Here is a 72,089-nt window from a genome sequence, read left to right on the forward strand (position 1 = left end):
TTCTGCCGCCATCAACATATCCACCTGACTGAAAGTAACTCATCTGGAGTCATTCAGAAGACTACTGGGTACTTACTGTGTGAGGGCAGTTACCTTTGGGGGGGCATATAAAAATGTATGTAAAATTCTATGAAATAGATATAAACTTTCATTTATGCAAGATGAGTAAATTCTGGATATATGCTGTACAACATACTGTATACAGATTGACAAATCTTATACAATACACTTAAAAATTTAAGAGGGTAGATGTCACGTTAAACAAGATAAATTTTAAAAGTTTAATATAAAGTAGACAACTAATAAGAACCTGCTGTATAAAAAATAAATAAAATAAAATTTTAAGAAAAAGAAAGTTTATTTCCACTGCAATTCACAGATGTAATCTTTATGAGGATTACATAATCATATAGATCTATGTAAACATATACCATCACTATGTAAAAGAAGATGCATAGAGACATTTATTCTTAAGATCAAAAAGAAAGCTGGATGGTACTTAGTGACCACCTAGAGGAGTGGGATAGGGACGGTGGGAGGGATACATAAGAGGGAGGGGATAGGGGGATATATGTATGTGTATAGCTGATTCACTTTGTTATACAGCAGAAACTAACACACCATTATAAAGCAATTATACTCCAATAAAGATGTTTAAAAAATAGATAAAAATAAATAAAGCTGGAATATTTTCATTGAGAAAATTTGAGAAGTAGAGAACTTACTAAAAATAATCTTTGAAACTATGGAAAGAACAGGAGGTTACGATTCTTGGATTGTAGCAAAACGAACAAAGGAAAAATGTTAAGCGTTGAGATCAAGGGGTAACAAAATAAAGCCCTTGGCCTTTACTCTGAGTGTCATTCTGCCTGCTTGGATGAGAACAAATGGTGGGATAAGGATGGGTGAGAAGGAAGCAGAAATGATAGCTTGAACCAGACTAAAAGCAGTAGAGGTAGTCTGCCTAGAAATACCCAGCTAAGGGGATAATAAGTGACATCCAAATAAAGTTGCTGAATATGTAGTTTAATTTTTATAATTTTGAAGTTTTCTCTAAATTCCCCCTACTATTTTCCTCTTTTAATCAGCGTTATGGTTATTTGTACCTAAGTCATTTAATGGACCTCCTTGAAGTAGGCACATGTTTGTCATGTCATTTGGAATTTATATGTGGTAGAAAAACATATAAACCTTATATATTTTAATGTACTTATAAACAATGTTAAGCATATACATAATGTATAAATATGATGTATCTTATAATTCATTTATATTATATACCTATATGTAATGTGGATATGTTACTTATATATTTAATATATGCCTATCTGTCTCATATATATATGGGTTATCTTTGTTTCCTTATTCAGATACAGCAGGGTAGTCCTGTTCTCTGTCTCTTTGGCAACCACTGGGAACTGGTAGGCCTGGTCACTGAGTCCTCAGTGGCCTGTTATGACCCAGTTCTTGTGATCAAGACAACCCCCTACCTATCTTGGATGAGGTGGCTTATCAAGGCATCCCAGAAGCCACTGGATCCTATTTTTTCTCTACCCTGCAGTTTTTCTCCTGGGGTAGAACATGGTATACAAGACAGGCTTAGCCTGAACAGGGCCTCTACCATTTTGACCTCCCATGGATTCTCTGAACAGTCATGGAGGAGAAGATTAGGTACTTTCCCACTGAACAGACAGCGCTGAAATCCTCCTCCAGTATTTTTTGGGTCAAATAATGGAGACTCTTTTCCTGGCAGTACACAGCTACGCCTTCAAAGCAGTCAGCTCTCCTCCACTAGCACATTCCCAGTGGTACAGTCTTGGACCTCTCCTCTTGCCAAATCATGGGATCCTTCTCATACAGCTGTGCCCTGGAGTACCCCAGTGGCTGATATTTCTGATCCTTTTGTTCTTTCTGGACCTCAGAACACTCCAACACCTGATATACCTACACCCTGGAACCTTCCTCACAGAGACACAATGAAATATAAATATCAAACTATGACAGATTCACTAAGATCCTGGGTTAAACCTTTAGGTGGTATAATTGGGCTTCATACTCCACCGTTAGGTAATGCTGGTGGATCACATGTTCTGTTTTCAAGTGACATAGATGGATCAAAAGTTCATTCTGAGATTAATACTGTTCAGTCTCAAGTTCAGTCTAGTAAGGTTCCTTTCCATGGTCAACTTCTAGCTAGACCCTGGCTAGAAATTACACCTGGTGTTGGACCTTGGACCCATTTTGTGCCTGATAAAACAGGAATAGTTATGCAAATTCAGTCTAGTGAGGAGAGTGTTAGAACCCAGATACATCATGTAGCTGATAGAGTTGATGCTGTTGTTAAACCAGTAACTTATAACTTGCAACCATGGGTCCCTTTAATTGTTAATAAAATTGGATTCTGGACTCATTCCATACTAAATGAAGAGAGATCCCAATATCCTATGGTAACCAATACCTTGGAACCCTGGTTTCAGCCTGTCTTAAATATAGTTAGATCCCAAAGACCTATAGAAAAGACAGAAGAATACAGGCTTCTCCCTGAATCTAAGTCAACTCAATTTTGGACTTCATCAACTCTTAATATGAACTTTACTTGGGCTCCATCTACAGTCAATACAATTACGTCTTTGGCCCAGTATAAGGCAAGTACGATCAGATCCTTAAGTCAAATGGGTAGAAGGAGTCCACTGAATAAACATGACACTATGTAGTCAAACCCCAGATGCAGACTAAAGATACAACATGGCTTTTGTTTCATACAGTTACTAAGGTAAATGATCCTTTAATCCACTCTAAAGTTGGTACAATCAGACCATGGCCTCAGCCTGAAGCTGACATTGTCCAAACTTGGACCCAGTCAGGAATGCAACCAGGAAGACCTTTGACTCAACTAAAAGCCGATACAACCAAACCATGGGTACAGACTAAAGGAAGCAGACCCTGGATTCAGACTAAATTCCAAATTGTCAGACCCAGAACTCAGACTGAAGAAGGTAAAGATAGACATTGGATTCAGCCAGAAGCAGATGCAATCATATATTGGACCCACACTGAAATTGAAACAATCAGACCCTGGAACCATCCTGAAGCTGGTACAGCCAGATCTTGGTTCTGGACCAAACCTGATCAAATGGGAGAGAGGACCCAGGCAGCCTTTAAAACACTCCACTCTTGGACTCAGCCTGAAGTTGACGTGGTTAGACCATGGATTCAGTCTGAAGCTGGTAGTATCAAACAATGGACAAAGCCTGAATCATCTACATTCAGACTCATGACACAGTCTAAAGTTAATACAGTCACAGCATGGACTAGGTGTGAAGCTGATGCTGTCAGACTTTGGTTGCAAACACAAACTGATAAAATCAGAACCTGGAGCCAACCTGAATCTCAAACAATCATTTCTTGGTCTGAGCCTGAATCTGATAGAGTCAGACCTTGGTTGAATACTCAAATGGATACGTGCAAACCTTGGATCGAGACAGAATTTGAAACAGCCCACTCCTGGGCCCAATCTGAAGGTGATCTAGCCAGATCTTAGACTCAGTTTGAAGCTGAAAATGTCAAACACTGGTTCCAGACTCAAATGGAGACAGTCACACTGTGGACAGAGCCAGTAATCAAAACATCCCACCACTGGATACAGTCCAAAAAGGAAATAGTCAAGCCCTGGAACCAACCTGATAAGGTAGAAACTTGGATACAACATTATACTAATACAGTCAGGCCCTGGGATGAGTTTGAAGGTGATAAGGATAGATTGTGGACTCAGTCTGAAGCTGACACAATGAGACCCTGGATTCAGTCAGTTATTGCTATAATCAACCCTGGGGCAAATAATGAAGCTGGTACATTAACACTCTGAACCCAGGCTAAATCTCCAAAAGTAAATCCCTGGACACAATCTGAAACTGAAACAGTCACATTGTTGACCCAGGATGAAACTGCAGCAGTAAATCACTGGACAGAAATAGCTGATAGCATCACACCACAGGTAAAGACTGAATTTCCAGGAGTAAAGTCCTTGACACATCTTGTGTCTAATACAGTCACACCATGGACTCAGGCTGAATCTCTAGCAGTAAACCTCGGGACTCAGCCTCTAACTGATACAGTCACACAGTGGACTCAGGGTGAACTTTCAGAAATAAATCCATGGACAAAAACTATAGCTGACACATTCACATGGTGGACCCAGGCTAAATCTCTAGCAGTAAATCCCTGGGTGCAGTCTGACATTGATACTGTTACACCGTGGACGCAGACTGACTCCCTCACAGTAAATTCTTGGACACAGCCTCTACCTGATACATTTACACAGTGGACCCAAGGTGAACCTTCAGAAATAATTCCCTGGACAAGAGCTGTAGCTGATGCTACACCTTGGATTCAGGCTGAGACCCCAGCAGTAAATCCCTGGACACAGTCTGAAACTGACATAGTCACAGTATGGACTCAAGCTGAATCTTCAGCAGTAAATCCCTGGACAGACACTGCAGCTGGAACAGTTCCTCAGTGGACAAAAGCTGAATCTCTAGTAGTAAATTCATGGACACAGCCTGTAGTTGATAATAGTCACGCGGTATACTCAGGCTGATTCCCCATCATTACATTTCTGGACGTTGTCTGAAATGGATACAGTCACAACATGGACCCCAACAGAATCTTTAGCAGTAAATTCCTGGAGACAGTCTGAAACTGACAGTATCTCAACATGGACCAATAAAGTAAATCTAGAAATAAATCCCTGGATACAATATGAGACTGATACAGTCACAGCTTGGACCTAGGCAGAAACTTCGCTAGTAAATACCTGGACACATGCTGTAGCTGATGCAGCTCCATCATGGACTCAGGCTGAATCTTCCTTCAGCTGTAAATCCCTGGATCGAGGTGAAACTGATACAGTCACAGCATGGACTCAAGTCGAATCTTTAGTGAATCCCTGGACAGAGACCATATCTTCCACAGTCATACCACGGGCCCAGGCTGAATCTCTAGCAGTAAATCCATGGACACAATCTGCAACTGATGTAGACCTGCTATGGACCCAGGCTGATTCTCTAGCAGTAAATCCCTGGACAGCGCCTGCATCTGATAGTGTTATACAGTGGATCCAAACTGAACTTCCAACAGAAAATCAGTGGACACAGAATGTATCTGATACACTCATATAATTTACCCAGGCTGAATTTCCTGCAGTAGAGACCTGGACACATCCTCTGGCTGATGTAGTAACACTGTGGAATCAGACTGAATCTCCAGTAGTGAATCCCTGCACAGAGGCTGTACTTTCTACAGTGACACCATGGACTCAGGCTGAATATCCAGCAGTAAATACCTGGACAGATGCTATAGCTTCCACAGTCACACAGCTGGCTCAGGGTGAATATCCAGCAGAAAAGCCTGAGACACAGGCAGTATCTGATACAGCCATACTGCTGAACCAAGCTGAATCACCTGTAGTAAATCCCTGGACACAGTCTGAGACAGATGCAATCACACAGTGGACTCAGGCTGAATCTGCAAAAGTAAATCCTTGGATACAAGCTGTAGCTGACACAATCACATCATGGACTCAGGCTGAGTCTCTAGCGGTAAATCCCTGGACAGAGGCTGTTGTAGATACGGTAATACCATTGAACCAGGTTGAATCTCTTTCAGTAAATCCCTGGACAACACTTGCAACTGATACTGTCACACTCTGGACCCAGGCAAATTCCGAAATCATAAATCTCTTGACACAGCCCATAGCTGATACAATCACACTCTGGACCCACAGTATTTCTCTAACAGTAAACCCCTGGTCACAGTTTGATAGAGTCACTCAATGGAGCGAGGCTGAGTCTGCTGCAGTAAATCCCTGCACCCAGTCTGAAACTAATCAAGTCACACCATGGACCTAGGATAGATCTCCAGCATCAAACCCCTGGACTCAGTCTGAAACTGACACATTCACACCATGAACCCAGGCTGAATCTCCAGCAGTAAAGCTCTGGACACAGTCTGAAAATGACACAATCACACCATTGACCCAGGGTGAATCTCCTGCATTTAATCCCTTAACAATGGCTGTAGCGGGTACAATCACACTGTGCATCCAGGTTGAATCTCCAGCAGTGGATCCCTGGACAAAATCTGCATATGACACAGTCACATTGTTTACCCAGAGTATAACTCCAGCAGTAATTCCCTTAACGATAGCTGTAGCTGATAGAGTCACACTGTGGAATATGGCCAAAATTATATTACTAAAGCCTTGGCCACAGTCTGTGACAGATACACAATGGATGCAATATGAGTCTCCCCCAGTATATCCCTTTGCACAACCTATATCTGACAAAGTCACACTATTTACTCAGGCTGTTACTCCAGAAGTAAATCCTTGGTCAAGGCCTGAAGCCGATACAGTCACACCATGGATCCAGGTTGAATCTGCAGAAGAAAATGCCTGGACAGAGGCTGGTTCTGAAACATTCACACCATTGATCATGGGATTTAAACCCTGGATAGAGACTGTATCTGATATAGTCACACCAGGAACCAACTATGATTTTTCAGAAGCAAAACTTGGGATACTGTCTGAGGCAGGTACATTTGAACTGTGGACTCAGGCTGAATCTTCAGCAGGAATTCCCTGGACAGAGGCTGTACCTGTCGTAGTCACACAGTGGACCCAGGCTGAATCTCCAGCAGTAAATCCCTGAACACAACCTGCAGCTGATACAGTCACAAAGTAGACACAGACTAAATCTCCATTAGTAAATATGTGGACTCAGGCTCAATTTCCAGTGGTAAATCCCTGGACACAGTCTGAATCACTACCAGTAAATATTTTGACAGAAACCGAATCTCTAGCTCTAAATCCACCAATACAGCCTGAGGCTAGTACAGTCACATTGTGGATTCAGGCTGAATCGCCATCAGTAAATCTTTGGATAGAGGCTGTAGCTTCCAGAGTCATACCATGGACCCAGGCTGAATATTCAGCAGTAAACCCATTGACACAGGCTGTAGCTAGTGCACTCACACTGTGGACCCAAGCTGAATCTCTAGCATTGCATCCCTGGCCAAAGTCTATGATGGATACAATCACAGAATGGGCCCTGGATGCATTTGCTCCAGGTGCAAATCCTCCGACACAATCCTTAGCTTCCGCAGTCCCATTTGGGGCCCAGCCTGAAACTCCAACAGTAAATCCTTGGATACAGTCTGATTTTGAAACACCCCCACCATCAACCCAGGTTCAATCTGCAGCAGTTAGACCATGGACACGGTCTGAAAATTACACAGTCATACCATGGACCCAGGTTCAACCTCCTGCAGTGAATCCCTGGGCAGAGGCTGTAGCTTCCTCAGTCATACCATGGACTCAGGCTCAGTCTCCAGTAAATCCTTTGACAGAGGCTGTGCCTTTCACAGTCATACCATGGACTCATCCTGAATATTGTGCAGCAAAATCCTGGACAGAGACTGTAGCTTCCACAGTCACACTGTGGATTCAGGCTGAATTTCCAACAACAAAGACATGGACAGAGGCTATAGCTTCCACAGTCACACCATGGATTCAGGCTGAATCTCCAGCAGTAAACACTTGGAGAGAGGCTGTAGCTTCCACAGTCACACCATGGACTCAGGCTGAAAGTCCAGCAGTAAATACTTGGACAGAGGCTGTAGCTTCCACAGTGGCATTGTGGACTCATGCCAAATCTCTAGCATTAAATTCTTTCACACAGAGTGTAATTGATACAGTCGTATTTTGGACAACGCTTAAAACAAAGAAACCCTGGAAACTGCCTCAAACGACTATGTTCATTATTTCACTGAATCCTCAAAGTGATACTATTGGATCCTTGAACCAAGTTGAAAATCAAGGATCTCTTCTGTGGTCACATCCTGAAATTGACAATGTCAGTACATTAACCTTGCCTGAATCTGGAGCACTTATGTCATGGATAGTGCCTTTTCCCCAAGCAGCCAGACTCTGGCCCCAACCTGAAGCTGATATTAGCAGACCTTGGTTTAAAACCTCAGAAAGAATAAGATCCTGGGCTCAGTCAGAATCTCAAACAATGAGTACCTCAACCCAGTTTGGAGCTGGTAGAGTCAAACCCTTGGCCCAGCATGAAAGTGCTACAGTCGTGTCATGGATTCAGACTGAAACTGGTATATTCCAGCCATGGAACCAGTCTGAAGGAGACACAGTAAGATCCTGGAACCTTTCTAAAACAGGCTGTAAGACCATGGATCCAGACTGGAGCTGGTATAGTCAACCTCTGGGATCAGCCTAAAAGCAGTACAATCAGACCCTGAACCCAAGCTGAATCTGAAGCAGTCAGACCCTGGACAGAGTCTGAAGCTAAGGCAATCACAGTGTTGACGCAGGCTGAAATGCAAGCAATGAAACACTTGACATTAATACTGTCAGACCTTGGTTCCAAACTCAAATTGATGCAATAAGAGAGGGGACCTAACCTGAATCTCAAATAGTTACTACCTGGATCCAACCACAATTGCCAATAGTCCATCCCTGGATTCAGCCTGAAACTAATGCAGTCAGATTTTGGACCCATGCTGAAGGTTATTTAGCCCAACCCTGGATCCAGGCTGAAACCCACACAGTCAGAGTCCAGACTCATTATGAAATTGGTCCAAGAAAACCATGGACCCAGCCTGAATCTCAGTCAGTCACACTTTGGTTCCTGACTCAAAATGATGCAGTTAGGCCCTCATCCCAGTTTGAATCTCAGATGACATGTTCCAGGACCCAAAATGAATTTGGTATAATCAATCCTTGGACTCATTCTGAAACTAGTTCAGTCAGATCCTGGACCAAGCTTGAAACTGGTACAGGCCAACCCTGGCTCCATCTTGACGCTGCTACAATCAGACCGTGGACCCAGTATGAAACTTTAGAAATCCAGCCCTCAACCCAGCCTGAGGCTGATACAGTAGTAAGACATTGGTTCCAGACACAAATGGATTCAATCAAAATTTGGAACCAGCCTGAGGCTGATACATCTAGACTCTGGACCCAAACTGAAACAGAAACAATTCAAATTTGGACCCAGACTGGAAGCGAAGTAGTAAAGCCTCCAAGCTTATCTGAAGTTGCTATAGTCACACCTCGGTTACAGACTCAAAGTGATACACCTAGATCCTGGATTCAACCTGACTTTCAGTCAATCAGTCTCTGGACCCAGACTGGAGTTGGTATAATTTGCCCCTGGTCTCAGCAAAGAGTTGCTATATATCAACCCTGGGCATACCCTCAAACCCAAGCAGTCAGACCCTGGAACATGTTGGAAGCCGATACCATCAAATCTTGGTTCCATGTTCAAATGAATAAAGTCAGACCATGGGCCCCTTCAGAATCTCAAATATTGAGTCTGGATGCAGGCTGAAGTTGGTAGAGTTAACCCTTGGATCCAGCCAGAAACCCCGGCAGTTAGACCTGGGGCCCACCCAGAAACTGCTAGTGTTGCGTCTTTTGCTATTCCTAAAGCTGACAAAGTCAGAACATGGGTCCAACCTGAAATAGAAATAAGGCCTGACATTCATTATAAAGCTGATATAATCACATCATTTGCTTCTCCTGAAGTTGAGCCAGATGGAACAACCCAATTAACTAGTCACTTTGACTCCTCATCTAAACATGTAACTTTTTTACCAGTAGAAACTGTTCCTTCACCAGGTGAGTATTTTACAGCTTTGTCAGCTGAAACAGCTGCAGTAGAAAGCCAAGGTCAAATCAATTCTCTCCAACCCAGTGACCTCCCAAATATTCTCTTTCTTACTCTTTCAAGCACATGGCTTTCTGGAGGAGTTGGCTACTGGAACTTTGGCAATAAATTACAAATTACCAAAACAAAAGGAAGCCTGATGTTCCATCTACTTCTCTCAGCCCCCTTTCTCCATCTTTTTCCTTTCTTGTTCCTTGTTTTTTCCCATCCTCATGTTCTTTGTCCCTTTCCTGTTCAGCCTTTTCTTCTTGCACCCTCCCTTCATCCTGTACTTTCCGTTCTTGCTCAACTCTTTCTCCTGTGGCCTTCTCTCCTGTTCTCCTTCCCTTAGCTGCTTCTGATAGTTCTCTACAGGGACTATCTTTCTCAAAATTTGCTGAAGGACCATTCTTTCTCATACTTTTTCATCCCTACGTGCTGCCCCAGCCACACCTTTAACAAACCTACCTTCTCTGATGCCTGCATCTCAATCTGGAACCAAGTCTAACCAGCCTGAACAAGATCCTCTCAAGTATTCGGAACTCAATATTTCCTTGGCTGAGTTTCGCCTAACTGTGGTCTGGAAAGAGAGCCTCCGGGCTTTCTGGCTCTTCAAGACAGCTGTTATTTCTCATGAAACCACAGGCAAGTTCAGCCTAGTCATCTCTTTGAGTTGTTATATTTGGGACCATGTCTTTGTTGGAACCTAAAACCAGGGTTTCTGAGTAGATCAGAGGTCATGTTCTCAAATTTTGGCAGGACCAAACTTCAAATTATTACCTGGATGAGAAGAGGGGTAATGAATAATATAATCTTAAGAGATGTCCACATAATTGAGAAAGTAATATCTTAACTTTTGCCAAGAATGGTTTAAAAGCTAAGTTTTACACAGAGCACAGTAGTATAGAAACACTTTTAGTGCTTAGAAATGGTTTATTATTCCACTTGAGAAATGAACAGAGATACTTTGGATTATTCTTAGAGTGTGCAGGCAACCTGTTACTATACCTAATGTTGTAGGGTTAAAAACATGTATTTCCAAGCATTTTGCCAAAGTTGAAGAGCTACAAGCATTTTCCTAAAATCTAAAAATAGGAAATCAACATGTTCAGGAAAAGGAGGGTGGTACCACTAACTTCACCCTGTCCCACATGTGGATTCCTTCTGCAGAGTGTGGATTACTCCCTGGCGTTGTCCCACACTGTCCCAACTGCTGGGAGGCAGAAGTGGGTGAATTCTGTGCAACTCTCCTTCTCCCAATTCTGTGCTGGCTCTATACTGAATGAACAGTGGATCCTTACTACAGCTAGATGTGTGAATTTCATGTAAGTGTGAATATGTCCTTTCAAGCTTAAGGTATCATTATAAAATATGAACACTTTGAGTTTGTTAATGGTATATTCCTTTGAAGAAGCTAGATATTCTTCCTTAGCTACAGAAACCAAATCTGGTACATCTGACTTGCAATACTCACATCTGATATATTTCCTTAAGAGAAAGCATCTCCTCTTGTATCACCTCATATCATTATGTATCTCAAAATTAGTGCTTTAGCTTTTTTTTTTTTTTCAGGGAAAATTTCAGGTTTCAATTCAATGTGTTTGCAAATTATAAAAAGATATCTTAATTTTATAAAACTTTACCTATAAAAGGATGGTATCTTGAGTTTAAATCATAATCTATGTTGGAATCACAGTTTTGCCTTTTATGACTTTAAGTATCTTGACTCTTAAAACTCAATTTATTAATCTGTTCAAGGATGATAACTACCTCAAAACATATTTTGGGTATATAATTTTATTTCTGATTGTGCGATAGCGGAGTAAAACCATTAGTACAGACAAGGATCAGAGAGAAAGAGTAACTGTCCATAGTCTCAGATCTTGTAAGTGGGATATTTCAATTTCTAACTTTCTAAGTCTATATCACTAAATGTTAAACACTATAAATACTAGGATGTAAAATAATTTATTTTGTTAGGAATTTTCGATAAGGATTTAGATTGAATTGTAATATTTACCTTCTCATTCCTGAAGGTGTCCACACATATTGTGCCTAACAAGACATTGTGTGTTGGCAACAAGTAGAGAAGAGGAGTCTTACTTTAGTGTTCACCTAGACTTCATCTGATTCATATGATTATTTTCACATTGAAATATGTAAAAATAAAGTGCTTGCTAAATTTTCTCCCCAGAAAAAACTCAGAAGCATTGGCCCTGGTCCAGATGGGGCTTATTGATCTTCAGAGCCCTGCCCAAGCTCAAACCATAGGTATTCATCATGGTATGCCCTACCTAGGTCCCAAAGGACTTTTGGGACCTGGGCTAATCTTCCTGAAGTAGTCGCTATGTTTTCAACCCCTGGTGCTTCCTGTCTGCCTGGAGGAGAGCCTAGAGCAAGAGAAAAACATACAACTATATGACTGCTGGCTACCCAGTTGGTCCCTCATGAGAGGTGAGTGATGCAGAAGACACTGGAATTGGATGACATTGACACATTTAGAAAGAGAGCAATATTCTCTCATGTGTAGTAGTAGATTTGTTATCTTTCTCTTCAGCCATATTTCTCCTGCTAATCTAGGCCATAGCTAAAAAACCCTCTCTATTCTCTGTTTTCCACCAGGAAGTCCTGGAATTCTGCAAAAAAAAGGCATCTAAGCATCCTGCAGGTCAGCACATGTGCCCAGTTTTGGCCCAAACTGAATGAATTTACTTTCTGCATGGAAGCCAAGAAAGCTATGGGGGAGGCTGGCTGTAAGGTGATAAGTTGAGGGGGTATGAAAGGCAGGGAGAAAGAGAGGAATATCCTTCAACATAAGAAGTTACTTTCTCACATCCTTTAAAATATCCATGATTATCTGTTTCCTTGTTTCTTGCAGGGTGACCTGGGGGCACCTCTTGTGTGCCATGTACAGCAAAAGGACACATGGGTGCAGGTGGGAATATTGAGTCACTTTGATGAACATTGCACAAAGCCATACATCTTCAGCCAAGTGAGCCCTTTCCTTTTCTGGCTGCAGGGAGTTACACGACCCAGCCATGCACCCTGGTCCAAGCAAGGGCCCATGACTAGCTCTGCTTCCATCTCCCTTTCAGTCTCTACCTCTGCAAATGCCTCAGCTTTTACCTCCACTCCTGCTTCTGTCCGGCCACACTTCATCTCTCTGCCACAGCCTCAGAGTAAGGCCCAAGAAAATGGTAATGAGGGATGTATGAGAAGGAAAGAAAGAGAAGAGGATAATGAAAGCAGAAAAGGAGGAGGGGAGAAAACTCTTTTCCTGATAAATGCATGAGTTTTTATACCAGGCAGGCAATAGGAATCATTTTTCTTGGGCTTACAAATGCATTTCATCCTTGTTGTATTATTCAACTTTCTTAATATCCCCATATGATATAGATGACACAATCATTATATTCATCTTAATTTATTATTCTGAAACCCAGAGAAGTACATTGGATTGACCATGTTCTTAAAGACAAAAGAGGAATGGCGCTAGCACAGACACTCAAATTTCTTATTTTTCTAACACAAAGTTCTTTACTACCACATATTGCCTTATAAAAGTAATTGTAGAATTTTAAGTTAAATATGTATTTTGTTTTGTTGACAGGTAATATGTAATGATTTCTGTAGGTTACTGTGTACCCAACTATGTTATATTTTAATGATTATCTTTCTCCTTTCCTTGACTATTACGAAATGAATTACACTCATCAGCAGCTATTTCACATTACTCTTCTTTCCTTACAAATTTTTTTTGGTTGAATCATATTCCTACACATTACATTCTCACTTAAATCTATTTACCATGGCTCATATTGCCATATCCACAGTGAATTATGTTTTTAAAACATGAATGAGGTCATCTCAGTTTTTGGTCAAATTCTTCAAAGTTTTTTTCACTCAGAGACCTCAAAGACTATACTTCAATGAAAATTCCAGTTTCTATGTTCATGTGTACTCTTCCCTTACTACTTTTTATAGGTAGGTTATCTCTACCATTTTATACACACACTCATAGACAAACACACACACGTGTGTATATATGTGTGTATATATGTATATATGTGTCTGTATGGGTGTTTATGTATATAAAATTTCATTGCTTCAACTCACACTTTTTGAGGCACTCTAAATTTTTTTAACATAAACTATTTGCTGAGCTTCAAACCTGAATGTTCAATTTAGTGTGTCTATTTGCTATCACTAAAATTTTAAATGTAGTAAGCTCAACCCTCCAGTTCACTTAAACTAAAATTTTTATTTCTCTAACATTTTCAAGTCAAATTATTGTCTTTTATTGCCTTCTATGTTATTGTCTTATACTGTTGTAACGATTTAAGCTAACAGTTACGTAACGGTGACAATGGGCGAGAGAGATGGACTAGTTTCCAATATATGGACTAAAGGAAATTTAAACTGGACCGTAAAGAAATTATGCACTTGGAAAGACAATAATAAGGGGAGAATTCTTTACAGAGGTACCATGGACACAAAAATGCAGATTTTGTGTTTGCAAGTCAATTTTAATAATAGATATGCTTAGCAGAGTAGTGAGAGGTGAAAAACTTTTATAGATGGGCTCTGCATGAGAATCCTGCTAAATTTACTTTTACTGTTTTTTCCTCAGCTTTGGCAGATCGGATTTCTCTGAGATATGCCATGCCTTGGCAGGCCATGATCATCAGCTGTGGCAGTCAAATTTGCAGTGGTTCCATTGTTAGCAGCTCTTGGGTACTCACTGCTGCCCGCTGCGTCAGGAACATGTAAGCTGGCATCATGCAATTTCCAATACACTATAATCTAGTATCTCCAAATTACTTTGCCGAAGTCTTCTTTGGATAAATGAACTTCATATTATGCCTGAACCATCTCTCTTAAACACATAGCGTCTTTGCTTCAGGGAAAGCGAGACATTTGGCTCTGTGTTTGGCTGACTGGTATCTCTGTTAGTTAATTCTTCTGTAATCCCATTGTCTGTGATCTCAGACTCCATTCATAGACTTGATTTTCCTTGAGGTGAAGTAGGAACTCTGACCACATGGCTAAGGAAATACATGGGAATAGCTAATGTGGTAGCTTTTAAGGACTCAAATTTCGTAGTGAATCTATTCTAATTGTTCTCTAACTACACACATAGGAATCCTGAAGGCACTGCTGTAATACTGGGCCTGAGGCACCCTGGGGCACCTCTGAGAGTTAAGGTATCTACCATTCTACTGCATGAAAGATTCCAGTTGGTGAGTGGGGCAGCAAGAAATGATCTAGCATTGCTGCTCCTTCAAGAGGTGCAGACTCCCATTCAGCTTTTAGCACCCACGGGCCATCTGAAGAACCTGAATAGCTCAGAATGCTGGCTGTCTGGGCCACGGATGCTTAAGCCAGGTTAGTAGTTATTTTACTTGTTAGGGCAGTAATTTTAAAACAAGATAGAGGGGGTGTTTTATATATATATGTATATATTTTTATATATATATATATATATATAAATTGAGGTTACATTGATTTTTAACAGTATATAAGTTTCAGCTATCAACATTTTATTTCTACTTCTGTATACACTACCACTGCTTAACACGACAAATTTAGTTTCCACCCACCACCATGCAGTTGAACCCATTTATCCCTTTTGCCCTCCTTCTACCCCTCTTCCTCTGGTAGCCACTGATATGTTTGTTTTTCTTTGCTTTGTTTTATTCATCAAAAATCTTCAGAGACATCCAAATCCAAATCAAAATGAGATATCACCTCACACCTGTCAAAAAGAATACATGAAACAAGAATACATGAATACAAGAATACATGAAAAAGAATACAAGTAACAAATATTAGTGAGGATGTGGAGAAAAAGGAACTCTCCTACACTGTTGCTGGGAATGTAAACTGGTGCAGCCACTATGGAGAACAGTATGGAGGTCCCTTAAAAAACTCAAACTAAAACTAAAAAACCAAAAAAAACTAAAAATAGAGTTACCATATGATCCAGCGATCTGACTCCTGTGCATTTATTAGAGGGTCCATATTTTTGATGTTAAAATTCAAGGAAGAATTCTAATCATGATTGTCTGCATTACTACTTTTAAGATTTCATCCAAATCTGAATTTGTTTTTGTTTCATAAAATGATAGTTTTTATGATGACTCCATTGAATTTTAAAAATGAAAGCCAATACAAGGGAGGTAATTGTGTGGAGAGTCAACTTTCATAAACAAGGTAGAAAAAATATGCTACCAAACTCTTTTGTATCTTTAGAACAAAGATGTTTTTGTTTTGTTTCATTTGTTCTATTTAAGAAAATGAAACTGGACTTGAAATTTCTGATTTTACAAGTGAGATTGGACTTGTTAATTATGAAGAGTGGCATTTGAAAAATGAGCGAAGAGATTGGAATAGATAAGTGGAATAAGTTGATAATGATGACAATGATAAAATAAATGAAACATCTTAGCATAAAAACTTAGAAATAAAGTGATGATAGATAGAGATTGTGGTCTTATCTCCCCAGTTGGTGTTTCAGTATAAGCTATGTCTTTGAGCTTTTTGTTTTCCAACTGTTTTTTCTAGGAGAGACAGATGAAAATCCAGAAATATTACAGATGCAAGTGATGGGCACTTCAAGCTGTGCCCACCTCTCCCCTGATAGGGGCGGTTCTGTTGTGTGCTTCATTACACAAGACAAACACTCTGATACAAATGTGGTGAGCAGCTCTTTTTTTTCTTTCAAATTCTAATTGACAGAAACTATAACTCTTTCCGTACATAAAAGTGTAGTCCAACCCATCCATAAATCATAAATATAAGAAAGTGAGTTATTGCTCTGTGGGAAAAAAAACCCAACATATCTTTAATTATAAAATAATTCTTCAAAAACTATGTTACTAACTTCTGGTTTATCTCACATTGGTTATACTTGTATATCCAAACTGAACAGAGATTTAGTTGTATCCAAACAAATTAGGCAACTCATATGATTCATGTTCTTCTAATTATACAATCCTTGCTCGTCAGAGTCCACCAAACATTAAACCTTTTTAAATTTTATTTTCCCTTTAGAAATGAAGTCTTTGTGGTCTAACACTGGTGGTTTTACTTGTGGGGTCCCTGCAAGAAGAATCTATTTGGTAATCATACTCATTTGCTTATGTACCTATTTAAAGTCTCCCTATTTCTCTCACTGCCCACTTCAAAATCTAGTATTAAGTAAGAATTTAAGATGGTGACTTGAATGTAAATTCTACCTTTAATTTCACAGGAACCAGTGAGCCCAGGCAGTGCGGTTATATGCAGACCAATTTCTGGGAATGGCAGCTGGAGACAGACAGGCCTCACCAGTCTGAAAGCACTGGCTACCATTGTGAGCTCCCATTTCTCATGGATATTATCCACTTCAGCAACAGCAGGGCATCCCCTAACCCAGGAATGCATGCTTTGGGTGGAAAAGCCCAAGTCCTCTAGTGTCCTAAGACAGCCAAACACACTGCCGCTCTCTTCAATAATAATTATAGCAGTACACACCCTTTTGTAAGTCAGTGGCTTGGTCAGTCAGTGCTAATCTATTAGGACGATGACAAAAAGAATATCAAAACAACATTACAAAGATTAAGGCCCTACAAAATCTAAGTAGATATTTCATAAATAAAGAAACATCCTATGAATACTATTTTAATATCATTTTGGAAAAGAAAACTCCTAACTATTTCAAATTAAACAGGTGCAAAAATATAATATTCACAGAAAGTTAAAAAAAGGATTTTAAAATTAATGAAAACATTTAATTCTTTATATTTTTAAAACTAAGTACTGATGTAATTGAAAAATCAGAAATATTCCATGATTCCTATATTAGAAAAGAAATAATTTTGCAAAAACGAAATTCCTAAGAAAACATTATATTTTAGTCTTGAAAGAATTAATATACACATATAGAAAAAGTTTATAAAATTAAACAATAATATTTCCTACAGGAAATTAACAGTGACAGTTGTCTAAAACATGGAGTATGCATTTCCAGTCTTACATAAAAACATGCTATTGAAGAAGCACACGAATAATCACTTACTATGTGGCAGGCTGCCCTCAGCTTACTGTGCGCCAGACCTCGGGAAAGAGAAAGGCCTGGAGCAGACAGATCTCGGGCCGGGAGGCCCGGGGATCCGTTTCGGGGTGGGGCATGGGGGGTGGCCCGGGGCGGGTGAGGGGAAGGGATGGCGGGCACCGGGAGTGCTCCTTCCTGAGCGGACAGCTGCTTTCCAGGCACACCTCTGGTCCAGCGCACAAGGTCCGGGACTGACTCTGCGGCAGCTGGGCTTGGGAGAGTGGAGCGTGGGCCCCCGCGCTCCCTCCCCGTTGCCTGCACTTTGGTTCCAAGGGGAGCACCTCTGTCCCTGAGGTACCACGCTGACCTTCCTTTGCCTGTTTGGACTCCTGAGAACACGTGCGTGCCCACTGCACCCCCGCAGCTGTTTCAAGGCCGAGGAGGGTTGCAGCACCAGGGCGGGTTCAGGAATCCTCGTCCTCGCCTCCCAGCTGCACTGGCTGCGACCTGCCGTGCATCAGCCTTGGCGATCTGAAGCCCTGAGGGCCGTGGTGTACACTACTAGGGTGGCACACAGCCGTGGCCTAGAGAGGAAGGCCTGCCCCGCTCTGGCTGCTGTCCCCTCTCTCAGGCAGACAGACAGACACACAGACAGACAGGAACTCTGTCCCTCCTCAGCTCCGTGATCCTTAAGCTGGAAGGGAGCCTCCTCGTGGCTCCCACACTCCGGTGCCTAGGGTTCCCTACTGTGGAGGCAAAGGGAAACTACGTGCAGCGGCCCTGCGGCTGAACGCGGGACACAGGGCAGCGGGGGACCTCCGACCCTCAGCCGGGGCCAAGTCCCTTGAGCCCTCTTGCCCTGGTCGGCGCTGCTGGGAGGGGCCTGGCAAGGATGAAAGGCTGGAGGGAAGGTTGGACAGCGTCCTCGCACAGCTTGTCCTGGGCCACCCACGCGTAAGGCGCCGTGGCTGGGTTCAGGTGCGGCCCGCCTGCCCGGGCATGATGTGGGGGAAATGGTCAGGCCCTCCTCCGGTGGGGAAGGAAGGCTTACACTGCCCGCTGTGGCCCCGGGTGCCCGCCGCCGGGGCCTCGTGGTCCAACCCAGTGGATGCACCTCACTGAGATTCACCCTGGGGTACAAAGCTTCGGCTTTGAGGGTGGAAACCTGTCAGCCCCGCTGGGGCACGGCACGCAGGGCTTCCCCTGTAGGGGTGGTTCAAGGTGGAGGGCCCACTTCCTCCATGCTGTCCCTCACCGCATCGTCCCTTGGCATATCGGGGCGTCGGGGCCCTGAGGCGTATGACTTCTTGTCCAGCGGGGATCTCCCTCATCCACTCAGGAGGGAGCACGCAGGCTCAGTCTCTGTGAAGACGGTTTATGTGTTGAAGTCGGCCAGGGTCTTGGTGTCCTTGTCCCTTGTGAGGCAGCTTCTAAGCTCAGCCCTGCCCGTGTTGGGGGCTCTGCCCTTTCCGCGCGTGAGCTTGTGTCTCTTTCTCTGACTGTGGCCGGGAGCCCCTCTGTCAGATATCCCGCCTCCCTGCCTGTCTAAAGCGATCACATCCTCCGGTCCCTATGCCCTTCTCTCCTGGCACGTCTCTGCCCGGTGCCGCTGGGGGCACATTCTCTCTGTGTATCACACAGAACCTGAAGGGGGTCTGCCCCAGGTGACACTGACAGGGCCCCCGGCTTCTAAGTCAGGCTCTTCAGTGTCACCTGGCCAACCCGTTACCAGGGGGTCTGCGGACCACGGGGTGTGTAAGCTGCTGGGGACAGCTGAGCGGTAGGCTCAGCCAACACAGAGGAGCTACCGAGAGGAACGGAAAGGTAGCCTTGTCCTTGAGGAAGTCAGTGAGGCCCCGAGTGGTCAGAGGGCCTCCCGGCGAATGAAGAGGGTGCCGCTTTCTGCACCAGGGACGGGTTGACTGTGGCCCCCGGGGCAGGCAAGATTCCCAGGGTGGCCATCAGGGTGGGGGCTCTGTGCGTGTTTAGTAGTAAACAGTAGGGCAGACGGGAAGGGAGCCCACCTCCTCTTTTCAGCCTCACCATCAGAGCCTAATTCCTTCACCCAAGTGCTGGATCCATCTGCACTTTCTTCAGGACATTGTAGCACACACGTAGCCACGACCTGGTTCCCAATGGCCTCCCACAGCTGCCTGAGGGGGAAAGAGAAACCAGCTCAGGGCCAACACCTACAGAGCAAAGGGAGCCCAGGAGCACCTGTCTAAGAAGACGGCCCGGGGACACTCGAACGAACCTGAGAGCTGCAGGAAGAGGAAAGCGTGTCCCAAGTCGGCTGGGCCCCTAGCACCTTGTCTTCCTGTATGGTGCCACAGACAGGGGCACGGGGAATGGAATCAAGCCTGCGTGCTCCCCACGGTCAACCTGTCGAAGGCAACCGGGAGGAAACAGAACACAGGTGCACGTGACTCAGCCTCCCACTGTGCCCACTTTCAACCACACCGTTCCATAGGCAGGGCAATCCCAGGTGTTTGTATCGTTCCAAGAATGACCCGTGGAGCTAAATGTGCACATGGGCTTGATCCACAGAGGGGAGGTGGGGGACAGAAAGCAACTGGGACAGTAAACAAGGGGGCGCAGACCAAAATCCTCTCTCGTGGAGACACGTACATGTGGAGTTCTGCATAGGTACATGCCCGTGTGTGTGTGTATGTACATGTGTGCATGTCCATGCTCAGGGATAGGCACGACTACTGTCATGCATGCATGGACGTTGGGTGGACGCGGGGACATAGAAAAGCTTAAACAGCTTATAGAATGTATATAAACCGTGGGCCAGGTGAAGCCCCCAAGCCAGGGAATCCAGCCCAGAGATCCACCCCTGGAGCAAAGTGTAAGTGGCATCACTCGCCAGCACCCTCGACCAGGGGCTGAGACTAGAGGGAGGAAGAAAGCACCTGTGGAAGGACAGGGAGGTTGCAAAGTACATGAGAATCATAAAGGGCCCGATGCCCAGGCCCAGAAGAGGAAAGACCACCCCCTCCCCCAGCCCCACTCCCATCCCAGCTACAGCCACCTTTATCTCCTTCTCCAGTGCACGGGCAACCTTTCCCCCCACGCCTGTGTAGGCCCTTGAGAAACACCTTGCCTTTTTTGTGATAAGGCTTGGCAGACCGACCCACACCGAGGCATAACCGACTGCCTCACACTTATCCTGATAGTTTAAAACATCACTCTTTTATTTTCTGACAACTTTTGTGGCTCAGGATTATGGACCTGATGGCTTAGCTTGATTCTACCCCTGCTCCCCTGTCCCACAAGCCTGGGGCAAAGGGCTGGGCTGGGATGTGATCTCATTTGGAAGGTGGACAAGAGCAGAACCACTTTCAAAGGGCATCCTTGGGGTAGGCAGACTTCAATGCCTCGAGTCGGCAGTGGTGAAGGTTTGCGTGCGAGTGTAGTGGCGCTTGACTGGGTGCAGTCTTCAGCACCTCACTGTGTTGGTGTCCAAACAGTGTTGCGAGTGTTCCCCCAGTGTCGTCCCTCTGTCCATCTCTGTAAAGACAGGATGGCCAAGTCCCCTTCGTCTCGTGCAATGTCAGTGTCCATTGCGGGAGGGACGCCTGTCACCTTATGTTGGCTAGAAGAACGGCAAATGTTCACCGCCACTCAAACATCCAAAAGGCAGTATGCAAACGTGTGGATGCAGAAAGTCCGAGCACCCATGTGTGCCAGTTATAGAGTAGGAGAGGTCATTTGGTTCCGGGCAAGATACCTTTCTTTGTGTGAGAGTTTAAGTATCCAGAAGGGACAGAGCTCCCAGGAGAGTGGGCCACGGAGGGAGGGACCAGAGACACACTCACACACACACACACACACACACACATCCACACAGAAAGGCCGAGAGGAGACAGACACTCAGACGGAGCTCTTCACTTCATGGCTTTTCTGCTGTTGAGCAAAAGAAATCAACTTTAGCAAAGAGGTGGGTTTGCCGGACACGAGGGTGACGCCCACTGTCCTCGCGCTGATTGGTCGTGATGGGGACGAGCGGCCTGGGCATGGCTTGCAGCTCCTTCCTGCCACCTGGTCACGTGTGCCTGGTATAAAAAGCTCCTGCGCATGCGTCTCAGGCCTCTTCACCGCAGAGGCTCCAGGGAACGATTTAGTCCGCAGGGAAGCGTGACTGTAGTCGCTGGTCCTGCGTTCTCTGCCGCCCACGTGCTGAGTTTCCAACTGCCCCACCTTCGCCACTGCCCCAGCTCAGAGCCAGGTCCACATGGGCAGTAAGGCGGGGCCCGGGGAAGGCGGCACTGCCCAGGGACCCTGGGTCATCCTAGGTGTGGGAGGGGGTCCTCAGGAAGCAGGGGCCCGCGGGTCCCCAGGTGTGGTGCGGGAGGTGGGTAGGGTGCCGGCACTAGCTGATGGGTGCGGCGAGGAGGCCGCCATCTTTAGCGGGGAGGTGGTGCAGCAAGGCGCGGCCCTGTTGGAGGGAGAGGTGTCTCAGATCGGGGAGGTGTTTTGGCTGCCTGTGGAGGACATCATGGAAGAGGTGGAGGTGGTGGCGGAGGAGGAGGAGGAGCAGGAACAGCAGGAGGAGCAGATGCTGGTGGAAGAGCCGGAGGAGAAACCCCAGGAGGAGGGTCAGGAAGAGCCAGGGCCCTCCCCGAAGAGCGCCCCGCCCCCGCTGGAGGCGCTGGAGGTCGTGCAATTACAGATGGAGCCTCTGAATAGGCAATGCCGCCGAGCCTGCTCTCGTCTCAAGCGCAGAACACTTTGGAGGCGGAAGCCCTATCTAGAACACAGAAGCACCATCATCCAGAGCATCCCTGGCTTCTGGGTCAAAGTTGTATCCTTAATTTTGTAGTTGAGAGACCACGTTGTGGCTGGGCTACAGCAAGAGACACCTAACATAGAGGGCCGTTTGGGTACCAAAATGTATCCATTGGATTTTGCATTGTGGGCACACTCATGGAAATGTGATCCTGAAATTGTGGGGGCATGCTGATTTTCTGCATAGCAGGGAACAAGACTAGGGCTTTAGTTGCAGAGGTCCAAAAAGGTATTGTCATTAGTACCAGGGCCTCTTGAGACAAAAGAGTTGTCTTGTGCACAGGTTCTCCTTGGAATAACCGTCAAGGGAAATGGGGGTGAGAGCGGGGAGTTATGAATGCTCATCCTAGTTAGAGCCAGGAGTGTTTGCTGTGTGGATATAAGCTTGTTCTGTCCAGATGGAGATCAGGGCCTCCCTCTCAGAAACGGAGGCTCCCTGTTTCCGTGCACAGATATGCACACCCCGAGGGGCTCATTGTGCCTTCATGCAGTCTGTATTGAAGGAATAGGACTAGATACTAGTGGGGAGTTGAGATCAGACACTCCCAGGTTGCTCTCCAGGCTCGCTCTGTGCTCGTAGGCCTTTCACCTCCGGCATCTAGAGGCTCCTTGACGTAAAGCAGTTTGTGAACCACCCCCAGATGTCGGCCACGATGAGTGACCTAGATAAAGACATGCTTAGCTACATGACCAACTTGAAGGTCAGGCTGGGGAGGCTGAGGCTGGGGAGGAGAGGGGAAATGATTTATCCCGGAAAGCAGGAAAGAGCAGGTCTACTGGAGACAGATTTCACCCTCCTCCTCCACTTTGTCCCATCAGGTGGAGGAACTCAGATATCCCAGTGATTGCTGCAAGATCGTGTTGTTTTTCCGGAACAACCGCTATTTCCAGAATGAAGTGGTTGTTAAGGAGTATCTCATTAACGTCACTGGTAAGAGACAGCTCCCTGGATTGTGGGGGAGGGCAGATGGGGTGAGGTGAACTTGAAACATGATTTAGGCCCTTCTCCCATGCTCCTTTTCCCACAGGATATATGGCATCTCATTCCACTCCAGTTCAGTGGCACCAGCGTTTTGAAAGTGAGGCGTATAGCCGCAGGCAGCACAGCAGCAGCCTTGACTTCTTCAGGTGGTTCTCTGACCACAGCTTTGCAGGATCTAGCAGGATTGCTGAGGTGGGGTGCCTCTGGGCCTCCTCAGCAATGGCGATGTTGTTTGGCTGCTCGGGGGGAGGGGTGTGGGCCTGGCCTGGCCTGGCCTGTCCCGACCGGGCCCCTTTCCCCTACCAGATCATCAGCGAGGACCTGTGGCCCAATCCCCTGCGCTACTACCCCAGGGAAGAACGCCCCACCGGGACAGGTAAGTGAGAAGAGGACAGGTAGGTGAGGGGCCCAGGGGCTGGGCGCTGAAACGAGTAAGCTGGGTCATTTATTTCACTCATGGAGAAGTTGAGGCTCAGAGGCATACAGTGACACCAGGGCGTGAGGGCATCAGGGTGAGACAGCACGTCTGGAAAACTGCAGTGCAGAACTGGTTCTGACTAGGGAAGCTTTAGGCAAGTGAAGCAGCATGAGAGTCAAAGTCACTGAGATTCAAAGGTGCACGTCTCTGAACTGTCATTCCACGGCCGTCAACCCCACCCTCAGGCCTCCTGTACCGCCCCCTTAAATTTGGGCTTGCCTCAGGTTCCCCCCACCACCCCCTTTCCACAAAGGTCTGTGAGTCCCCTTTGGGCAAAGCCTTACCCCGCTGTCCCCTCGTTTTTTTCTGTTTTGATCATCACAGTCACCTTTTAACTTTCTTATGCATCTCCTTCACCTCCCATGGCTATGGTGAGAACAGCGGCCATCTTGCATAGATTATGAAGAATCGTTTCTAATATGTGGTTGGAGGAAATGTAAGAGATCACAGGGGATGTGACTCTGTCTCCTGGGCAGGGCCTTAAAAAGTTAAAGCGGTCTTTAGCGTTGTTCAGAGAGGATGGGTTATTATGTGTGTGTCTGTGTGTGTTTCCAAAGGAACTGCCGATTTTGAGATGCGTGTGATGGAGCATCACCCTTGACCTAAGAAGCTGCTTCAGATGAAGGCGAACGGTCAACATGGTTGTCATGCACACGAAGAAATGAAGAGAGGTCTGGTGGTGAAACGTACAGAGAGGGAGACACCAGTAAACCTGGAATAAAACCGGAAGATAAATAAACAGCATCAGTTGTATGTGTTTGTGTGGTGTTTGCGCAGGGGCTCTGGGTAGATACATCAGCCACAGGTAGGCTTCTCAGTTTGCTGCCTGGGAGTTACCAGTCCATGGAGAGTTGTAGAGGCGGGGGGAAATCATACTTTGGGATCGCGTCAGAGGATGCAGTTCTTCCTGTGGGATGGGGGTTGGGGAGGAAGGAGAAATAAGAGAAGGGCTGGTTAACTGGGGCCTGTCATTTTCCCAAGGGAAATGTGGAAGTTCAAGGAAAGGGGCTGGTGAGCTAGGGCCTGAGATTGAAATGCTGGAAGTTAATTTTGTTGGATAGTGGTCCTCCATGTAACCTCCCTGTTGCATATCATCAGACACTTTAATGGGATACAATGGGAGGAAGCCTTAACATTTAATTCACTGTTGGACCAGATGCCCTTCTAGTGTATATGAACACAGGGTCTTTTGCTGAGACAATTAGCCTCTCAGGGCTAGGGTTCCAGACAACATCTTAGGACATGGGGGTATAAGGTATATGGAGGGCATGTGGGGAGGTGAGAGAGACACGGGTGGGAAGGCAGTGAGGGTGTTAGTTTGCTCTGGCAAAGGTGACCAGGGGAAAAGGTAACTTTGCTGGGAAACGGATAAGCAAACAAAAACAGATTCCCTCACATCTGAGTGAGCTCACGTGAACTCTGTTCTTTTTTCCGGCGGACTCAGTTTGGGTACAAAGGGCACACGGGGAGAGGTGCGAGGTGAGGGGAGTGGGGAGTTGGGGATGTTAAACAGGCAAGTGCCAGGCCACCCAGCTGTGTGCTCTCTGTCCCGTGACGGCACACTGGTTAATATCCCTATTTTCAGACAGGCTTAAGCCCTTTGCCCAAGGCCCGCTTCAGACCAAGTCCCCAAAAAGTAAACAGTTTTCTCATGAACACTCTGGTAGAGGTGTCCCATCCTCGCTGAATGGCTGGACACACTGTGTTGCAACCACAAAGGCACTGTCCTTCTTCTGGGGCCTTGCCAGCACTCTGTGCCCCTGAGGCCAATGGGAAGACCTAGAGCATACTGAGCTCACCCAGGAAGTGGTGAGCGCTTCGGGTGCTCCTTGCCAAGTGGCTGGCTGCTTCCCAGAAGCACGTCTGTCTCTGGACCAGGCAAAGGACAGACTCTGCCACAAACGGAGCAGGGAATGTTCAATGTTTGTCCCCCCAGTGTTCTTCTCTCTTCCCAGATACAGCGGCTCCAACACAGGCGTCCCTGAGGGTGGCGTATTGACAGTACCATTTCCGTCCCACATGTTGAGCTCTCACTCCACAACTTTTGGTAGAAGAGCCTTCTCCCAAAAGCCCCAGCTCTTTCCAGGACGAGGGGTTGACAATCAAAGTTCATGGAGCCACGGATGTCCCCTTCAAAGTGCACTGAGTTAGATCGCCTGCTCAGTGTCAGGTATTTGAACATCTACACCCCAGCTATGCCCCTTCTACAGTGGAGACATCCGAAGGTCTAGAAGGCAAGGCTTGGCCTTTGCCAGCTGCTGTCCCCACAACCACCCCACAGACACTGTGGAAACAGGTCTTCTCAGCTTCTTGAACTGTAAACCTCAAGGAACCCTTGGGGCTCCCACCTGCTGGTCCCTGTCTTTCCTGGTGCTGGTAAAAATAAACTATGCTCTAATAACCCTGCAGTGGGAGTGGGACAGCATATTGGTGCGTGGTCTTAGGGGACCTCAGACGGGGCTTGTTCTAAGGACTCCAGGATATTTATCCACATTCAGAACATTTGGTAAGGTCTTGCAAAGGACTTAAACACCAAAGAAAAGGTTGGAACAGGGTCCCCCAACTCCTAATATCTCCTGCCAGTGCTTAGGTACCAAGGCTATGCTTAGGTCTGACCTGTCCTGGAGTGAAGCGGGGCAGACGTTCATGGAACAGGTAGCGGAACTGTAAACAGTGGACGGTTGGCTTGATTGTCATTCTCTGGAGACTTGGCATGATGTGTGCCCCAGAGGCTATAGCTTACTGAGTTTCCTCCTGGGCTACAGAGCTTAGACGTAGGTGTGACCCGGTCTCTTAAGGGCTTTCACGTGGGACCTAATATCTAGGTGCGAGTAGATTGAATGCACAGTTGCACATGTTGCCTAAGGTTTTCTTCCATTGAATTTCAGGGCATGTGAGGCCCAGCAGATTACTGATCAATCTATGAGCATTTTGGCTCAGTCACTCTGAGCCGCATTGGTGTTTCCTGGTCTCTGGACGTGTTCATGTTTTCCTCTGTTTAAAATGAAGATTGTGTGTCTGTGTTGTGTTTGCCCATGATCTCTCACCCTGAGCGTGAGTTGGTGCTCCTTCCTCTGGCTTTGCCCATGCCTTCATCTCTCTGATCTTCCACCCGTGCCTGTGCCCATATGCACACCTCTATTGCTGTAGCTGTCTCAGTCTTTTCATGTACCTGTTTCGATACACATGCTCTGGGTTGCTGTTACTCACTTACTTATTTGTTACAGTGTGTGTCTCTGAGTTGGTCTGTGCCTGCGTTCGACCCTTTCCTCCATTCCTGCATCAAATGCTTCCACCACCTTGAACTGGGACTTTTTTGTGAGTTCCATTATCTTTGTGAGCGACAAGAAATGCTTTATTGCAGGTAGAGTTAGCAGTGACACACATTTTGGAAACAGAGGAATAGGCACGCACTTATGGCAAATCACCGACGGACAAGAACATCTTGGTGGAGGTGAGAATATTAATTAGGGCCCCCAGAGGGTGACGAGGACATTGAGGGAATGCATTTGTCAGGGAATCTTCCAGGAGGAGAACGTTTGGGGTTGACTTGTTAGTGTTTTGTAAACACTAGTGCAGGAGCGAAGGAAATTGACTCTTATTCCTCCCCATTTTATTCTTGCGTTGGTCATTAAACCGACATTATGTAGGCACAATTTTTTCATGATTTTTAATAAAGCATCACCCAGACGATAGGAATTGGGGCTAGTCCTTCTGTGAAGAGAAAAGTTGTTAGAGAATCCTTGTCCTCGGTGACCTCCTCTGACCCAGTGAGGGGGGGTGCATGAACAAAATACGGGCATACCGAATAGAAAATCGTGGACCGAGCACCTCACCCAGAGGATCAGGTGGTGCTGAAGGAATGTGAGGGCTTCAGGAAGAGAGAGGTATGAGGAAAGGGAAGTTTGATGTGTAGATTCATGAGTTTTGCCATATCTGAAGAGTGTGAGGGGCATGATTTCTTGAAATACTTGTTCTGCCCCTTTCTCTCCTGTCTCCACCTGGGACTGCAATTACATATGCCTCGGATTGCTCAGTGGAGTCTGGCAAATAATCTAGGCTCTGTTCCATTTTCTGCATTATTTTTGTTCTCTTTCTGCTCCTCAGCCAGGATGATTTCAATTAACCTAACTTTAGGTTTTGTGATTCTTCTGCCTGCTCAAACCTTCCTTTGAAGTCTCTACTGAAGGTTTTGATTCACATGCTGTGGTTTTTCAGCCCCATAATTCCTATTTGTTTCTGTTTTAAATGTCTCTTTGTTGAGAGTCTCCCTTTCGTTAGACCTTGGTCTCCTGGTTTCTTTCAGTTCTTGCTCCATGGTTTCCTTTGTCAGGTGAGCATAGGTATGACTCTTGATTGAATGTCTGCCTACAAAGTTAAAGTACTTGGTTTCCTCATGCACAGTTTCTATTAATTTGCTTATCTGACCTGTGACGGGGCAAATACACACTTGTTTCATTGCATGCCTTGTAAGTGGTGTTGAAAACTAGAGATTTTGAAGTTTGGAATGCAGTAAATGGGGAGGAGGTTTTTCTCCCTCGTATTCATTTGTGGCTGCTGGTTGTAGTTGATTCTCTCCGTTACTATGCCGAACTGTTTTTGGTTAGACGGTTTTCTTTGCCGTGTGCTGTGTAGTCACTGGTGTTTCTGTTCCACTACGTGGGTGGACACAACAGATTATTATTTTTTTTAAACCGCCGGGGTGCTGGGTCAGGGGGGTTGGGGAGGTAACAAGAAAACACAAATTTTAAAAACCACTCTCCTGGGCTCTGCAGATTACCTTGGGGCTGGGTGCACAGCTTCATCACTGTATACACCATTTTCATTTTCCCAAGTTTTCCCACCCAGTACACTTGGAGACTAAAGATCAGCCAGAGGTGAAAACTTAGGGTCTCCTCAAATCTCTTCTGAGCCCGTGATTGTGTGTGACCTTGTCTAGCAACACGGGGACGGACAAATTTCTCCTTTACCCCTCTTGAGGTCCTTTTGGCTCTCCTAATAATTATGTGGACGCAAGACAGATTAACAGGAAAAATAAACCAATTTAATTCATGTACACAGAGGTCTCATAGAAATGGGACCGCCTGAAGTGAACAAAGCAGGCTGAATGTATTTAGTTTTGGACAAATAAATATTTTTGTACATTTGACAAAACAAAGAGGCTTGTGCTTGGGCAAGCAGCCTAATGAAGAAGTGTCAGCGTTCGTTTATCCAGCTTTCTTAGCCTTGAATTTCCTAACTGTGGTGACAAGGATGCTTTCTAGCCTCCTGTCATAGGGAGGATACCGTCACATGGATTTAGTTACCACTTTGGGGGAAGGGAGGGGACCAGAGTGTTTTTGTTGTTGTTTTCAATCATTTCCCCTCACTGACCGTTTCCCAGGTAGCCTCCGTTCAAAATAATCAACGTGCCGGTGAAGCATATCTTGGGCGGCCCGCTCTGAGCCCCAAGGATTCCCTCCTCTGCAACTTCCCTTGATATTTCACAAAGAAAGGGCTAAGGTGATGGCTGTGGAGAGCAAAACTGGGTGAGTAGCTCAGTGGTAAGAGATCTGCAAAGGGAGAAAAGAACATAGGTTAGAAGGAGGATGAAGAAACAGAAAAGAACAAATCAAATCAAAGTACATTTCCCCAAACCCTATTGAAACAGTTCCCCAGTCCTGGGAAGAGATCAGTCCAATAAAACGGCTTTGCTTCATTTACGTGACGAAAGCATTTTCTTCACTTTTAATAAGTTGGACACTATTTTTCCCATTTGATTTACGTAGAAGCAGTATTTTCCACTGATGATTGCATAAGCTCATCCTCGCTGAGCAGTCAGGGTGTCCAGAGCAAGTCCATTTTGGAGCACCACTGATGCTAGGCTGTTAACTTCTGACTGAAGTATTTTCAAAGTTTGCGTAGGGGAACTGAACTCTTGTTCCACTACCATGGAGAGTTAAGATGGCTTTTCTAATTCACAACCTCCATAGCTTGGGAATAAGATCCTGAACAATGAAAAGAAGTTGGAGTTGTGATATTGTCTATGCCAGTGGATTGTCTATGACTTCCCTGCTGGCACATTTATGGGACACAGTTTTATGAACAAAGGAGCCCAGGTTTGTAATTTGGCTGCATTTAGGGTGGAGTATTTGGTGACAGAAGGGGCCAGGTATCCAAGTCCCCATTGTCCTGACCGTTAAGGTGGACACCCTTTATATACTTTGTTGCCACCTAACATAAAAAGACCAGTGTGGTTTGCAGACAAGGTTACAACGGAACCTGCAATCTCCAGGAGCTGGAGTATTCCACGACCTTTGCCATTGGTAATGCTAGCATCCATACCCTCCATTTCCCATGTGCTCCTGTCAATCTGTGAGAGCGGAACAGGTTGCAAAAGAGTTGGTACAGGAGGCCTGTGGTCTGGTTTTGGCAGCTCTAAAGCTTGGTTCTGTGGCCAAGTGAGTCCAGATTTTTATAGTGGTCCACCCGTATATAGCTTATGCTAGTAGGCAGCTTAGTCATGGGAGCAGCCGTAGTACCCCAGGTTGTACGGAGGTGGCTTACGAGTCACCCAAAACATTTGTTGATTTGGCAGACGTTTGTACCAAGAACGGTAGCGCTAGAGTCACTTACAATCTTTTCCAGGGATTTGAAGATGCCACCTGTGGGATCAAACCACAGAGTCTGAATGTACTATGGTCCTGGAGTGTCACTCGGGAAAGGCCGAGTATCATGTTTGTTTCAAAGCAAAGGGACAATTTTTCACCTGTTGGTCTTTATGTGGGCAAGGGACAGTCCTTGCCCTTCCATGTAGGTTATGCAAGACCCAAATAACTCACCAGAAGGAGGGACAGAGCAACGTTTTCTTAGACATGGGTGCCATACCTTGTCATTTATCTGCCTTCCGTACTTGGTCCACCAGATGTTCATATCGGCAGAAACAAAGAACAGTTCAGGTTCTTTAGCAGTATCTAGAGGCCGGCATGACCAGCGGTCAGATCAGTTAGGCCAGGGGGTGGTAAACTGGCATAAGCAAGTGTTTGGTTGGTTGGTACTCTTTGCATTGAAAAAGTAAAGGTTAATAAGAGCCTTTACAATAGGTTGTAAAGGGGCGCATAGTGAGTATTTGGAGAGGGGCAGTAGGATAGATAGAGACCAGCTAACTCTCCAGTCAGCCTTTTAGCAAGTGATTAACAAATGTGGGAGGACCTTCAAGACGGTGGAGGAGTAAGACGTGGAGATCGCCTTCCTCCCCACAGATACATCAGAAATACATCTACCTGTGGAACAACTCCTACACAACACCTACTGAACACTGGCAGAAGACCTCAGACCTCCCAAAAGGCAAGAAACTCCCCACGTACCTGGGTAGGGCAAAAGAAAAAAGAAAAAACAGAGACAAAAGAATAGGGATGGGACGCGCACCAGTGGGAGGGAGCTGTGAAGGAGGAAAGGTTTCCACACGCTAGGAAGCCCCTTCGTGGGCGGAGACTGCGGGTGGCGGAGGGGGGGAAGCTTCGGAGCCACGGAGGAGAGCGCAGCAGCAAGGGTGCGGAGGGCAAAGCGGAGAGATTCCCGCACAGAGGATCGGTGCCGACCAGCACTCACCAGCCCGAGAGGCTCGTCTGCTCACCCGCCGGGGCGGGCGGGGTCTGGGAGCTGAGGCTCGGGCTTCGGAGGTCCGATCCCAGGGAGAGGACTGGGGTTGGCGGCGTGAACACAGCCTAAAGGGGCCTAGTGCGCCACAGCTAGCCAGGAGGGAGTGCAGGGAAAAGTCTGGAACTGCTGAAGAGGCAAGAGACCATTGTTTTGGGGTGCGTGAGGAGAGGAGATTCAGAGCACCGCCTAAACGAGCTCCAGAGATGGGCGTGAGCTGCGGCTCTGGTGTCAGTGAGGACACCAGAGACGGGCATGAGACGCTAAGGCTGCTGCTGCCGCCACCAAGAAGCCTGTGAGCAAGAACAGGTCATGATCCACACCTCCCCTCCTGGGAGCCTGTGCAGCCCGCCACCGCCAGGGTCCCGTGATCCAGGGACAACTTCCCCGGGAGAACGCACGGCACGCCTCAGGCTGCTGCAACGTCCCGCCGGCCTCTGCTGCCCCGGCTCGTCCCGCATTCCGTACCCCTCCCTCCCCCCGGCCTGAGTGAGCCAGAGCCCCCAATCAGCTGCTCCTTTAACCCCGTCCTGTCTGACTGAAGAACAGACGCCAGAGGGCGACCTACACGCAGAGGTGGGGCCAAAGCTTAACCCCAGGAGCTGTGCAAACAAAGAAGAGAAAGGGAAATTTCTCCCCGCAGCCTCAGGAGCAGCGGATTAAATCTCCACAATCAACCTGATGTATCCTGCATCTGTGGAATACCTGAATAGACAATGAATCACCCCAAAATTGAGGCGGTGGACTTTGGGAGCAACTGTAGACTTGGGGTGTGCTGTATGCGACTACTAGTTTATGATTTTTATGTGTATCCTAGTACAGTTTTAGCCCTTGGTATCATTGGTGGATTTGTTTATTGGTTTGGTTGCTCTCTTCTTTTTTTCCGTGTATTACTTTTTTATTATTTTTAATTTTTTTATTTTAATAATATTTTTAATTATTTTAATAACTTTATTATATTTTATTTATATTTTCTTTCTTCTTTTTGTCCCTTTTCTTTTGAGCCGTGTGGCTGGCAGCGTCTTGGTGCCCCAGCCGGGTGTCAGGCCTGAGCCTCTGAGGTGGGAGGGCCAAGTTCAAGACATTGGACCACCAGCGACCACCTGGCCCCACGTAATATCAATCAGCGAGAGCTCTCCCAGAGATCTCTGTCTCCATGCTAAGACCCAGCTCCACTCAACGAGCAGCAAGCTCCAGTGCTGGACGCCCCATGCCAAACAACTAGCAGGATAGGACCACAACCCCACCCATTAGCAGAGACGCTGCCTAAAATCATAATAAGTTCACAGACACCTCAAAACACACCACCAGATGCGGCCCTGCCCACCAGAAAGACAAGATCCAGCCTCATCCACCAGAACACAGGCACCAGTCCCCTCCACCGCGAAGCCTACACAACCCACTGAACCAACCTTAGCCACTGGGGGCAGACACCAAAAACAACGGGAACTATGAACCTGCAGCCTGAGAAAAGGAGACCCCAGATACAGTCAGTTAAGCAAAATGAGAAGACAGAGACATACACAGCAGATGAAGGAGCAAAGTAAAACCCCACCAGAGCAAACAAATGAAGAGGGAATAGGCAGTCTACCTGACAAAGAATTCAGAGTAATGACAGTAAAGATGATCCAAGATCTTGGAAATAGAATGGAGAAAATACAAGAAACCATTAACAAGGACCTAGGAGAACTAAAGTGCAAGCAAACAATGATGAACAACACAATAAATGAAATTTCAAAATTTCTGGAAGGAATCAATAGCAGAATAACTGAGGCAGAAGAACAGAGAAGTGACCTGGAAGATAAAATAGTGGAAATAACTGCCACAGAGCAGAATAAAGAAAAAAGAATGAAAAGAACTGAGGACAGTCTCAGAGACCTCTGGGACAACATTAAACGCACCAACATTCGAATTATACGGGTCCCAGAACTAGAAGCGAAAAAGAAAGGGACTGAGAAAATATTTGAAGAGATTATAGTTGAAAACTTCCCTAATATGGGAAGGGAAATAGTCAATCAAGTCCAGGAGGTGCAGAGAGTCCCAAACAGGACAAATCCAAGGAGAAAAACGCCAAGACACACATTAATCAAACTACCAAAAAATAAATACAAAGAAAAAATATTAAAAGCAGCAAGGGAAAAGCAGCAAATAACATACAAGGGAATCCCTGTAAGGTTAGCAGCTGATCTTTCAGCAGAAACTCTGCAAGGCAGAAGGGAGTGGCAGGACACATTTAAAGTGATGAAAGGGAAAGAAACTACAATCGAGATTACTCTACCCAGCAAGGATCTCATTCAGATTCGACGGAGAAATTAAAACCTTCACAGACAAGCAAAAGCTAAGAGAATTCAGCACCACCAAACCAGCTTTACAACGAATGATAAAGGAACTTCTCTAGGCGGGAAACACGAGAGAAGGAAAAGACCTACAATAACAAACCCAAAACAATTAAGAAAATGGTAATAGGAACATACATACTGATAACTACCTTAAATGTAAATGGATTAAATGCTCTAATCAAAAGACACAGACTGGCTGAATGGATACGAAAACAAGACCCGTATATATGCTGTCTTTACAAGAGACCCGCTTCAGAACTAGGGACACATAGAGACTGAAAGTGAGGGGATGGAAAAAGATATTCCATGCAAATGGAAAGCACAAGAAAGCTGGAGTAGGAATTCTCATGTCACACAAAATAGACTTTAAAATAAAGACTATTTTTTTTCAGTAAAGTTACATGCACCTTTATTATATTAATACATACACTACCAAATGTAAAATAAAGACGGTTACAGAGACAAAGAAGAACACTACCTAGTGATCAAGGGATCAATCCAAGAGGAAGATACAACAGTTGTAAATATTTACGCACCCAACATAGGAGCACCTCAAAACCTAAGGCAAACGTTTACAGCCATAAAAGGGGAAATTGACAGTAACAGAGGACAGCCATCTGTGTTCCTCCCAATCCCCCTAGTCTGTTCTAATGGCAGGTAACTAAGATCATTGGGGCACAAGACCATCTGATTTAGAACATTTAGGAGGCTCCTTTTGTCTCTATTAGGGATCTTTACCAGCATGCACCTCTGAAAAAGGAATGTTTTTAGGCAGAAAACACTCATTGGAAATACAGTTCACCCAGTTGGCCTATTATATGCTATAGTATTTTCTTACAGGGAAACAGGCAAAGAGTACCTAAAATCACCTGAAATGCTCACCAAGCAATACAATAAGACTTCCACTATCTTTCTGATTGAAACTTTGTATTTTCGTAAAATTGTACAGCCCAGGAGACCTCTGAGGACAAATACAAACTATGAATAATGGGCTTAATTCTCCTCCATTAAATAATAAGGAGAGAGGTTTCCACCTCTGCCCTTTGCTCAGAGCAATTATTTTAGAAAACTTGTCGTTAAGTACTCTCTCCTCTTTTTGAAATGTGTATAAACCTTTCTGATAGGACTTTTCTCATCTTTGTGACCCAGAAGTGTCCTTCTCAAGGACCTGGGGACTATCTCTTTGAAACAAAACCAGGAAGGGAGAGGGAGCCCAACTCCCAGGCTCTGTGGGAGGCGAGGAGCTGAGCTTCTGTGGGCTCCTGGCCCCAACTTGCAAACCCACCTCTCGTCACAAAGACAGGAGCGGTTCGTCTTTCCTCTGAACGAAGCTGATTAGCTACCACAGACGGTCCCCACAATTTGCAGGTGAACTCAGGATGGCTGTGTACATGTATAGTACATGCTGCTGCCAGGTCTTGCTGAGGCCTAGTCAGTGCTCATCTTGAGAACATTCGTAGAAGGGGTTCTAGCTGCCTGACCACGTAAAAGGGTGAGATTTTCTTCTGTCTTTGCCTCTCTTGGCGAATTCCCTGTGGTGTGCACCACATTCTGATTTAACGCTTATCTGATAATAAAACTGCTTTCTTTCTCTTCTTCCTTTGTGGAGAGGTTTGCTGGGGGTTGGGAGGAGATTTGCGTTTTAAGTATATTTCCCAAATGAACCTCAAATCCTTTGTGGAATAGGTGAAATACAGAAACATAAGCTACTATATACATAAGCACTGACTATAGCTACGTACGCTCAGATAGTCTTTGTAAGAGTCAAAATCATATTTATTGCTAATTTCATTTTTATCTACTGCAGTGAAAACTATGTTAAATTTTTATAGCATATGCTATTCATTAAATTTCCACTGGCTATGTCCTCTATTCTCTATGCTACAAAAAAATTCTATGGTAATTTATTGACAAATAAAAGTGTGGAGCAAATGTATTACGTATTTGACACTAATGGAACTATTATTCCCTTTTCATCACACAAACTCATCCCAGGAACTCCACCATCTGAATTCTAGGGTTTCCAGGAGCTTATTCTGGTTAATTACATTCACAAATTCTGCCTCCATCTGTGCCTTTAATATAGATTTAGAAAAACATAGCTCTATTATAAATCTTCAAAACATGGCTTCTAATTTTTTGTGTGTAAAATGCTACGAGCAAAGGAGAAATACCTTCAAAATGATGGAGTTAATTCATCCATTTGTTCACTTATTTTAAAATATGTATAAAGGTTACTAGGCATTAGGAATAACAAGAGGAAATGTCTCCTGTCCTCAGAGTGACCACAGTTCCTTGGGGGCAAAGGCAACCTCTAAAGTGTCAACTAAAATTGATGTGATCTATGGGAAGTAGAGGAAGAAACCAGCCTGGTTCAGTGAGGGAAGCCTGTGCAATTTCAGATGGAATAATTGAGAAGTGACCCTAATAGTATGAAGTGGTTTTGCTTGAATAAAACAGAGGGACGACCCTCTCTATTAAAATTCTATGTTTACAATACCAACAGAAAGGTAAGCCAGGTTATTTCTAGTACTGCTCTGAAGGACAGTCTTATTCTGAGGGTTCCATATTGACTTGCGCTTCAACTCCTGTCTTCAAGGCTCTCTGGGGAGGGGGGGTGCTCACCGTGCCCGGGGGATGCCCCCAGCTGCGGGACCACCTGGCTCCTCCATCTTCCTTGGGAAACCCTGGCCTTCACCTCAGAATCCCACATTGTTCAGAGACTTTGTGCTCATTAACTTCTTAATCTGGTCCATTCTAATAATGCAAAGCAGTTTTATTTAATTACTACTCTGAAAGTCCAGTTAAGAATTTAATCATTTCTAATCAAATCACTTAAATACTAGTGGGACTAATAATGGTGCAGCACTTACGAACTACTTGGTCTCTCTCTGTAGGAATATTATTTAGTCAGAATTGGACATCTCCTTTCTCTCAGCCAGCCCTCCTCTTAAACGACAATGGTTTTAAAATTCCAGTTTTATGAGGTAGTTTACCACTCTGCACTGGCATTATAAGAGCCATTTTCTAAATTAAGTGTCTGAGGTCTTTTCCATGCCTCTCAACTCGGAGACTCAGAGTTACAGCTTATGGGTAGATGTAAGATTGTATACTGGATATTTCGGAGAGACAGTCCTCCAAGATTTCTATTAAAGTGCACCTGTTTCTTTTGACAACTGGAATTGCCCTCCTCTACTTCTGACAAGTACTACACCCTATTAATTTTATATATTAAAAATTTTTTTTCCTCCTCTACTGAGTGCTAGCTGGAAGGTAGGAAACTTGCTCCTGATTTAGGAAAAGGAGACATTCTAGTCCTATTCAGTGCTCTATAACATGTCCTAAAGTTTCCATCTCTTTATCTATCTGCCTTTCTAACTACCTACCTATTTATCTATTTTTTTCCTTTTCCTCCTTCTTCTCCTCTTCCTCCTTCTTGTCTCTTCCTCTGTCTCTGTCTCTCTCTCACCCCCCACCCCGCCCCCCCCCCGCAACACACACTCCTCATGTATATCTGGGGAAGATGCTGATGAGATTGCTATTCTTTACAATCCCTAAGTCTGCAGAGATGTCAATCTTTAAAAGACAGTGTGTGATCTCTCCTTTGAGAACCTGTTACCCTTCTGGGAAAACAGGATACTTGCTGCTTAGCAGTGATGAGATGTCCCAGGAGCTACTAAAACCTAACTACTGTGTTTTTTCTTGAGAAATTTAATCATCAACACAATTGCTAATTCAAACCCTGTAAGCTGTCCTTCGTTTTATGTTACAAGAATGTTCAAAGCCAATAAACTGAAGTCGCAGGTGCTCCACTCTCAGAGTTATTAAACATAAAAACTCTTTATGTCCCCGAAGAGTCTGCTGAATTCACTGTACTAAGTACTTGCTTGCATTCCTGGAAATGAAGGGCAAAATTGTATGAATTGGTGGGTGTGGATTTATGTGTCCAAGTCCATTTATCTGGTAGAAAACTGATCCTGTCTTTATTTAAAATCTTAATATCTTGTTCATCATGTATTCTGCATCACTTCTGAGTTTTTAAAATAGTGCATTAAATATTATTCACCTCGATTACTGAATTTTCTTGGTGCACCCCTACATTTTGTATCCAATGTGACAGCCTCACTTGCCACCCTGTCCCAGTCCGGCAAGACAACCTGACGTTAGTTTAAGTTCTGAAGTGATTGAGGACTTCACTCTTGCTTTTCTTTTGCTTTGTTTTTTTACATAGTAAGTAGTGTTAAGGGTAAGAACAAGATAAATCGCCACTAACAGAGAAATATCGATAGAGACATAAAATGTGTCCTTCCTTTTATGTGCAAAATATCCAAACCCTGGATGGGTTTATTCTGGGCCATCTCAGGTTTTTGGCGTACATTTAAGCTTAACCATGTTAAAAATATTGATAAAAAGTAGCAGATTGTGATAAAATATAAATGAAGTGAGTCAATGCATTAAGGGCACATTCCAGCTTTATCGCACACTATCCACGTGATCCCAACGCCTTTAAACCTCAGCCATGCCGTCCCCTTGTGGGGACAATACATATCAATTTTGTGAAGACGCTTTTCATTCACGATAAAATAAAAGCAAGCGTAATGAGGTAGAAAGTGTGCACTAGGTTATATTTAAGAAGAGAAGATGAGTACGTTACAATCTGTGATGTACAAAGTTCCACAGGTATTAGTCATTAGTTTTTCAGTTTTCACACCAGAGGCAAAACCTGGAAGCGGTGGCTGTGCCCCCGTCAGGAGTGTGGGGTGTGGACTCTACTCTCTGAATTACTCCAAGCCCACTCAGCCTGGTCACCCAAGGATCCCCGCATAAGACCACCTGCTTGCTTTTTGTTTCTTGTCTCCATGGCTCAATGCTTTACTGCCAGAGAGACATGTGAGTCCTCCTTTTCTTTTTCTGCTTCACGGAGACAATTGCCAGTGACAGAAACCCAGGAAAACTTAGCACAAAGTAGAAAACCGAGTCTAAAACTCCCAGAGGGGGACTTTTTAAAAGGCCATTAAGTTTCCTAAATGATAACATAAGTGTGAAAAACCTCATAGGTTGGTGCTTTCCGTTTCCTGACATGTAATAATAATAATAATAATGATCACAGCCAGTGAACGACACCGACAAACGACACTCCTGCAGTCTCTCTTAGGTCTAAGCTCATTCACATGTATCGTTTCATCTTTGTCCTCACAACGAACTTGTCAGATTTCCATCTCAACGTCCTCATGCGAGTGAGGATAAAGTCAAAAAACTTACAGAGAGGCTGTGACTTAACTCGAGATCACCAAAAAGAAATCTGAATTTAAGTTTCCTGTATCTTAGTCCTTTTCTATTCCAACCACGCCTCGCTGTTCTACTTAAAAATACGTTCATTTAAGTAACTGCTTCAGTAAAATGAAACGTTACAATACTAGGCACCTTTGTAGGCCAGATTAGGCATTGCCGTAAACACTTACCTAAGTTATGGTTTGGCCTGACCATCACAAATTCCGTGCACAGCGGGCGTCGTTCTGGAGGTGTAACTTGCACACACCTGACATTAGCGTCAGGGGTACACGGTAATGACTCGACGTCTGTATACGCTGGGAAATCACCACCAGAATAAGCCTAGTTAACGTCTGACACGACACACAGGTGCACTTTTCTTCCTGCGGTGAGGCCGTTTTTCACTCGGTGTTATTACTCGGTGTTACGTCCGCCGCTGCGGAAGTCTACAGTGTGTGCAGCACGATGGCTGGATTTAACGGTGAGAACCGCTCGGCAGAGTTCAAATGCTACGCAGCACAGTATTGCCACCCGTGGTCACTGTGCGGGACATCACATCCCAGGGCTTATTTCTGTCCCAACTAGAAGTTTGCACCTTCTGACCCCTTTTCCCCCATCTCCTCCACGCCCCGCCCCCGCCTCTGGCGACCACCACTCCGTTCTCTGCGTCTAGGAGCTGGTTTTCTGTCTGTCTGTGGCCTGGAGCCCACGGAGAAGAGAGGCCGTGTGCTGTTTGTCCTCGTCTGGCTACTTGCACTCACCCTACGGCCCTCCAGGTCCATCCGCCCTCACAGATGGCGGCACGCCCTCCTTTTTCACCGCCCGGTGGCACCCATCGTGCGCCCGTGAGCGCCCCTCCTCTGCGTCCGCTCTCCGCTCACGGACACGCAGGGGCCCCCGCCGCGGCCGCTGCGAAGAGCGCAGCGGTGAACGCGCAGCTGCAGCCACCTGGCTGAGTCGGTGCTGACCCTGAGGGTTTGCCCAGCCCCGTCGGTGGCCCCAGGAGCATGGTCTCCTGAGCACCAGACTCCGGCTGACCCTCAGGCGGCAGCTCTTCGCGGAGGCAAGTGTAGGCAGTCCTGTGGGACCTCAAGCCTCAGCGCCTCCGGCCACCACGGCCCGGCCGTGTCCCCCGGCGGCAGTTAAAACTCGGGCCACAGCCTCTGACGTAAAAGGCTCAGCGACATAAATCCGGGGTCAGCGACATAAGTCCGGGGCCTCAGACATAAAACTGGGGTCAGCGACATAAATCCGAGGCCACTGACAGAAAACTGGAGTCACTGACCTAAAACTGGGCCCTCAGATATAAAGCCGGGGCCTCAGCCGTAAAGCCGGGGCCACAGACGTAAAACTGGGGTCACTGACGTAAAACCGGGCCCTCAGACGTAAAGCAGGGCCTCGGACGTGAAGCCGGGGTGCAGACGCCTGTCAAGCCCAGGCGGAGTCCCTGGCGCGCTGGGCGGTGCGGGTGGCGCAGGTGGCCCGACTCTGACCCCGAGGACACCAGGCCGCCCTGTGCGTCTCAGGCCACCGCCCTGCGCCTCCGGCGGCTCCGGGTCCCCATCGCCGCGCAGCAGCCGGCAGGTGAGTCCCCAGGCCTCTGAGAGCGGCTCCCGGGGGCCTTGTGGGCCCGGCCCTGGCGGTTCTCAGAGCCAGGGGTTCTGGGGCTGGACGCGGGAGGAGGTCTTAGAAGTCGGGGTGCCGCGTGTGGGGTTCAAACCCTGCTCTTCAGGGAGCAGCCCAGGGTTACGGCGAGCCCCGCGTCCCAGAGTAGGCATCGCCCAGCCGGGTTTCGGGGGTTTTCAGAGGAAGTGGTTCCAGGTGTAGCTGTAGGTCCCGTATTTGCGGGGTGCGGGGGAGCGAGTTCAGCATCCTCCTCGGTCCCCATCCTGAACGTGGGCCCCGTGGTTCCCATTTACCCGACTTCACAGATCAGGAAGCGGAAGCCCAGAGAAATAACGATTTTTGCTCGTAGCCACTCACGGTGAACAGGGGGGACTCCTGGACTCAGAGCCAGGCAGCCGAGGACCCCATGCCATCCTGCCTCCCAGGAAGGTGCGCAGACACTCACTGCTTCGATGCAGTGCGGCTGCATTCCTGCTCATGCACCGGCCTGCACAGGGGCCCGCGCAAAAACCACAGACTGGGTGGGTGGCTTCCACGCCAGAGGCGTGTTTCCTCGTAGTTCTGGGAGCTGGAAAGCTACGATGGAGGTGTTGGCCAGTGTGGCTTGTGGTGAGGGGCCCCTTCCTGGCTGTAGGTGGGTGGCTGCCTGCCCACTGCTCACGCGGCCTTTCCCAAGCGCAGAGGAACACGAGAGAGGGGTGTCTCTCCTCCCCCTCTTACCGCCTTAGGGCCCCACCCTTATGAGTTCGTTTAATCATAATCACCTCCTAAGAGCCCTGTCTTCAGACACTGTTGCCTTGGGTGTTAGGGCTGCAACATAAGAGTTTTCGGGGGACACAGTTCCGTCCAGGGCATATTAGCAAGCACATAGATAAATGATTACTAGATATTTGGAAGCCTTTGCAATTTTGTGCTTTATGTTTCTGAGGGGTCGCACTGTCTTCCTTCCCATATTGCGTATTAATTTCTCATTGCTTCTGTAACAAACTACCACAAATTCGGTGGCTTAAAACAACATAAATTTATCATCCTACAGTTTTAGGGATCAGAGGTCTGGAGTCAAGGTGTTGGCAGGACTTTGTTCCCTCGGGAAGCTTCAGAGAGCGTGCGCTTCCTTGGCTTTTCTGGCTTCTGGAGCCGCCCTGCATTCCTTATCTCGTGGCGCCTTGCCCCACGAAGTGTCTTCCCCACACTGCGTCTCTCTGACAGTCCTCTTCTGTAGTCGGGTCTCCCTTTGCCCTGAAGGACACTTGCCATTCTGCTGGGTCTGCCTGGCTAATCCAGGGCTCTGCCATCTCAATATCCTTAACTTAATCACAGCTTCACTTTTACCACCTAACATAGTGTATTCACAGGTTCCAGGGATTTGGATGTCCGTGTCTTTGGGGGACCATTACTTTGCCTGCCACATGGTGAGCACTACATTTAAGCAAACTGCTTTCTAATATTATTATGCTATACTAATAAGTAAATTATTAATTTAATATTCTAAAATTAGAGTCACATATGTTTCAGCTTACTAAAGTGGCAAATGGTATTTTACCTTGGAAGACACAGTTACAAGGAAATACTTTGTTTTCTCATATAATTAGACTATTTTCCTTGGAAGTCAAATCAGGACTTGCCAGTTGTTGAAATGGGCTATCACCAGAATCATTTAATTTCTCAATAATTTAAAATTATGTGGCGAACTAACATGTGCTTAAAGATCCTGAGTCTGAGTAAACAATTTGTTAAGATCCCTTTTAAAATTCTTCTCTTGCTTTCCTGAGGCTACAGATAGATGGTCAGTTATTTTCTGCAGCATTTCTCCTCTGATATGGGATATATTTGGGAAGCATCTCTTAGGATTAGTGTTGAAAGTGTTGCATATTTATTCTAAGTATTCTGTACCTATTTCTAACAAAACACTTTCCTTTGAATTCTGTGTCAGTTTGTTCTTCTTCAGTGTACTTGAAAATTGCCAGGTAAGTCCAGCAACTTCATCAGCCTTCATCCTCCTCCTTAAGAGTAACAAAAGGAAGGATTCTTACTTAATCTGGGGAGTACCCTTCGGGGAATTTCATTGACTAAGAGATTATATAAGTGGATGAAAGATATTACATGAAGATTGGCCATTGCCCAACTGGAGAAAAAAAAGAGTTCATCGTAAGACTGCCTTAAGGCCTTCACAAGAGAACTACTAGGTACCTATAACCATAGAGTGTGAGTCATGTCAGAGAATCTCATAGCTGAGATTCGTTTGTTTGTTTGTTTGTTTTCCTTGAAATCTGCACTCCCTGCTCGCAGAGTGAAGTCTGTACTTGTCGGTGAGGCATCCAAGGTCGTTCTCAGTAGGTGTTCGAAATATATTGGATTTAGGAGCCGAATCACTTGCCTCCTCCCCATCCCCCCAGCACCCCTCACCCCTGTTCCAGGGTCTTCTCGGTGCCTTCCTGATATTCAGCACTTAGCCCCTCTCTTGATATTTAGGGAAACTCTAGGTTACTTCTAAACCCCAAGTGTTTAAACCAAGCCTCCTCTGTCTAGCTCACCCGCAAATATCCTACAGATGGTTTTGTTTTGCTTTTTTTCCCAAGTCTGTGGTCCTTGGACACGTGCTCTTGGTGACCAGTTATCTGGTCTTTCATGTTTCAAGCTCCATTAATATGTCATTTCCAGAAAGCGCCATTCATGCTAGGTGTTGTAAATGATTAACTCCAACAGATAGTCATGGCTATCTGATACATACATAATTTTTTTTTTAACATCCTGAATGTCATTCTGATGAAGTACAGTAAATAATTCAGGTCACATGGTGGGACGTTGAGAGTGAGCTCAGTTCGATGAATAAAGCTTGAAGATAAATACAATTCCATTAACATAATTTTATAATAATTATTTATTTAAAGGTCTATTTGAAACGAAACAAAAAGCACTTGAGTTGGTGTCAGCAGGAAGTGCATATAGAATGGCAAAGTCAGTTCTGGGCCCCTCATCTCTTAACCACACACAGCCCATCGACAGCAGCAGGAATGTAGAGATATCCACGTTTCTTTCTCGATCCTGCTCTGAAGTCAGCAGGGTGGGATGCATGGCTGAAATTTTGAGGATGCTTTAAATGTTGAGTAATCTCCATACATCTCATGTCTTCTTGGTCTTTGTCATTTGTTCTCTTAACAAAATACGTAATTCTGGTAAATTGTGATGTACAGTTGATGCTCATTAAGCACCATAGGATTCATTGTAGGGTTACAAATCAATTTTGGATTAGGCAAATTCCTATACAGGGATTCTGCAGGTAGTGAGCATCAGCTGTGATTGGTGAATCTTTATGACCACGTTTTCTATTTGCTGTTGTGTGTACTTATACGCTCATTTATGTGAGGGTTTATCGTTGACTATCAGGGAATAATAACAGTGCTGAAAAACATGGATGTGGAACTTGGAAGGCCTCCACATGACACAAGAAGTCATTCAGACCAACTATTAGAAAGAGTGAGTGGGCTCTCAGCAGAATGGTGAGAAATAAAATGAAAAATTGCACTTTCTGCAAAATATAAGTACCAGTCATTTATCAGACACTACGGGTGTGATGTTACAGTGTCACGAGTAACGTGGGTTAAAGAGACGATGAGTGACTTGGGTAGCTAGTGCATCTCAGATAAGCAAACTTTGGAGATTAAACAACAACCACGTTTTGGTTATAGCGCATGATTTCGTGGGTTAGGCGTTTGGAGGGAACTCAGCTGGGCACTTGTGCTCCACTTGGCACTGGGTGAGGTCTCGCAGTGGTGTCCAGATGGCAGATGGGGTCTGGAGGGTCCAGGGGGCTTCCACTCACAAGTCGGTTGCCCTGGTAACTGGATGGAAGTCTGGGTGCAGCTGGTGATGCCCACCCGAGAAGACTCCAAGAGGCCCCAAGGATTCCAAGATTCCAGATGCTGTCAGATTTCTGTGATGCAGACTTGGAGACCCAGAATGTCCCTTCAGTTGGTCAGGCAGCTCAGAGCAGAGAGTAAGGTAGTGCTCTCTCTCTCTCTCTCTCTCTCTCCGTTGCAGAAACGGCAAAAAGTGCACCCTGTGAAGTTATCCTTTCTACCCGTCAAAGTACCTGTAGTGAACATGCTGTACTTCTGTTGACTTCTACACCCCAAACCAATTAGTGGGCAATACATTTATTTTAATGTATTTTAAAAATATCTTCTTAAATCAGGCTTGTTTGCTCATTAATATTTATTTTTGTAATCTAATCACCGAGGGTGAAAATAGAAACTACAAAACGAAAGGAAATGTAGCTTGTGATGTGCAAATATAGTATCATTTCCTTAGGAAAGTCCAGAAAGAACGAATAAAAGTTAGCCTGAGTATCAATTAGAGAAGAAAGAATTTTAATTCACGTATGTTAATTGTTTATCACCATTGTAATTGGTAAAGTTAGTTGAATTTCAATATTTTATTTATTGATATAAAGATGAAAGTCAGAAGGTAGAAACATTTGGAACAGGGTTTTTTCATTTTTTGTTTTTTTAACTCCTACTACTGACTGAGGCTATTAAGGGCTTAAAAAAAAAAACTAAGCTTATAAATGGAATGGATTATTCTGTATACTAACTTGTAAAAAATATTTGGTGTCATACAATTTTTATAAACTACATTTATAGTAGTGCTAACAAGTCAATATCTGGAGTCTTTAGTAATTAGATCCCATATATTCTGTTGAACTTAAAGTTGTCAGTGTAAGAAAAGTTATGTGTTGTAGTGACAGGGAATTAACTGTGGGGATTCTCGGGTCTTTTAGGAGGTTTTCAGGCATGGAGACGCAAATAATATCTTAACTAAATGAGAAAACAAGAGATTAAGTTAATTGACAGAGAACTAAGCCAGTAAAATCAAGTTTCCCTGCAGAACAGTGTGCTCAGCAGCCAGCCAGGAGAATCTGTGAATAGGAAACACATTCACAAGCTCTTCTGTCGCCATGGAGCCCCCTCCCCTCGGTAGATGCCGGTTATATGGGATCCTTCAGTTTTAAACCCAGGAATAAGCTGTAATAAAACATTAATGAAAACCAGTTTGATAAAACAATAGAGAATAATTATTTGGTTTCTATCATGACAACTTCTCTTACCACAGCAGCGTCTCATATTTTTGGTCTTTATAAAGTTTTGCATGTGTGCAAAAGTAATCCACGCTTACTATAAAATGTAAATGTTGTAAACGTCTGTAACACAGCAAGTGGAAGCACCACGTGACACTACAAACAGAGGAGTCCCGTTGTCGGTAGTTTCTGCCAGGCTCGCCTTTAGTTCCTTTTGTCACGACAGTCATCCCCAGAGTCAGCCAGGGGTCCAGGGTAGAGAAAGGAGGGAGAGCTGCCCTGGAGGAAGGGGACCTGAGTTCCACTTGACTCTCTGTTTTATACCTGCTGTAAGTATGTGGTGATTTCCTGTAAAATGTACTTAGCAGCATCTGAAGTGATGATTCTCGAGTCCTGATCAAGGTCCTTTACCCTCCGAAGAGTCGAGAGAGGCCCAGTGAATGGTCTCACCACCCAATCCTTTCTCCAGATAGCAGAGAGAGACCTCTGAGGACCACTTCAGCTGCCAGCAGACACGATGAAGAAGACTTTTAACAGACTGATTGAGACACCACCATTGTCCAGTGGTGGCAGCAAGATTTTCTGTGTAGAAGGGTTTAGGGTTGGTATTCTAGCTGGAGCATAGGGGCCAAGGGATGTGAATCAAGCCACTTCTTCTCAGCAGATCCATTGTATTTCATGTAACTGAAGTGTTCATTGCACATAACTTTTAAGGAGTTGATGGAATTACAGGAGGAAGGACCCCATACCCACCCACACCCATCTACAGCTGTAGAATCTAAAGACCTAAAGTAGAGATACGTATTTTAAATTTGAGATGAGGCATATTAGTGTATACACAGGATATTCAGTACAGATTGAACATTGTTTTGGTGTGAGTAATGCTATCCACATGGGGCTCTGGGAAATTTTGAGCACAGGGGTATTTGAAGTGAAGGAGACCACGCTACCAGAGCAGAGAAACCCTTTACATTTCCCACTGTGTCCTTTCTACTGTGTAATTCACCTTTCTTTTCTTTCTTAGAGAAAAAGGCAAGGTTGTTAAATTTTATTTTCGTCATCAGAGACAAGTTAGTTACATTGGCCTAGAATAAGTGACATCTCAGGTAGGTAGGGAGAAGTTATTAGCTCAACCACTATGCTTAAAATGTGAAGTCCTGTGTTTCTGTAGGAAAAAGAATTAAATCAGGCTCCAGAATTGGGACTTAATTTCTCACCGATCAGTAGGAAACCACCTAGGTGGGATCATACTTCAGCTCGTGAACACTTAGAATCAAACATCATTTCAGAGCCGGGACTTAATTTCCATATACTGTCAAGGGCATAGGTGTGTAAAAACTTGGGGAGTATTGGTAGCTGCATGCATTCTGATAAGGTGGGATTACATGGAGTGGGAAAGAGAAAGGCTGAGAAGCAAGTAAGCAGGAGTAAATCACGAAGGGTTTCATAGGTTAGGTTTTAAGAGTTTCTGTTAGATTCTGTGAACAGCGCTTCAGAAATTTTACTGTGTTTAGGAATCAGCTTGTTAATTAAATGGTGCCTCCAGGGTTTCCCTTTAAAGATTCTAATGAAGTAGATCTGGGGTAAGACCCAGAAATGGCTTTCTACTCTTTGAAGGATATGTGTTAATGGAAAGGAGCTAAAATTTGTATAATCCTGGTCACATAATTTTACGTGTTATGGAGCAGAGGACTAATCCAGTGAAAATACAGATGAAGGCACAATTATAAAATTTGCCTGTGATACGTCTGTCAGAAAACAGTGTTCCATGGGTGTCTTGCATCTCTGCACATCTTGTGAGCAGAAACACCAGCTGCCTTTTTTCTGCTCTATTTTTAAGGAAATTTCTGTAGAGAACATCCTTGGAAAATAGATGTGGTGTCTCCTTCCAGAGTAGAAGGCAGGTTTTTCTGCTGTGGAGTGCAGTAAAGAGAAAGTGTCCCTTGAGATGTTGGGCAGGTCTGCTTGCAGGTTGGGATTTCCTGACTGTCATACATGCCCACTCTGTGTGCCGCACCTGCCTGAGCCGCCTCAGCCCCCGAGGACACTGCATGCATGCTACTGCACCAGCTAACTGTAGCTTGCAACTAGGATAAAATCTTTGAAACGTCACAGTACTTGACAGTGCCGGCGTGTGCTGCTGGGTTTTCATCCTACTTGTAGTTTGTTGAGCTTCTTTGATCTTTACATTAATTTTTAAATTAACTTGAGGAGATTTGGGGCATTTCTTCAAAATATTTTTCTGCTCCTTCCTGCCCTCTTCTTCTGAAACTCCTATTTCACTTGTATTGGAGGGCTTGGCACTGAGGCTCTGGTTGTGTTTCTTTTTCCTTCCATATTTGTTTTCCTTTTTTAAAATTTTGACTGGATAACTTCTGTTATCTACTTTCAGGTTCACTGTTTATTTCTTACACCATCTAAACATCTGACGTTAAGCCCATCCAGTAATTTTTTCGTTTCGGTTGTTGTACTTTCAACACTAGAATTTCCATTTGGCTCTTTCTTCTGCTTTCCATTTCTCCCTTGATATTTCTTATTTGTAGAATCATTGTTAGTATATCGTCCTTTAACATTCGGAACATATTTATAATTGCTGTTTTGACATCTCTTTATACTAAATCCAACACCTAGTCCCACGCAATCAGTTCCTATTGACTGCTTAGTTTTTATTTTTATTTTTTCCAATATAGCTCACGCTTTCCTGATGCTGTACCTTGTAAATTTTGGTTGAAAACTGACATTCAAGATGAAGTACAGCAAGGACTCTAAATTATTTCCCGTAAGGGCTGTTGAATTATTTTTTAGTAACTTCCCTGAACTTCAGCTACAAAATTAGTGTCTCTCCTGATGTGCAGCTCTTGCCCTGTCTGTTGATTTTATTTATTTGTCCATCTATTTACTTACTGAGTTTTGCCGACGTCCTTAGAGGTGGTTTCTATCTCTGCGTAGCTTAGTGATCAGTTCCAGTGGTTGGGACGGGAGTTGTGATCAGGCAGCTTTATTTTATAAAGCTTCTAACTTCCGCCAACTGACTTGTGTGTGGGTTGAGAAATATATTCAAATGTGTGGCCAATGCTCAAGTCTCTCTTGGCTTTCATTTATCACAGTGTCTTGGATCTCCCCTCAGGCTTGCATAGGACAGTAGTCAGGAAGAGGTGTGGACAGCATATCTCAGTCCTTCTATGGTTTTCCTTCTTCTAGGGTCTTCCTATTAAATCTCTGACTGGATGGCCACTCACCCTGAATACATAACAGCCTGCCAACTTGAGCTAGGAAATCTATGTGATTTTCCCCACCTGCTCTGAACTAAATCTGCCACTTCTAGCCAACAAAGCCATGGTTTATGAGTGACCTTTGTCCTGACTCAGTGAGCCACTTCTGGCCCTAAAGCTAGTCCAGTGGCTAGTCCATCCTTCTTTCTTGAATCATTGTTAGTTAGTATATCGTCCTTTAATATTCTGATGGACTAGCTAGGAAGTCTAGTCCATCCAGACTAATCAGAGAATGCTATGACGGTTGAGCAGGAAAGCTACAGACTCACGGACAACCTATCCCAAAATTGTAACAGTTTTTTTTTAAAGAATTAATGCTTCCCAATTTGTTGTCGTCTGCATTTGTTGAATGTTAAGGAAATTGAAATAGTTGTTTTTGGCATTTTGTCTAGGATTCTACCTGTTTTCTACAAAGGGGAACCAACTAAATTTATTATAACACCCCAACAAGCAGTGGGCTCATTTAAGAATTGATCTTATAAAATACCAAGTTAAAGATGTTCAACTGTCATTTTGTAAAAGACGGAGTGAAATTTAGACAGTGTACATAATTTTAAGAAATTCCGTATGTTACCTAACAGTGTAATAGCTGGATCACATGAGAAGTATACTTTAAATTTTTTTTTTAAAAACTGACAAAGTATTTCTCAAATTGGCTGCATCATTTTACATTCCCACCAGCAACATATGAGATTTCCCACATTCTCACCACCCCTTGGTGTTTTCAAACCTGTTTAGTCATTGTAGTGGGTATGAAAAGTTCCTCCAAGAAAAACAGGGTAATTGTGGAAACCATCTTATCTGTGTCACCTCTCTCAAGAATCAGAGTCCTGATAGAGATGTTTTCCACTGTATGAAACTGATTTTCATGTATTTTTATGGGGCTTCCAGCTGTTTACAGCAGGAGGGTAAGTTTCATTCCAGTTACTCCAGTAGGGCTGATAGCAGAGACTCATAGCTAGAATTTGAACTAAGATTCCCTGGTTCTTTTCGTAGCTTTTCATTTCATTTATAGGTAATAATGCTTAGGAAGCAATAAGCATGCCAGTTACCTTTTGCACTGTGTCACAGGTGGTTTGTCTAACTGATTGTTTCTACATCATTAGATACAGGCTAACCATGTCTTGTGTTTATTTACTGTGTCTGTTATGTTATATGGGGTTTGGTTTGTTTGTATCTCTATGTGGTCTATTTCTTTGCTCCCTGATATGAATTTATTTCGCTGTCTTGAGCGTTAGGAGGTCTCCAGACACAACCTCCACACAGTTCTGCCCCTCTCCTTGTACAAAGACCACTCCTTCCACCCGTAGAGCTTGTGTTCCTTCCCCTGGCAATGTGGCTGAGTTTTAAACCACAGTGACTGGGCGTGGATTCTTACGCAGCAATATATAACCCCAAATTTCAGGAATATTTATATTTTGTTTTCATGTGGACCTTTATATGTTTATAATGTCCTTATTCTCATTTTTCCTTTCTTAGTTTTCTACTCATTTATTTATTAACTTTAATTTTTTGACTCCCACCTATTATAATCCCCCACCCCCACCCCAAAGACGCTCTGTTTCCTGTCTTTCTCTTGACGATTCTTTTCATTTACAGTTGTGTTATTTCTAAATTGTAAGGACACTTAAGATTGTTATACTTTTTTCCTATCCTCATTGCACTTTTCTTTAGTTATATTTTTAATTTTAATATGTTTAGTCCTTGACTAGTTCCTTAACTGGGCCGGTTTTCACCTAATCATCCCATTTCTTGCTGTGTGTAGGACAAGTCAGCATTCAACTTCTGACAGAAATTCACAGTTATCCTTGACACCACTAATTCAGTAACACATAATATATTCCACTTTTTTTGCAGAATACCTGGTGATGAATCATGCAATGAGTAATCACAGGTGTTCCAACACCTTACGTTTTCAAAGACATTTTAGTAAGACTTTTTATGTTCTGCATATATTTTCACCACCATCCTTTGTAATACACAGATTCAACTTTGCATTGTACTGAATCAGTGTTTCCTCAACTTCTTTGACAATATTGTCAATTGGAGTTATAAAATAGTCTCTTCATAGACACTACTTTTTCAGTCATTTCAACCTTGGCATTGACTCCTGGAATAAACAACAAGGTAGTATTGGTAACATCCATTGACTCATAAAGGGCCAAGAAAGGTCACTTGAAATTATTTGTCTTGGTATTTATTGACTAATGATAATACTTCCAATGTCATTAACTCATCAAACAACTGTTCTCACCAAAAGACTAATAGTCTTTAAAGAGGCCACTTTACACACATTTCTTCAACTGCTGCAGTCAAACATAATTATTGATAATTCAGCATGGGGACCCTGCTTTCCTTGCTTGACTGGCAAGCGAATCACTCAGAAAATTACTTTATTGCAGCCTTAATTTATTTATTTATTTTGTATTTGTGAAGGAATTCTGTCCTGATGTTAGACTACTTTATATATTTAATAATTTTTCTGAATGCTGCTTTTCTGTGAGGTGGAAAGAGTGGGTTGAATGTATAATCTGGTAATGTTGGTGTATATTGTATTATTTTAGCCCGGGTATAGTGTCATTACGTAATAAACACAACGTTTACCATCTATTTTATTAAGAAAATAGTGCATACTCGATAATGCCTGAAAAATTATGAGAATCAAAGTTTACTTTTTTCTTCCTTTCTTCCTTTGACCTAATGGGACCTTTAGTTTCCCCAGTATCTGATGATCTTGTTTGTCACTTGATTCGTCTGGGACTGGTAGATATTGTGTCTCCTTCTGTTATTTTGACCACCCTCAGAACTTTGTGTTTTCTCTAGTTTTTGCTTCAAGGAAGTTGTGTCTTTCATTTGTGGCACAGGTAGCATTAACCTTTTGTATGTGCTTTGCATACTTTAGATTTTTAAATGTCCCTCTTTGGTCTGGATCTGCCTTGGCTTTTATCAAAATCATATTCCTTGCATTGGTTTTTGTTTGCCTTTGTCTATCTTTTCACCTATATCCTTTTTTAAATCACTTTGCTTAAGTGCAGGGAACATTGAGTGGAATTTTGTTGATGACACAAACGAAAAGCCTTTTTTCTTCTATAAATTTACATTTATTGTTGTGGCAGATATTTAAAATCCGAGGTTTCTTGCTTTAGATGTCTGTGACTGTGTGTGTGTGTGTGTGTGTGTGTGTGTGTGTGTGTAAAACTGTTGTGGTGCGTCCATCTCCGTGTTAGTGGTGCCAAGGAGAGTCTAGTATTAGGCTCGTACCTGACAAATACTTGATGAGTAGAGGAATGGATGTTTAGGATCACGCATTTTAGTCTCAGGTGAACCCAAGCCTCGCCACTTCCTAGCTATACAATCTTGACAAAGTCATGGAATCTCTGTTTTTTTTAAATTCATCTGATAAATTGAGACATTACCACCTGCTGTACAGTGTTGTTGAAAAAGTTGCATGCAGTCCTGCTTATAAAATCACGGTGCTGGCATGTTTGAAGTGATCGAGAGACGAGCTACATAAGTTTCCTCACATCCTGCCGTGTCAGGTCCGAAAACCAATGTCGCTGGGATCCAACCCATGTTTTGCTTTAAGTGAAATTCCTTGAAGTACCTAAGCCTTTTAATTTCTTCAAGAAAACCATGACCAAATTCAACTGTGGATTGTTAGACTAAAAGCAGTTTATCAATCCAATGCCTGAGAGAATGCAGTTATTTCAAAACAGTAACAGACAGCCTTGTTAAAGCATTGCAAAAATAGTGTTCCAGAGGTGGAAGAAATTGGACACAAAAGAGATCCTTGTCCTAGTTGTTGAATTCACCGGTGGTGAGAGGTCGGCTTTGGGAGTTAGATATTTAATTAGGCCACTGATTCATACCGTGATAATAAAAAAAGTGAATCGTCTTAGTTTCATACTGAGAATAATGTTTTTATCTTATCCAACTACGTTAAACATCGTGCAGCCAGCGTGTCAATTACAAAGATCGTGTGTATCAGAGGATGAGAGATCCTTCTGGGTATTTTTTAGACTTAATTAATTGATGTATTTATTTATTTATTTTTGGCTGCGTTGGATCTTCGTTGCTGCGCGGACTTTAGTTGGGGCGAGCGGCAGCTACTTTTTGTTGTGGTTCGCGGGCTTCTCATTGCGGTGGCTTCTTTTGTTGGGGAGCGCGGGCGGGCTTCAGTAGTTGTGGATCGTGGGCTCTAGAGCGCAGGCTCAGTAGTTGTGGCGCACGGGCTTAGTTGCTCCGTGGCATGTGGGATCTTCCCGGACCAGGGCTCGAACCTATGTGCCCTGCATTGGCAGGCGGATTCTTAACCACTGCGCCACCAGGGAAGCCCCTTTCCGGGTTTTTTTTTTTTTTTTTTTTTTTATCGTATAAAAATGGAACTTTTTTTTTTTTTACCTGCTTATTGTCTGTTCTCTGAATAGAATGTAAGATCCGTGAGGCCACAACCCGTGTCTGTTTTGTTTACTTAAACAGTGCATGGTACACAGTAAATTCAAAGTTTATTTTTAAAACATTTGAATGAATGAAGCCTTTCACCTGAAAAGTGAATGGAATATTTGACCTTTGATAGAGATATCCCTGAGGCACGCAGAGGAGAGAAAATGTATTAATCCTTTCTTTCTCAGGTAGGCTAAATTATTTCTGTGAATACAAAGTTGTTACCTTCTTGAGCTACCCACTGCAGTGTGTAGTTTAGAGGAGAGACCCATCTGAAGAGAGTTTTTCAATTATCACCTAACTGGGGAATTTCTTTCACAGCAGGATTAAACTAGATGGGAGAGGTGACATAATAAAGAATGACTGAGAGTTCCTGCAGGTTGAATAGTCAGAGGACATTGTCCAGAAGTGCCCGGGTGATGGGAAGAATGAGCTAGACCCCAGGGAAACAAGCGTTCCAGGCAGAGGGAGGAGCACAGGTAAATGTGTGATGTGGAAACAGACTTCTGTTCAGAGTAAAAACTAGCTTACTTGTCTGGGAGTGTAGTGAGTAAAAGAGGAGAGAATTTAAAGATACGGTCAGATTTTATTTACTTATTTTTATTGTTTTCACTTTTAATCCAGGCCAGGAAAATTGCTTTTTATCTTAAGGCTTTGGTGTATTTTAAGCAGAGTAGTGACACTGTCCCCTTCACCTTTAAATGCTTTTTAGAAGATCACTCTGGCTCCTTGTGTGGAGAAAGCATTTTAAAGGGGATGTAAAAAGAGGATTTAGGCAACTGTTACACTCAAGGATTATAAGGATTTGGAGCAGGGTGGAGTTCAAGAAAGTAAGACACATCTGGATGCATTTTGTAGGTCGAATGGACGGGAATCAGTGGATTGAAAACGAGGAAACAAAAGTCAGAGCTAACGGTAGAATTTGGGGCTTCAGCAATTGAATTGCTAATGGTGACATTTACAGATCTGGAGAAGAAAGGAAATGGTATAGGATTGAGGATGGGTTGGAATTAAGAGTTTGTTCTGAGATCCTGATGTTGAGATTCCCATTAGACAAGTAGGAGGAGATGTCGCGTCTGAATGTAAGGGATTTGTTACCATATACGTGGTATTTAACAGTATTAAACAGTATTAAAACAGTATTAAACTGTATTAAAACAGTATTAAACTGTGCAGACATGTGTAAGGTAGAAGGGAAAAGGACCCCAACGAGGTCCCTAGGAGTTCTATAACATTTAATCATTGAGCCGCCAGGCAGGGGCTCTTAAAGGAGACGGAGAAGGAAAAAGGAAAGCCAACCAAAAAAAAAGATTCGAAAAACAGAGAGAGTTTACCCCTGTGGAATGTTGCTCAGACATCGGTCCTGACATGTCACGTCTGCAAGAGCAAAGCAGTAATCGTTGGATTTGAAGACTAGCAGGGGTGCCGCCTGGGAGCTTGACAGGTTTAGTGTAGCTGGGACGGTGAGAAGTAAAGCCAGAATTGGGTGAGAGAATATGGAGTTAGGAAAACAGAGACCAAAGATAGCCCATTCAGTATGTTTTGATTTGACGGAGAGCCAAAGATGTGTCATCTCGGGAAGAAGACATGGTGGTGGTTAGGGTGTGGTTGGACAGGGGGGCAGGTAATTGTGCTGCAGCGCTTCAGCCTTCCACCAAAATGGAACCGAGCTCATCCAGAAAGACTCTTGGACGTACCTAGAAGTCATGTTTGGTAAGGGCACCCTTGACCAGTCAAGTTGACGTGTAAACTAATCAGATCACAGATCTGTTCCTCCATCCATTTTCACTGCCTGCCCTTCCCTTACAAAGCCTAACTTGTGTATAAAGCCATTCTTGAACCCGCCTTATCTGACACTCAGACTTCCCCAACCACAAAGCTTCCTACTGGCCATTCAGCTTGAAATCTGCAGAGACAGGAGATACAGAACCTCTTAAAGCAAGCGGGTCCACCTTTGAGATCCCTGCTGTCAAATTCTTCCTAATGGATCGTCCCTCAGTAACTCACACTTGTTCTGGTTCTGACTGAATGGTTAGGAATACATGCAATCCCTACTCGATATATCTATCCTTCAGATATTTGAAAACTGCTATCTTACTTTTTGGAGTTAACTTTTCTTCACTTTTGTGTATTATGTTTTAACAGTACAAATTCTTGCAAGGCTCAGTTCAGCTCTACTGTTCTCTAAGTGTATGGGCTTTGCTGTTGCTGATCTCCTCAGAATGTGTGATGTTCACTACAGAATCTGGACAACAGGAAGGGACCAACTAGTACACATATATGTGTATGGTCCATGCCCCCCACCATAATTTCTACACAAAAGTGAAGCCCTAGAAATAGAGGAAATACAGCTCCTAAAGATATTTGTAAGCAATAGACATACTGATTTCTAGAAAGATTTAACATTGTTTTCAGGGTTTAGAAGGCCAGTATAAAGTTTTTTAAACTCTGTAAATAATATGTTGTGGGAATTAAAAAGAAATCCTGAAAATGTGTGTGCTTTGAGGAGTCTTACATCATGTAAATGAAATCAGTTCCCGACCAGGCTGGGTTCCACTGCCAGTCATGTTTGCATCCTGCATTGTCCCCAGAGTGTAGCCCAGTCTTTGAATTGGGAGACCCTGAGCCTTTGGAACTGAGAACTGTGTACAGTGACAGCGTGTGTGGTGGCACATGGAGGCTCTGTTGACAAGTCGTCAGTTCAGTAGCTATACTTTTGTACATAATGTAAGAGAATCGGTTTATTAAAAATATATGTATTTCTGTGTCAAACGACATCTTGAGTATAATAAAAATATGTTAGGCAGGCAAAGAAACATAAGGAACAGGCTTGTTCTGTATCTATAATACAAGTATGGCCCAGGGGGACATATGACCAGGGACTGGAACTGCTCTAGATGTTATGCTGTAGGACGTATTTTTCTTGGCATGGGCGTGAAAGCTGTGCTAGGTAACTTAACTCTGACTCATCTTTGCAGTAATTGGAAGATTACTAAGAAGATGTCCATGTGGTGTAAACTTCAGACAAGCGTGTAGGTGAAGCCAGTGACTAACGTTTATAAGTGCACGTGTGGCTGAGAACGCTAGTGGTCTGCATTGGGAGGATTATAGATCTGTAAGAGCTTTGACAGCACAAAACAGTTTCTTCTGGGAATAAACAGTGGGGAAAGTCCCATAGTTTATGCTTTTAAAGAATATAGTAAATGCAAGGGAAATGAGAAGGGACATTAGAAAAATATTTATGCTCCATTTATATCAAATCTACCAATCATTATTGAGTATAATTTTTGCAGTCAAATCTTGTATGTATGTATTTTGGAAACACATAGAAGGTTCATTCTGCTGCCTATGGAGTCCTCTTAACAAATTGCATGTAGAACTTTGGCAGGAATATTGTACTAAATTGTTAAAGTGGGCAATTCAGTGAAAAAGAATGTGGCCTAATTAACATATTGAGGTATCGTCAACCTTACTAAAATTTACAGAATCGATAACTTAAACAACAATAAAATGTCACCTCTGGAGTATTCATTTTTTTAAATGTGGAAAGGTAATATCCTTACTGGGAAGTTGCAGTGAGATGGTCTCTCTTCTACAATCTTAGTGGACGTATAAATTGATACTACATTTTAGAAAGCATTTTGGTAATGTCTAGTAAAATTGTAAATATTATGTGCTTTATAACCTGACATTTCTGTTTTTAGCAATTAATACTCTAGAAATATTTCCTCAAGTCTAAAAAAACATATACAAGAAGGTAGCACTGTTTATATTAGCGACATGTTAGGAAGAACTCATCAAATATAATAAATTACTGCATATTTTTATAAGAAACTACTATACCATGCTTAAAAAGAATGATGGGACAGTTGTATTTCTTAACATGGAATATTGTGCAAGCAGAATAGCCAAAAGAAAGGGACATTTTGCCATACATGAGACAAAAATTTTAGAGTAGCTAAAATAAAACGTCATTTTTTTTATACAAGGCATAATTTACTTTTTATAAAAATATTATATACACTTGTATATTCAGAAGGAAAAATCAAAGAAATATTCAGAATGTTAGGCAGTAGTAATTTATTAGGTAGCGCACCAATCTGGGAGACTTCCACTCTTTTAATACATGACTGGATTTTGTAATGCTTGAATTTGGATGGTTTTTATACACTCTAATCAGGAAAAATGTAACACTGTTAGAAAACAATAGGAATTAATGGAAGAATAAATTAGTATATTTTTATTTCTATCCAAGTTACTTCTGGGACGGTGTTCACAGCCCTCTGGCTCGTCTGGTGATTCTCCTCCTTCTAATCTCATCTCTCACTTTTCCGTCCATGAATCTTGGTATTTAGTCAGGCTGCTCTGACCTACTCTGTGTTTAAAAAATCGGATTTGCACAAGCTCCCATCCTTATTTCCGTAGGTGCCAGGCTTTCCTTAACACGTGGTATTGACTGAAGGACCAAGGGTGACATAACACTCATCGACATTCGTCCACTGGAATACATTAGCACTGTCACATCATTGATGTAAATTCCTAGGACTCTTACAGACTAAACAACAGCAATTACAACAACCAAACGGATTTCACAGGCCAGTGTGTGCTCGGATCCATATCTGCTTTGCTGAAAAGTCAAAATACTGTCGAGTTTCTATGCTTCCGCAAACTGGGAAACTAAAGAGTTTCTTTTTGTTTATTTTTCATACCACCATTCTTGGTTCACACTTGGTATTCCATGTAACGGACTTATCTTAGAGGTTCCAAATTGAAAAGTCAGTGGAGGGAGGAGAGATACAGAAAGAAGCTACGATTTCTCATTTCATAATTTAATAAAATATGAGAACAGAACTTCAGTTTTTACTTTGACTCTTTACAAAGCTTTGGGAATAACCGCTGTCTACTTCTGCTCTTGGCAAGTAGCCCTACAATGTCCCTGGGCTACCCTACGGCTGCCACAAACAACACTGCTTGCAAAGATCATATCCACCTTACATCTGGCCCTTCTTTTTGTTCCTGAAAGCTTGTATTCCTGATGTGCTATCCCAAATATACTCTCTTTCTCTACAGATTATTATTGTTATTATTATCATTATTATTATTGCCAAGTTTCTGACATGTCACTTTGCCATCTAGATTTTGTTTTGTGAAGAGAAATGTGGGAAATCAAACACTCCAACCAACAGAGACACTTAATTTTCAAGTGCATCTGGAAAATTCACTGAGGTAGGTCATATTTTGGGCCACACAATAAATTTCAATAAATTTAAAGGATTTAAGTCATTCAAATTATGTTTTCTGGTTACAGCAGAATTAAATCAGGTATCCGGTAATTTGTAAAGTATGCCAGAATTTGAAATTAGACAATAAACTCCTCAACAGTACCTGGGTCAAAAGAAATCACAAGGCAAATTAGAATATGTTTTGAATTTAACAGAAATGAGCAACAATATATGAAAATCTGTGGGATGCAATAAAAGCAGAACAGAAGGAAGTGTACAGCTTTAATTTTGCTTTTTTTAATGAGAAAAGAAGGTCTCACATTAATGAGCTAAGCTTCCTCCAGGAGAAACTAGGGAAGGAATAACAGATGAAATCAAAACCTGGCAGAAGAAAGTAAGTGAAAAAGATATTGTAAGAAATCAGTGAAAATGAAAACAGAAAACCACCAGAGGAAATCAGTATGCCAAAATCTGGTTTCCTGGAAAGATCAATAAAAATGGTAAACTTCTAATCAGAATGGTCAAGAATAAAAGAGAGAAGACATGAATTACCAATAGCAAGCAAGAAAGATACTATACCACTAATGAGTCTACAGATGCTAGGAGGACACAATAAAAATGTTATGCCAGTGAATTAGATAACATAGGTAAGGTAAAAATAATCCTGAAAAATTACCCAGTCAATCTAGGGAAAAAGAGATGACCTGACTAACTCTGCCTATTGGAGACACAGACTTCGAAGTTTAAAAAAACTTTCCACAAAAATGATACCAGGCACAGAGAGTTACACTATTGTATTCTACCTAACATTTAGGAATGGAAAAATAATAATGCCACCAATCCTAACAGATTCTTCCAAAACTTAGAAAGGGTGGGGGGGACACTTCTAAACTCAGTTTAAGACCTTCGCCTAATCTGTATTGAAATGTGAAAAGAGACATTTCAAGAAACGAAATTATCTTTATAAACATAGGTATGGATTTGAAATATGGATCAAGGGGCAATAGTGGTTGAATATTAGCTTTCCATAGGTCCCTAGTTCTGAATTAGTTTAGAAGTTTCTCCCCTCCTTCCACTAACACTTAACAGCAACCACAGCATGAGTGTAGAAACAGATAGTGTGCTGGATGTAATTTGGGGTTAGCCATTTGCACATCAGCGTAAAAGAAATGTGTGTGTGTGTGTATGTGTCCTTAAAGCATACGCTGGCCTCTCTCTGCCCTTCAGTAACTCCATCCTCTGGAAGGTGGAGTGAGTTAGCTGATGGGTGCTTTTGGTAAGAATCACTGAGCAGGTACAGCTTGGCTTCATCCTTCCTCCCTCGAGAACCATCCTGTCCACAGAAAGCTCGTGCTCTCGTCTGCAACCCCAAGCTGCACATTGCCGAGAAGTCCACAGCTTTTGGAGGAAGCTCGCCCTGGTCCAGCACACTGGAAGTAGCGATAAGCCTGCAAACTTGGAATTCAGTATTAGCACGGACATCTTTCTAACAGAAGTAACCAAGCCACAATTAATGATGATGTTGATTTGTGCACTTCTGTATCTACGTGTTTTATTTTACAGCTTGTTCTGTAACAGGTTCATGAAGAACAGTCCAACTCCTAGGGACCCCTCAGAGACCTCGGCAGATGCTGAGAGCAGGAGTGATTTGGGACTCAGGAAGTTTATGGAAGCGTCAGGTGGATGGAGTGTTTATGAGTGATGTTTCCTCAAGAATAAGGAAGATGAGCAATGCTGGCAAGCATGAGATAAAGAGGATCTAGGTACCAGAATCTTGAGGGGGACGTGCTAAGAAGATTCTACTACAAAATGTGTGTGTGTGTGTTGTGGTGGTGGGTGGGGGGGCGGGCGGTTTGAAAAGCACGACCTTGGAGTTGAAGTTTGAGAAGAATAGGAGACTCAGAATCAGATGTTAATAAACACAAGAGATCAAGGTCTCTGAATAAGGTTCTCTCTCAGAAAATAGTAAAATAATGCCAGTAGGTGAGTGAAGTTTTATGTCAGTTCTAAAATGGAATTATCTCCTTGGGACCTTGGCGTTAACCTTTCAAATAAGAATATATGGTTATTGTTCACAGCATTGCTTCCACTCTATACTTACTTTTCACAGCTTTGGGACTTCTTTTTTGGTAGCTGGGGAAATGAATTTAAACAATTTTTCTTTTGTTTTGCCTTTATTTTGAAAACTGGCTGTGTGTTTATGGCTTAGACTTTCAATCTGTCATTTCTCTTATAAAATTTGTACAGTGACACTGATGCCAGGTATCAAATCCAGCCATCTCTAAAATGCCACTGTTCAAACCAGCCGTCTTAACACAGGAGCCATAAGCTTTTGAGGTCTTGCCATGAATTTGTAGTGATAGCCAAAACAAAGAGGGGATATTTCTGAAGAGTGGCACTTTAAAAAGTCTTTTCCTTGCTCTGCTCCATTTTGGATAGGCAATGAAAATGTTTTCTGGGATGCCTTTTTCCAGATCTTAATGGAAAACACTTCAGTGTTTCGTTGTGGAATATGATATCCACTGTAGGCTTTTCGTATATGACCTTTGTTATGTTGAGGTAATTACTCTCTATTCGCACTTTCTTGAGAGTTTTTATCATGAAATGGTATTGAGTTCCCCCAATTGCTTTTTCTGCATCTATTGAGATAAGCATATGACTTTCACCTTCCATTCTGTCCATGTGGTTTGTCATATTAATTGATTTTCATATGTTGAAATATCCTTGCATCTCTGGGGTAAAATGCACTATATCATGGTGTAGGATCCTTTTACTGTGTTGTTGAATTCAGTTTGCTAGTGTTGAGAACTTGCACATCTATGTTCATCAAGGATATTGCCTGTAGTTTTCTTTTCTCATGGCGTCCGACTTTGGTATCAGGGTAAGGCTGGCCTCATAAAATGAGTTTGGAAGTGTTCCCTTCTTCAATTTTTTGGAATAGTTGTGGAGTTAATTCTTCTTTAAATATATGATGGAATTCATATATATACATATATACATGAAAAATGTCACAATATGTTATCTGATTTCTGGGGAAACTTTGGATATTCTAATCAAGTTTCCAGGACCTCTTTAAAAACAGCTTGTCGAATGTAAGATCAAGCTTCTAGCATCATCCAGACTTGGTCTTGAGCAAATTATTAATAATTGAAGATAGAAGTGTGTGGGATTAAAAGTAAAACTTTCTGGAAACAGAGTATCTGAAAGGCATGTGCAATTATTTGAAAGCAGCCTAACATCCCACAGCGAGTGCTGAGCTGTGCTGACCACGGGCAGGAGGTCTGAGCAGTAACAGAGGGCAGCATGAACAAGATACCAGCCACCTGCCGGCTGTACAGTGAAAACAAGTGAAGGCTGCTGTGGGGATTTAGCAGAAGTCATTCAGCGCTGAAAGAGTTCCAGGCTTCAGCGTGTGCTTCACATTAAACTGTGTGCCAAAGGAGACTCTCAATCCGTAAGATCAGCCAAGTAAGAATAAAATGAAATTGTCAATAGGATGATGAATACATGAACACATTACTGCATGTCAGATATGTAAGCAGAATCCAAAGGAATATATTGTATAAATCCTCATAGAAATGACAGTAGAGAACAATGTAAGCAATAGCATGTTAAATTAGATTTTAATTTGAGGCTGAGTGTCAAGAAAAATATATATGATTATCAAATTGAGCCTGATTTGCAGAGTTCCTTAAAATTATATATATATAGAGAGAGAGAGAGAGAAAGAGAGTCAGAGAGAGAGTATGTAATCAACTTAGCTGAGTTAAATTTATAAATATATATAAGTATATATATATATAATTTATTCATCTAACTTGATTAAATTTTTTAAAGTTGTAGCAGGCTTTGGGAAAATGCTAAAGTTTGAAGTTCAGCACGTTGTTGCATACGTAAAACTGAAACAGACATTAAAAGCCCTGATATAGAAGTGTATCCCCATGTTAGCTTCTTAATGTGAGACTCACCTGCATTATAAAACAAGGATTATAATCATTTTTCTCTTCTACAAAACTGTCCTGAGAAGCAGACATGATAATATATATTCATATCCTTAGAAAGGTTCTGTGCAGGATCTTGGACTTTCAGGTGAGACAGTGTGTTCTTGAATCATGTTTTTAATCCTCAAGTGTGCTGTCTTTTGAGTGTCAGAAGGCCCAGCCCTGGAAATTTGACATGAACAAGGAAAGGGGAAAAGCTGAAGTGAAGGCCTACGCTGTCCTCAAATTAAATAGACTGGAGGAGGGGGATCCCCAGAAGGTTAAAGGCACCGAGGCTTCGTGGTGGTCTGGGAGATGTCAGAAGGAGCCCAAAAGCAGGAGAGACTCCTCCAGGGGATGTTCTGGGAAACTCCACACTTAGAAGTGGTGAGGCAAGGGTAGAGCAGGATCCTGTAGCTCCATGGCAAGTCTTGGGAAAGAACCCACAAAGGCACCCAAGCCTGCTGAGGTCCAGAAGATGTGTCAGGTAGCGTTACAGCGCTGCCCCCAGATTCCCAAGAGGAAGGTGGGAGGGTGAGGAGAGGGGTGACATGCCCCGAGGACCCTTCCAGACTTGGTGAAGATGCCCGGTGAATTTTCACTGCCTAAAAGTCAAGGCTTAACAGCAACCATAGGAATGATGTCATAGGGGGTATAAAACTGATATGCTGAAAATTGTGGGAAGTGTTTTACCTTGTTGACTACGCGGCATCTGCTATAAGGCAGAAATAAATGCTGTAGAAAAGAGTGTGTATAGTTATAGAAAGATGAGATTATATTTTGCATTATATGTGGCTTATAAAATTATATATGCTGGGATCCAGAAAGTATGGTGGTCTGGTATTGCCTTATTTTTATTAAGTGTTAAAGTTTTGTTTTCACTGTGTTTTCTTTAACCTTTTAGACTCCAAATTTGAGGCACTTCTAAATTTAAAGAAGAGAACCAAAATAAATACACAGTCTTCACCAAGTGTCCAGATATCCTAGTGCCAAGGTTTCATTTTTGTTCATTTCTAACACATTTACTTTGACATTCTTTTGAAGAATCCGTGGAGAAACTGGTAATTGATTATGTTACTTTCCAAGTGCCCTTGTTCTCAGTACATTAAATGTATCTGAAAGAATGGTTTGCTTAGCGTCCCCCTCAAAGAACCAAAAAAAAAAAAAAAATGTGTTCACATTTTCATGTCTGCCCCATGGTGAGGAGAGGGAGGATGAGGGAATACTGCCTGCTGACCATGTAATTTAGCGAATAATAAACTATTAGAGACACAGACTAGTTGAGTCAAAATTAAGATGTAAAAAATGAATTAAATGATGGGAGAGAGCAGGAGAGTGGGAAGTCAGATGGAGCGGGACACAGAGACACTCAAACCAGCACATGGCACTTCCTGTGTGACCGCGGCAGTCAGCACAGAGAAGCCGCGTCAGCCTGGACCCTGGAAAGCTGGGATTCCAGTTTGTTCTTGAAATGATTTGCTGGTTCAGATTTCCCTGTGCATCCTTCCCACGTACATGTGAGGCTTTTCACTTGTTCCTCTGTGTCCTTGTAAGTGAGAGCTAAGTGTACACGTGGCTGCATTTGTCCTAGTAGCATCTGTGTGCCCTCCTTCCCTAGGGGGTCTGGAGGGCCCTTCCCAGGCGGCCCTAAGACTCACGGGTGATTCTCTCCCGACAGTGCTTGTCGGGAGCACTGAGTTCATCAAAGGGGGTAACATTTCTCAGGGTGATAACCCTTCCTCTGTGCTTTGACCCCATGTTCTGTTCTATTCTCTTCTCCTGTAATGTAAGCTTCTCATATGATGCCGTTAGAGTTACGTGCATGCTACTCTGAATTCTCCCCCTCCTCCAGCAAGGAGACCTGAGCTGCTGCTGGGGGCAACTCGGGGACGGGCTGCACCTCGACTGGATGCATGTCCAGCAGTGTCCAAGATTAGTCTTTTATAAACAAGCACAGAAGAGAATGAGTCAGAGACAGACAGAGGCAGAAAGAGGGACCAGGAGACAGAGAGAGATGGAGAGAGATAGACCAGAGATGCAGAGAGACAGAGACAGAGCCTGCACAATAAGCCTTCTTAACACCCCGGATGCCCCCTTTCCCCACACACTGGAAAATCCTCTTCCGTTTAGGTTTCATGTAGAGTTTAATTCCGAAAGGGGAGACAAACATTGCCAATACCATCTGGTGTATATATTAGTAAAGGTGTAAGATGCTCTTTTTTGCTTTGTTAAGAAAACATAATCGTATACTTGTGGTTTTGTTCTGCGGTTCCCAAGTGGGACTGGGAACCCTGGAGAGAAGTTAAGCGTGTGACAACGCGAAGCGTGTCAAGAGTCTTTCTCATGAACACCTGGAGGAGACCCAAGGGAAAGGGCTTGAGGGGTGCACCAACTTCCCTTGTGTCTTCAGCCCTCAGTGATTCTAAACCAGACGAGTAAGCCACCTATGACGGCTAAAAAATTGTCCAACTCTTCCCCTCCTTCACAGCAGCCCCCCTGCCCCCGTGCTCTAGGAAGGTGGAGGGATCCACATACCAGCTCTTTGGAGAGCTTGTTCCTGCGTGGAGTTCGTGCATTTGAACTTCTTGAAGTCTCAGCTCTCCGATGGGCTCCAGTACAACTAAGGCTTCTGTAGATCATTCAGCGTTTTCTGTTTGTTTGTATGGGAGTGATGTTCTTCTGAAACGTTTCATCTCATGAATCCAAGGGCAACTCTGGGTTGGTTTTGAATTGGCAGCACATTTTGAATTTTGTCAACCTCCCTCTGTCCAACCCTTGGTGGCCCCTGACCTCAACGTTCCAGGCCACGACCCACGAGTCTGAGGGAAGACGCCCTTGGCACCTCAGCGCACCAGCCACCGTTTCCAATTTCAACATCCTCAGAACTAGGGAGACCGCCACTGCAGGTTTGCTTTGCTGGGGCTGGATCTTGTCCTTGATGTTGGCCACATAGAACTTCAGTACCTTCCCTGTTACCTTCAAGCAGATTTTTTAAACATAGTTTGTCCATTTTTTCTATTTTATTCACTGGAGGATTTTGTCTAAGTTAGCCCACCGTGACTGGAAACAGATCATTTTCTTTATTTTCTCATATAAATGTTGCTGTTTTATGGGGTCCTGTTACATATACAGATGAATTTAGGAATCAGTGGCCAAGTGTGGTATTGAGACTCCCTGTCTAAAAATGTGTCTTTTTCAGCAGTGGACGGGGAAATAAGCAGATTTTCCAGTTGCTTTTTCTTTTCTTGTCAGCAATCATCATTTGCAAAATTTAAGATACATTCAAAAGAAGAGACGCTGATAAGGAAAAATAGTATAAATAAATAAATAAATAAAATGTTTTTTAAGTGTCTTCTTTTCTAAATTTCTTTCAGGGATTCAGACATAAGGGCATTGTACCGTCAGTATTGTTCGTTGATACCCTAAGTAAACTCATCTGCTGGAGATCACAGTGAGGTGCCCTCTTTCTTCACCTTTCCAGACTTGCTGTAATGAGAGTGGATGTCAAATCGATTCATACATTTATAATTAATATTTATATGCAGTACATTTTAGTATTGGGCTAAATGACATGTAAAGCTTCTGCATAGTCGTAGTGTTATTGAATATTTGATCAACACCAAATGGAAACTTTGGATTGTTTATCAAATCAGTCACTAAAGTGAGAGTAAAGATTCGAGGTAAAAGGAATCTTTTACAGGCCTGGCGTGGCAGAAAGAACCTATAAATAGCACTTAGATGCTCACACTAAATTTAGAGAACAGTTATCTTACGTATTTGTGTTCAGTACTCATAATGGTATAACCTACAACTGACAAAAAATGAATTTCTGCTGCAAACGAAGAAATACACTCTCCTTGTGGCGAACAAATTGTATGTTAACTCTGAAACATATTGAGTTTACATTTTATTTTTTATTCTATAAGTCCCACAGTCTTAAGATCCTTATGTTTTAACTACATTTAATATTTTAAAGGTACTTAAAAACTTTATGGTGACAATTTACATACTTCTCAGGTGGCAAAAAAAGGAAAACTTTGAAGACCAAACTGTTGTCATATTCAAACGGGAAAACTTTAAGAAAAAGTGTCTGGGTTTTAAAGTCAACAGCAATAAAATTTAGGGAGAGAACAATTATTCTTCATTTTTCTCTACTATGCAAAATGTATTTTTAACTCCAAGCAGGCTTTTATTTTAAAAGAGATTCCTTTGAAGTGCATCAGCTGCACAGACGTTATGAACCTCAAAGCTGTCTTCATTTGTGCTGCATACAAGTGACAGGGAGTATGCAGTGCTACACACTATCCAGGGCTTCATGGCGACCAGACCGACGTGAGGCTGTCGGAAGTTCATTTGGACAAGGGCGGCTTGCAGGCAGGGGCTGTAGGGAACCCAGAGTGCTGAGGGAGACAGTTGGGTGAGTTTCAGTTCCACCCTGAAATCCCCCCCCACAGAGATCTTCCCCTTCAGCAGGGCGGAAGGCCCCTAAACCCATGGAAAGCCCACCAAAAAAACAGCACTGGAACCAAAAACTGCAGGAGACTTGCCTGCTAAATTATTAATTCTCCTGCAGGGCATGAGAGGTCTGAGGACAACCCTAATCCCAAACACAATTCTCTTCGCCTGGGGGATGCCAGCCTGAAAAACAAAGCACAGCCTTCCTTTACCACCCTGATAGCTATCTCGCAGGAACCGCCCCCTCTCATAGGTAGGCTCTGTGTCTCTGTTTCTGTATTTCCCTCCTCTGTTTTTCCATCGTTGCAGGCCATAAATGGATGTTCCTCCTTGTCTCCTGGTCTGAGATTGACTTATTGCAAAAATCCTGTCCCCAGGAGCCACGGGAAACAGTAGAGCCCAGGTGCAAATCTCCTGTCACTGTTTGAATATTATGCAAAGAACAGTCCAAAATGCCCATAAAAATGTGGCAGCTACCATAGGGCTCAGCTTTCAGGCTCCCAGATAGAGAATGTAAGATGCTTCCAGCAAAAGATATTTCCAAAGCTATTTTAGGAGAAAAGTAAAATCCAAACTTTGGAGGGTATTAAGTGCTCTCTGAAAATCACACCACCACTTGGAGTACAACAGTGAGTGTTCCTGTGCTCATTAAAAAACAATGCATATTCATCACTGTGCTTAGCCCAGCTGGGCTACACGTAGTCCCTCCCCACTCCTCACCTCTTTCTTTTTCCTAGTGTACTTTTTATTTTTATTTATTTATTTTTAAAAAATCCTTATTTATTTATTTATTTAGGCTGCGTTGGGTCTTAGGACCCTTCATTGCAGTGCGTGGGCTTCTCTCTAGTTGTGGCGCGAGGGCTTAGTTGCCCTGCGGCATGTGGGATCTTAGTTCCCTGACCCGGGATTGAACTGGTGTCCCCTGCATTGCAAAGCGGATTCTTAACCCCTGGACCACCAGGGAAGTTCCCCTGCTCCTCACTTCTTTAGGGGCAAACACCGTGGGACACTTTCTGTGTCAGACCTCCCGTCTCTTTTACGAGTGTATCTTACTCTTCATTGAATCCCCAGCCCCAAGGATGTTGCTGGCCCACAGCTAATCAGCATTCAATTATTGCCAATAAAGGAAAGCCAGCTAGGAGACAGTGGATTTGGAAATGCTTTGAAAATGTAAAGGGCAACACGGTCCCTTGTGAAGTTACTTTATCTCTATTCACTTCATCAAGTGTTTAATGAGTGACTTATACGTGTTAGATGGTCAGCAGATGCCCGAACATAGTTACAAGGATAGAGAAATGCTTTCTACATAGTGTGTCTATAACAAAACTGGGGCTACCTTAAAAAACTCATAAACGACATATCCCAGTATTATCATAGGATAACAGAATCTAAAATTTGAAATAGAGCTCAGAGTACATTGAATTCAAATTCTGCCTCATACAGTTTCTCCCTTCTACAACGTTTCGACATATTACTGTTGAAATTTTGGTTAAATACTGTACGTGAAATATTCTGTATTTCTGAATAGCCCGTAATTGGTCTAAGGCTTTGAATGTTTTAAAGAGGAACTCACCTGAGGGCTGGAAAGTTACACAAGTGACAGACAGATTGTTCTTTACCAGCTTCAGATCCAGAAGTCACATCATCCACATTACTTAAAATAGGAAGTGAAGTTCGAGGTGATGCTGTCAATTCTTCTCTCCTTCAGGCACTGAGCTGAAAGGGAGGGTGTTTGAAAGACATCCCCGATTTTCTTTAGGTCTTTAAGGCCAGTTCCTCCCGGAACTGAAGTGACCACGTGTCAGAGAAGAGTTGCTGTTGGAAGTCTTTATTTCCACACAAGCCTGTCAACCTTGCCATCTGGTTTCTAGAGTGTACAGATATCTCCTTGCTGTTAGGAGTGCTCATTTGCCAGGCTTTCAACAGAGAATGCAGCCTTGAACCATGTGCTCTTACTGAAAACTTAGATGAAAAAAATATGATTGAGGTTTAAAAGTGAGCCTAGCCAGTTGTGTTTGTCCAAGTCAAGAGTGCAGCTGTGCAGATCACGGAGAGGGATGGGGACTTTCTGTTGCAATGTACCCTTTTCAGCATCTCAGTTACCCTGAGCCCGGGTCCCTCCTGTTGGAGTGCTGATCAGGTTCAGAGTACCCCCAAAATGCTTGACATTCTCTAGAGTAACAGCCAGGAATCAGGTGGCCCGCACTGTCTTTGAGGATTGGAGTGTGTTATTTTGGTGAGTACTTCTAGAAATTACATCATTTCCTTCTCACCTCGGAAGTGGCTGGATCCCTGCAGTAAGCCTGTGCGTGGCGGCTCTGACTCCTTTCCTGTCTCGGGGATGCGAATGGGGCTCCACGTCTCGACCTGACGGAGATCGCCGTGCAAAGCCCAGCCTCTGGGAAGGAGCCCGCATCCGTGTTCCAGGATAACAGCCTCAGAAGCTCTCCCTTCAGCCCCCGGAGAACATTCAGCCTCCTCCCAGTTCCCTGCTTGTTGCACGCCTGGTGTGGGGGGAGGCGATCTGGCTTCTGGTCAGAATCAGCTGTATTGATCTGGATCTGGCTGAGTGGAAAAGCTGCAGAGGTGACAAAAGATCAAGCGAATCGAGCACAACTTGAACCGGCCTCTTACAAATGTTGGGGCAGAGATTCTGCTCAAAGAGGGATACCTGTCAGCGATTCGGTTTTCTCCCTCTGTCCTCTGCAAAGTCATCCTGCTGATAACAGATCTAGTTCAAACCTAGGATAACACAATGCAGCTGCATTGCCTTAAACAGAAATAGAGAGTGCTGTTCTGAATTCTTCCAGAATGGTGGCATTGACCCTGAGTGTCATATGACAGTAGTTTGGCCATGCTCTCAGCTTTGGGGTTGCTGTACTCTGAGTAAAGCACTGGCAGCTGGGTGCTCTATTTGGGGCGGTAGTGGCCAGGGGAAGTCCACCCCAAAATGCTCTGCAGCCGCTCCAGCGTAAGGAGCGAGTTTTGGCGGACAATTTAGGAACTCTCCTTGTCTATCCGAAACCCCTGTGTCACTCACATCCTTTTCATGTCAGTTACTCCTAATGCTCCATAGTTTGTTGAGTTAACAAGATAGTCTTTCCATGTACGTGAGGAGGGGAGAGGTGGGGGCGAGGGACAGAGAGGAGGATGGACGGAGGGGAAGGAAGGAAAGTGGAAGGAGAGTGAAAGAGAAGAAGGGAATCCCGCCTTTCCTAGTTTTCCCCGGACCACACGGCACCTTCCTACTGTTACAGAGAAAGAATATTCATGACGCTCCTTAAAGATAATGAGGCAGAATTCATTTAGGACCCTAGCGATCGGTGTAGGGACCAGGGTGATGGGATTTCACAAGGATACGACTCAACTCCGGATGCTGTGTGGGCCAGTGGGGGTCACAGCCAAGGGGCAAGAAGGGGGCACGGGTGGGACATTCCTGAGAGGGAACCTCAGGGCTTGGAGGGGTTCTGGCTGAACCCACCTACCAGTGGCAGGTGCGGTGAGAACCTGGATCAGATGTTGAGGCTGGAGGGTTCTCGTAGGCTGACTCAGCAGGGTGCTTGCTAAAGTTGGCTTTTACAAGGAGGTGCACAAGTGGGCCTGAGAGGAGTGTCAGGACCCAGATTAAAGTTTGGTCAGGCAAAGAAGCTTTGTCACTCCGCAGCCTTCAACTCATGAAGGACTGAAAATTCCTCTAACTTCCTTCCCCACTTGGAAGCCCTCTGGTACTGAAGCTTACCTGACACCCTGTTTGCCAGCGACCTCCTTACATATCAGAGTCCTCACATCAGTACTATTTTCCTCCCCTTAAGTATTGATGTTCACCCCAGTTTCATCTTTGGGCCCTTTCTTTCCTTGCTGTACATACCCTTCACGGGCGAGCTCAGCCACCTGTTGGGTTTCAGCCTCCATCTGTAATCTAGTTTTTCCTAAATCTGCTCTGTCTGCAGGATGTCCCTCCCCTGAGCTCTGGACTTCTGTGTTTAACTGGGTATGCGACAGTTTCCCCTAGACATCAGTTCAGGCATAACTCAAACGGACATTTTCTGAAATTGAACTTATTTTCTGATAGCAGTCCTCCCTTTGGAATTTCACAGATAGTTCAGGAATCTGGTCTCTCACAGGAGATCCTTCCATCCTTTTCTTTGCTACCCATTTTCTATAGGGTTGCAGAACTTATATTAATTCCAAGTGTCGCTTCCTTTCTTTTGGCTTTTATTTGGAAATAGAATAAATAGATAAATAACATAAAATATCAATAAGAAAAATAAGTAAAAGAAATAAATGGAGAAACCATACCTGGGGAAATACCTTTTAACAATTTTATATTTGAACTATTACTTATGTTACCCACAATTGTTAAGAAAAATTAATGAGTTGAAGAAAACTCTTATCAAATAGAAAATATATAAGTGGAAAAAAATTCCAATAATGTTTGCATTCAGTGCTGTCAATCACTTGACAATAAACTAATTTTGAATGGAGTACTTTTACTATTTTAGATTTTTTTACTGGAGTATACTTGATTTACAATGGTGTGTTAGTTTTTTCTGTACAGCATAGTGACCCGGTTATACATATACATATGTATTCTTTTGTATATTCTTTTCCATTCTGGTTTATCCCGGGACGTTGACTAGAGTTCCCCGTGCCGTACCGTAGGACTCTGTTGTTTCTCCACGAATGTGGTACTTTTACAGAAGACAAGCTCTCCAGCGTGGTTTGGTCGGTTTTGCTTGCTTTTCAGCGGGCCACTGC

At 43.7% G+C, this 72,089-nt stretch overlaps 2 protein-coding genes across 2 annotated transcripts; both read left to right on the plus strand.

Moving 5' to 3' along the window:
• The first annotated feature begins 7,082 nt into the window (after positions 1-7,082).
• LOC133083027 (uncharacterized) lies at positions 7,083-17,247 on the plus strand. Its single transcript, XM_061179688.1, is given in 16 exon segments — positions 7,083-8,230; positions 8,232-8,391; positions 8,394-9,388; positions 9,390-9,874; positions 9,877-10,122; positions 10,125-10,367; positions 10,893-10,959; positions 10,961-11,047; positions 11,917-12,176; positions 12,345-12,364; positions 12,367-12,480; positions 12,601-12,901; positions 14,353-14,488; positions 14,863-15,107; positions 16,287-16,420; positions 16,975-17,247. Coding segments are annotated over 16 exon segments (4,914 nt in total).
• Positions 17,248-21,994: 4,747 nt separating this feature from the next.
• Positions 21,995-24,699, plus strand: LOC133083028 (testis-specific Y-encoded protein 3-like). The gene is made up of 6 exons (XM_061179689.1): positions 21,995-22,324; positions 22,364-22,564; positions 23,172-23,249; positions 23,368-23,479; positions 23,577-23,906; positions 24,566-24,699. The coding sequence occupies exons 1-6, from the start codon at positions 21,995-21,997 to the stop codon at positions 24,607-24,609; spliced, it is 1,095 nt and encodes a 364-aa protein (XP_061035672.1). The 3' UTR covers positions 24,610-24,699.
• The last annotated feature ends 47,390 nt before the right edge of the window (positions 24,700-72,089 follow it).

Source organism: Eubalaena glacialis, unplaced genomic scaffold, assembly GCF_028564815.1.
Source record: "Eubalaena glacialis isolate mEubGla1 unplaced genomic scaffold, mEubGla1.1.hap2.+ XY H_4, whole genome shotgun sequence".
Taxonomy (NCBI): domain Eukaryota; kingdom Metazoa; phylum Chordata; class Mammalia; order Artiodactyla; family Balaenidae; genus Eubalaena; species Eubalaena glacialis.

What these genes read in the sequence shown, in the direction of transcription:
- LOC133083028 (XM_061179689.1), top strand. Translation starts at nt 21,995, where the DNA reads ATGGGCAGTAAGGCGGGGCCCGGGGAAGGCGGCACTGCCCAGGGACCC. An exon ending in GCTACATGACCAACTTGAAG is followed by an intron (nt 23,250 to 23,367) that starts GTCAGGCTGGGG and finishes TTGTCCCATCAG; the next exon opens with GTGGAGGAACTCAGATATCC. An exon ending in GTATCTCATTAACGTCACTG is followed by an intron (nt 23,480 to 23,576) that starts GTAAGAGACAGC and finishes CTTTTCCCACAG; the next exon opens with GATATATGGCATCTCATTCC.